Source organism: Prinia subflava, chromosome 9, assembly GCF_021018805.1.
Source record: "Prinia subflava isolate CZ2003 ecotype Zambia chromosome 9, Cam_Psub_1.2, whole genome shotgun sequence".
In the NCBI taxonomy this organism is placed as follows: domain Eukaryota; kingdom Metazoa; phylum Chordata; class Aves; order Passeriformes; family Cisticolidae; genus Prinia; species Prinia subflava.
The window spans coordinates 966,446-1,037,094 of record NC_086255.1 but is presented as its reverse complement, the minus strand read 5'-3'; the positions used below and the strand labels follow the sequence as shown (position 1 = coordinate 1,037,094).

The 70,649-nt window shown below is 50.2% G+C and overlaps 1 long non-coding RNA gene across 1 annotated transcript; it reads left to right on the top strand.

Annotated features, from left to right (window-relative positions):
- The first annotated feature begins 44,001 nt into the window (after positions 1–44,001).
- LOC134555136 (uncharacterized) lies at positions 44,002–49,076 on the top strand. Its single transcript, XR_010081375.1, has 3 exons — positions 44,002–44,265; positions 46,200–46,302; positions 47,741–49,076. It is a non-coding gene; the product is annotated as an uncharacterized LOC134555136 (long non-coding RNA).
- The last annotated feature ends 21,573 nt before the right edge of the window (positions 49,077–70,649 follow it).

Here is a 70,649-nt window from a genome sequence, read left to right as displayed (position 1 = left end):
CTGGACTGCCACAGCAGGGTCAGAGTGTTCCCCACACCGTGTTGGACTCACATTTCCTGTGTTCTGTAATGTTTGCTATTTTTGTCATCATGAAAACCTTTTCTGTCACAAAGCACGTCCAGAGCAGTTGTCTTGCTGTTATTAAGCCTCTCTGAGAACTTGCAGGTCAACCCTCCATCCACCCATTTCCCTTGTCAAACCCACAGGGCAGGCAGGAACCTCCTCCCTGGCTTTGCTCTTTCACCTTCTGGACCATTTTTCCTCCAAAATTCCTCCATTTTTACCAACTTTTCCATCTTTTTATCCTTTTCTAAGCCCACAAACCTGTGAGTGCAGGCAGCAAACACTCCCTGGCCCAGGAGCTGGTAATTCCAAGATCTAATTCCTAAAGTGGCATTAGATTTTTCTTTAATTATTCCAAGAAAGGGCCACAATGACTGTGAACCTTCTGCTTAACTCCTGATCTTGTGTAAGGAGGGGAAACTGAATCCTTTGCTCACTCAGGGTGATTTTCACCGAAGGATTACAGTTTTTAAAGGGCAAAGAAAACAGAGTTATTAGAAATAATTAAAGAACCACTTCTTATCCCTGTGCTGCAAAAGTCAGGGTGCTGAAGAGCTCCCCAAGGAACCTCTGTGCTAATTCCCCCTGTTCTTCCTTCCCTGATTGCCTGAGGGGGTCTGGGGGTAAATCTGCCTGTGGTCACTGGTGCTGTTCTGCTGCTGCTGCTGTGGTCTTTCTTTGGATTATCCTGGGAAAGAAATTTTAAACAAATCTTTGCTGCTTTGCTCTCCCTTTGAACGGTGTGAGCAGGGTTAGGACATCCTTTACTTGCTGATATTTTCATTGATGACGATGTGATTTACAGCTCTGTGGGCATTTCTCTCTCCAGGAAGCTTTCAATAAAGGATGAAGCTTTCAGGATCTTTTATAAACAACGTGTCAGGTGTGGAGTTAATGGAGTTTAGATCTTTTTGCTTCACAGGCAGCTCCAAAACCTGAAGAATTTGACTTCCAAGACAAAGGAATGTTGCAGCAGGAAGGCCCAGCTGAGTGCCAAGCCAGCAGCACTGGGATTATCTGTCACCAGTGCCCTGCTTCTTCTGTAATTAATGTCCCTGCAATTATCAGTTTAATTGCTGTGAGGGCTTGACAAGCTGGCAGCAGAGAACACCAGTTTGCCAGCAGGGCTGAGCTGGTGTTTCCCTTTCAGCTGCCCCTGGACACCCCCTGTGTCCCCAAAGATCAGGGACAGTCTGTGCCCAGGGCAGGCTCTGATGGTTTGCAGGAAACAGCACCAGGGACAGGACAGTGAGCTTGTCCCCAGGGCCACCTCCCCTGTGCTCCTGGGGGAAGAGGGGAAGTGTTTTGCAAGTTTTATTCTGATTTTTATTAATTTTTTCTCTCTTGTAGTTTTGTTAATAAACCTTTCTTTATGCTCTTTAAAGTTTGAGCACGCTTTGCTTTTTTTCCCACTCCTATCTCACAGCAGAAAAAGAGTAAATAATTCTGGTGGGCACTCCAAGCACTGCACCCCCTCATCCCTGTTCCCTGCAGAGCTTCCCCGCTCACCCTCTGGGCTCTCCTCTCCTCTGCTGCCCCACAGATCGCCCCAAAATCTGGGGAAATGGGCACAGAATGTTGGCAGAGGAGCCCAGCCCTGCCTGCAGTGATTTAACCCTGTAGGGGATGAGAGTTTCCCCTTCAGGGGGAGCAGCCCCTCATAGAATCACAGAATCTGCTCATTTCCAGGGGGTGAATCCCTCGTGGGGGTTCAGAGGAGGGGTCTGACACAAAATTGGGGACCTGGAGAGGCTTCAGCAGCTGCCCCAGTCCAGGCCTGGGGTTTATTCCCATCTGCTCTGGTTTCAGCTGCTGTGGCACCACCTCAGGGCTCTGCTCTGTGCTCTGCAGGCCTGAGGAGAGAAAATTCGGGGTATAGGCTAAAATATTTATATACACATTTCTATACATACCTATATGGAGATAGATTTCTGCATCTTTGAGAGTTACAGAACCCCCCATGATTCTGAGTTGATGAATTTATGTGGTAATTCTGTACCTGCCTGGAAGGATGTGGTGTATAAAACCTCTCTTTGGGCAAAAGCTGCTTTTGAATTCTGATCAAATCCATATCTAGGCATTTTCTCCTCTTGGACAATGATGTTCTTATGGCTGCTGTGACTTTCCTGGTGTGTAATGCCAAAATTTTGGCTTCTCCTTGCCAGTTTTGCCTTCTCCTTGCCCATTTTGCCCTCTCCCATCAATAACAGGTCTTGGCAGAGCTTTAGAAACCTGACAAATTGTTGGCTATAAAACAGATTTGCCCACGGATGAAATATCTTTGTGGCCAAACCCTTCCTCCTATAAATCAGGAGCACCAGTGCTTGTTTAAGTGACAAATTTTAGAACTCACCAGGGGAAAATGAAGTCACTGACTGATGGCAAGGCACTTGTTCCTCTGCTTTTTATTCCAGGAATTCCATGCGGATAATGAGCACCCCGAACAGCCCAGCAACTTCTGATTAATGGCCGGGAAAGGCTCACTCAGGAGGGAAAAGTGCTTGGAATAATTTGTTGTTGTTTTTTGTAAGGAGAACTCGAGATGACAGCAGCGATTACCTTAATGAATCCATTAGGGCAATTTGGGTGGGCTGGGGCTGCCAGATGTGCAGCCCCCACTGGGAAAGGGGCTCCCAAAACCAGGCAGAGCCTGGCCAGGCTGCTGGGGCAACCCTAATTCCCATATCCCACCTCCCAATGGAAGCAGCTGCTGGAAGGGGAGATCATTCAACAACCTGACTGGTTCTGACTGTGGTAATTATTTTTGTTACTTAGGTTAATTGTCTTTGTTACTTTGGTTGGACCAGCTCTGGTCCCTGACCCTCTGGAAAGAGCAGAGGTGGAGTTGGAGGAGTAGGAATTTGTAAAAAAATAAAAGGAGACTACGGCTCCTGTGGCAGCAGCAGAGAAGTTCCCTGGCTCCTTGCACCATCAGCCATAACAATTTTTTAATGGAAAGATATTCTGCCTGGAGTGTTTCTGTGTATTTTCCAATAGTGTTGAAAGCAAATTAGTGGAAATGTGGTTTTTGTTTGGAGTTGAGGCCCATCCCAGTCAGGATTTGATCAGTGCCCAGCACTGGGGGACTTCCCTGAGCTAATTCCAGTCCAGCAGCTCTGGCTGAACTGGAACATCCCTTGTGCAAAACCACTCAGCCCTGTGTTAAACACCTCTGGAAGGGAGCAGCCCCCAGAACCTCGGGTAATTTTCTTCAGCCATTAATTATTCACAGCTTTGCTTCAAGAGTTGCTGTTTCCTCTGGGTTCTGGCACTTTTCCCCTCGTAACCCCTGGAAATTGATACGTGTTCCTGTCTGCATGAAGGGCTCGCTCCAGCAGGTTTTTGTTATCCTTTTTGGCTCCTTAATCTGTGATCAAAGCGCCCCTTTCACCCCTCTTTGATAAACCAAGTGTTTTGACCCCTGCAGATCCTGCTCTGTGCTGCTGCTTTCTGATCCCTTAAGACGTTTTTGAGCTTTCCCCTCGACACTCATTTCCAAACCCTCAGTTTGGAATTAGGGAGAGCAGCTCTAGAAATCTTTTAAGGGGTCGGGGTTTAAGGCCTGAGAGCTGTGCAGACCCTTCACTGTCCCCAGCCATGGGAGGTGAAGAATTTGCCATTCTGGTTTTCTCTTCTGGGCCTGGCACTCATTTGCTGAAGGACTTCTCACCAAAATTTAAACCTTTTCATCCTTTGACTGAGGACAGCGATTTTCTTGTAGCTCAGGTCCATGTCAGGCATCCCCCAGCTCATTTCAGTTCGGGTACCAAAGAGTTTTGACACAAATACTTTTAACGTTTAGAAGAAATATTTTCGTCTTTGGCTCAGCTGAAATCAGCCACGCATTTTGAATTTGTGGATAACTGGCACGTAAGATGAACAAATTTCTGGGAAGGCTTGCTCCAGCCTGAGGTGAGTGACTCCAGAGGGTGGAGGGGACCTCAAAGCCCATCCCGTGCCACCCCTGCCGTGGGCTTTTCCTGTCGTGATCCAGGTGGTTCCTGTGAGGAATTTCCCATCTTACCCAGACTCTGAAGGCGTCATGATCTCCCAAGCACAGCAGGGTTTTTATTCACTGGGGAAATGAAGGATGATCCCATAGGAAAGAGGAATTCCCTTTGGATGTCTGGGCTTGGCTCTGCACTTTTCCTTATTTCCTGCTGGCTGTGTGACCCTGTTCCAGCTCCTTCCCCGGTGTCTTGGGTCAGGTCTCCAGTCCCTCCTGCTTTTGTTTCTCATTAAAAGAGCTCTGCATTCCCAGGGAGGAAATCCTGGACTGCTGCAATTAAAGCAAGTTCCAGACAAGTTCTGCTGTGCAAAAATTGAGCATCTCATGTAAAACTTAATTTGAGGGACTTGACAGACTGTACAGGAGGAAACAAACACAGTAATGGATGGGCTGCTCACTCAGGATAAACGCTGCTCCCGCTGCTGTGTACGGAGGCAGAATGTGCCTGGGCAATGCTTGATTTGCCACGGAACACACCAGGTATTCTGTGCATAAAACGAGGTAATTTCACAGTCTGCAAGGACCGAGGTGTAACAACAGAAGGCAGGATTCTTCTCAGGCAGCTTAAATTGGGGAATTGTAACCATTGCACAGTGCAAAGCTGCAAACGGGCTCACAACGAGTGAGAGGCATCAAAACAACAAGGAGGCACAGGCAAAATAATCTTGTTTGTGTTTGCTGCTCTTACAATTATGAGGGATCAGCTGAAGGCCACTGGATACAGTCCTGGAAAACTTCAGATTTATCAAAAGCTGTTTCTAGGCAGCTCTTTCATGAAATCAAGCCTCCATTTACCTCTGTGATTTGTTTGGCCTCAATCTCTGAAGGTGTCAATTGTCTGAAGGAGAGAGTTAATTTTGTGTTTAAGAAGAGATTTTTTGCTGGAACATGAATATTTAAGATTTATTTGTCATAAGAAGCACAAATTCTGTGTTTTCAGTGGCCGCAGGAGGATTGATGAAGATAATTCCTGCTTTGATGCAGAAATGGTGTTTTTGTCGTGTTTGAATGAGACTTGCTGCAGTGGCACTCGGGTTCCTGGGAGCTGTAGGGACAGATATGAGAGCAATACACCATTTTTTTGCTTGTTTTTCATTAAATAACTACTAGGAGGCACAGAAGGAGATTTACAGTAGTCAAATGAGAAGTGCTGTAATGTGGCATTGAATCCATTTTGCTGTAATGATGCTTTGCTGTGCTGTTTACTCTGTGACATTCCCACAAAGCTGCTGCTCTTAACAAGAAATCCGAGTGCCCTACAGCTAATTCCTGCAAATCCTCTGATTTCCTCATTAAGGCTTTTTTAAAAAACGTTGCCTTCACTGTGATAAGCTGATCCGAGGGCTGGAGCACCTCTGTTATGAGGAAAAGGTGGGAGAATTGGGGTGGTTCAGCTGGAGAGGAGAAGCTCCGGGGTAATTGTGGCCTGTCAGCACCTGAAGGAGCCAACAAGAAATGTGGAAAGGGACTGGGGACAAGGGATGGAGGGACAGGACACAGGGAATGGCTCCCACTGCCAGAGGGCAGGGCTGGGTGGGATTGGGCAGGAATTGTTCCTGGGAGGGTGGGCAGGGGCTGGGATGGAATTCCCAGAGCTGTGGCTGCCCCTGGATCCCTGGCAGTGCCCAAGGCCAGGCTGGACACTGGGGCTGGAGCAGCCTTGGAAGGTGCCAGGGCTGGAACAAGGTGAATTTACGGTCCCCTGGCACCCAGCCAGGCTGTGTGGAACAGCTGGTGGGGATGTGACTGCCATCCCCAGAACGGGATCCCCGTTCTCTCCCCGGGATGCGAACGCGGGAGTTGTAAATCACCTCTAAAGAGCTCAAAGTCGTGCGAACAGCTCTGGGCACAGCGGCACCAGCTCCTTTTGTTCCCAGCCGAGCCTCCCCCGAGGAGGGAGCGCTTTGCATTCCAGAGGAAGCGCACCTCGGGATGCACAGACAATCCCGGCACGGCTGGGCAAAGCCAAGGTCACCATTCCCCGGGCCGGGCTCTGGTTTGCAGGCAGGAGCCGCCGTGGCTGTGCAGCATCTTCGTGTCTGCGAACAGCCCGGGGGCGATCCCCGGGGGGAGCAGCCCATGGCACGGCCGGGCCGCGGGCTCGGGGGGACCACGAGCGGCAAAACATCCCAAAATCGCTGCTCTGGGACGGGTCACACCTCGGGCTTGTTGGAAATGCACATTACAGAGCTGGCTTTTCGCAAATGTTGAAATGATGCTATATGTCTAATGTGGTGTAAAAAACACGGAATGTTAATCCGTGTTCTTATGGGTTATGGTATGTTAAAAATCATAAGTAACCACTGTAAAGATGTTATATGAAAATGTAACCTTATCTCCAGCCCGCCTTGGAATTCACTGATCCCGAGGCAGGCACCACCCTAGAATTGCCATTTAGGAAAAGACAAAGATTTGTCGGGAAATCTTGTCCCTCTCGTTGGCATCAGAAGAGGACACATCAAGATAAGCAATCATTCCTTCCTCCCGTGGACAGCAGAGCTGTCAGAGCCCCATCATCTTCAGGATCTCTGGAGAAGAACGCTTTCCATTCACAAACCTCGGTCTCCATTCACCCACGGGAAGCCCGAAATTGGCACCTCTCCCTACCGGAGGAAAATCTTTTCACCAGACCAAGGACTGCTGTGAATTCGAATAACCAGTCCTGGAACAAAGTGACTGTGGGGAAATCTTATGCCAGGGGCGAAATAAAGTGTCTAAAACCTGAGCCCCAAATGGCAAATCTGTGAATTTTGGGGGCTGCAGTGTGCCAGATACTGCATCCCTGTTCACCCTTGACGATTCCCCAGGTCATCGTCACCGTAGCTCCGCTGGGGGTTTTTACTGAAATTCTGTACTTAGATCTTTCAATAAACCAAATCATATTTTTGATTGGACTTTTGGATTGGCATTTATAACATGTGGGAAGGGTTTTCTAGTTTCTTTTGTTATTAACAGGGTTTAGAAATGGTAATGTGATGAATAGGTATATTTTTTGAGTTGTACCATAGTGTTAAAAGTAAAACCTGTATTTTTGTAGCATCTAAACCGGCTCACCCGGAGGATAAAGGGAATCCTCCTGCATTCCTGAATTATCCAGATGAAGATAACGATGAACCAAAGCTCCAAGAAAGAATTCATTGATCCTGTTATCAGAGGATGGGGGTGGAATTGTATTTAATCTCTTTTTGTCAGCTCTCTGAGTAGCATTTCCATCAGTGCCTTAATTTCTACAGCAAATTATCTCCAACACTCATCACTCAGTGCCCAGGGCCCCTCAGAGACACCAGACTCTTGCTTTTCCTTGTGTGTGTTTCTTCCTAAGTTAGCTTTTTCCTCCTGGAAAAGGAGACTTCAAATCAGAGGAGATAAATTACACGCACACACAGAGATATTCATTTATCTCTTATTTATCTAGATATGTGTTTATCTGCTTGGCATGGGATCATTTACACCTGGAGTAGGTGTGGGAGGTTTTACTCTGTGGCAGCTCTGCCCACACAGGGAGGGCTGGGAATGTGCCAGGCATGGAATCCTTAAGGCTGGAAAAGACCTCCAAGAACACCGAGGTGCATCCAAGGCCCCTTCCCACCCCCCATTTCCTTAAAAACCTGCTGGAATTTGCCCTTGGGTGCTTCAGGATCAAACCTGGAAAAGCTTCTGGATCCTCATGGGCAGGAGGTTGTCCCCTGGAAGTGGCACAGAGCTGAGGACAGGGCTGGGGAAGGAGCACCCGGATTTGGGCTGGGAAAAGCAGAACAAAAACTGCCTCTGGCTGCTTCGTGTTCGCAGGGCTTGAAGGAAAGGTGGTCAAGCAAAACAGTGGAGAAAACCCAGGGGTAGAGCCTCACCCCCTATTTAGAGAAGCAATTAGGCACCTGTCAGAGCAATTAGCGGGTAATGTGATTTCTGGATAATTGCAGAATAATTGCCCATGTGCCAACGGTGGGTTGGGTTTCTTGTTGTTGTTAAAGCTAATGTAAGTTAATATGCCACTGGTGTTTGGGCTGGAGCCACAAAACACACTTTAATATCCAATTAAAATGGATAAACAGGCGTTCATCCGAGCTAAGGTGCTCGTGGCAGCTAATGGAAGGTGAGCATAAAATCCAACATTTATTTTGGATACAAGTCTGTGACCAGGCAGCATTCTGAGGAGGGGAATGGGCTGCTGAGGCGCCTGTTGCACCCCCCATGCTTTGGGAAATTCAGGGGGGTTAATTTGAGTCTTCTAAAGTCATATTTCAGAGCTTAAAACTGTTGGAAGTGTCCAAGGCCAGGTTGGACAAGGCTTGGAGCAGCCTGGGATGGTGGGAGGTGGCACTGGATGGGTTTAAGCCTCTCCCACCCAAACCATTTTGTCCTACACCCAAATATGAGGAAATGATGGGAATGCTGGGCATGGAAATGTGCCTCCCTAATTGCTGAGCTGATGGAATTCTGTGCTGACTCCTCGGGGAGGGCTGGACCAAACCCTCGTACTCCTGTACTCGCATCCTCCTGTGGCAAGCGCCTTCTGCAATCAAATCCCATCTCAGATCTCCCTCTGCATTTTGTCCTGTCAGGTTTTTGCAGGGTTTGCCGTTAAGGGAAGTGTTTGATTTGATTTAAGCACGAGATAAGATAAGCACGTTGGAAATGGAGCTATCGACGGCGGGGCTATAATTTACAAAATTGCAGCATTTTCTTTATTGAAGCTCTGAAAAATAAAGCAGCACCACAGCTCACAGCTGCTTGTTCAAGGTAAGTAGGCACAGAGTGATCAACTCAAATGACATAAACCCAACAGGAATTCTCTCCCATCCTCCTGTGCTGAGAGGGAAGAGCTGAACCTCCACTGCCATTATTATTTTTGGTTTGAGCTGAACTCAAATGGTTCCAAATCACCAGAACTCTACATCTGGAGGAAAAAGGGGCTTTTGTGTCCTGGTAGTTGTGGGAGATGTGAAATGAGAACATTTGTGGGGGTTTCTGCTTTGTCTTTCAGGGAATTGTCTGAACTTGGATCTTCTGCCTGCAGGATCCTTGGGACCACTGTTAATTTAGTGAAGCAGCTCAGGGTGTTTGTGGCTCTCCTTCATCTTCCACCACCATGGAATTGTTTGGGCTGGGAGGGACCCCAAAGCCCACCCAGGGACACCTCTCACTGTCCCAAGCCGCTCCAGCCCCAGGGTCCAGCCTGGCCTTGGGCACTGCCAGGGATCCAGGGGCAGCCACAGCTGCTCTGGGAATTCCATGCCCACCCTGCAGGGAACAATCCCATCCCAATATCCAGCTAAACCTGCCCTGTTTCACGTTGTTCCCACTGCTCCCTGTCCCAGCAGTTCCCTGCAGGTCCCTCTGCCGTTCCCTGCGATGCCCCCAGGGCTGGCAGTGCTGGGAGGGCTCCACACACCCTTCTCCTCTCCAGTGAGCACCCCCAGCTCTCCCAGCCCGGCTCCACGGGGAAGGACTTCCAGTCCCCTTGTCGAGTTCCTGGCTCCTCTGGACTGGCTCCAACAGTTCCATGCCCTTCCCATCCTGGCAGCCACCAGGAAAGGACCAAACCGTGGTCCCTGGGTGAGGGCGAGGACTCGTCACCTTCCCTCTCCTCCAAACCATCAGCAAGTCCCAGGTCCTGCTGGCTTTGAGGAAGGAGCTGGTCCAGATTCTCCATGGGAGGGGCTGGTTGAAGATCAGGAGAATTTTTTTCACTGCAAATGTGGCCAAACCCTGGCCCAGCTGCCAGGGCAGGGCAGGAGTCCCCATCCCTGCAGGGATTCCACAGCCCTGGGGATGTGGCACTTGGGGACAGGGGCAGTGGTGGCCTGGGCAGGCTGGACTCTGAGATCTTCTCCAGCCTTAACGAGTCCATGATTCATAAGGAATCCCCAAACCTGTCCTGTCCAAAGTGTCACCTGCTGCCTGCCCGTTTCTGTGGGAAATGCTCAGATTTCCTCCTCCAGTCTCCAAACAAAGCCATCAAATTCCTGGGATTCCCTGGCAAGGCAGAAACCCGAGATTTTGACAATCTATTTTTCTGCAGGCAGGAAATTATTTTTCAATGAATTTTCACATAACTCGAAGTAATTGGAGGCTTAATATTTGCAATATTTTTACATTTGCTTTCCACGAGTATTTAAATATTTGCACATAAAATAAATTCTTTCACCACGCTAATGAAAATCTAAGGACCCAATAGTCACATTCATTATTAGAGGCAGTAAATCACCTCTGGTGAGTTCAGTTTTACTTCCAATATAAATGCAGATTTATGAGCTTTCCTGTTGCATGATTTATTTGCATGATTTTTTTTCTTTCCCAGGAAGACTACTTCCCTCTTCCTAAACATCCAATATACATGAAAAGGGATTTAAGTGCTGAGGAATTATTAAAAAAAAAAAAGTAAAAATAGAAAATCAGGTTGCTGTTTTTTCAAGTGGACAGTTCAGGTACGAATTCGAAGCTGATGTTTTGATGGGAATTTTGTGTGGGAGAAAATGGTGACTTGTGGAATAAGATGAGACATTTGTGTGTGCGCTGCTGCTTTTACTGCTGGGTTATTGACTTCAGAGTGTGTTTCGAGCAGTATTGAATTTGCAGCAGTAAAACACTTCACATTGCCGAACATTTGTGTTTAATAAATTGCTTTTTATGGAAGCAGGAGCCTGTATTTACCAATTGCTTTCTGGAACCGGTGGGATTTTTCATCATTCCGCAGAGAACCACCTGAAAACTTTCAGTTTCTGAGTGAGACCAGCCAGTCTCATTTGTTCTGAGGCCAAGGAAAGATGTACAAAGCAAAATCTGTGCCACAGGAGCCTCTTAGGAAATATTAGAGGAGAGAAATACATTTATGGGGATGGAAGGAGGGAGAGAACAGCGTTAGCATCCAGCTGCTAATGGAGTGTGTGGCATGCACCACTTCCAGGAGTTCTTAATGGCCTTTGCGACTGAGAAAAGCAACATTCACTGAGGTTTAATAAATTTTTTAGCTTTCTAAGCGAGGCTGACAGCTCCAAAGAGCGACATTTTTACCAGCCCATTAATGCCTGCTGAATTTTCTACACTGCAGCCTCCTGCCTCCCAGCCCGTGCCTCCTCATCTGCACTAATTAAGCAGCAGCTCCACCCGGGGTCTTTGATTTGCACCCCAAGCTCTCCCCACTTCCATTTTAGTGCCATTTTGTTCCCTCGAACGCCTCTGATGTCACGAGCAGGGGCCGCCTATTCCAGGATATAAATTTTTCACCAAGTCCCACACTTTCGTTTTTGGGAGGGGGAGAGGGAAAAAGGGTGCACGAATACAAAATGACTCCTCTATTTTCACTTCAAAGGCTATTTGGGCCGCTTCAAAGGGTTCCTCTGCCAAAGAGGAATCATGTTTTTTTGAAAACACTTTAAAAAAAATGAAAGGCAAAAAGCAGCTTTGTACTGAAAAAAATCCCTGCTCAGATGGCGGGAGCGGTGCTGGGCAGTGATGTCGGTGTGCTCAGAGGCCTTAATCATCCTGCCAGCTTTGATTGGCGTTGGTGCCTCGGGCCCTTCATCTCTATAACTACATTTAAATTAAAAATAAGGCAAAACATTTTGCTTGACACGTCCCTCGTGCTCCCTGCTTAGCATTCTCCCCTTGTCCCTGGGATTGCAATGGGAAACATTAATTTATCTGTTTGCCCTTGTGGGATGTGTGGTTAAAGATCCTTCAGGGGGATTGAGGAGGCCTGGTCGGCCCATGCTCCCACCCTGGATAATTCTGTTTAATGTTATTTAATCCTTGCAGCAGGGCCGCGGGTGAAGCGCGCTGGAACCAGGGAGCAAGGAGGGTGCTCCACGTTCCTCGGGATTTAAGGAGCCCTGAGCCAAGCAAGAAGGGAATTTTAACAAGGATCCACTTTGCTGCTCCTCGCTGTCTCCAGGAGCTCGGGAATTCCCGGGGGAATGAGCTGCTCTGTGGGGCCGTGGGTGGCACTGACACCTTTGTCCTCTGGGCTTCCCAAAGACAAACCCAGGGGAGAGCTGGATGATGTTGACAGGAAACAGCTGGAGATTTGGGCTGGGAAAAGTTTTGGGGTTTTACATTTTCTGTTCTCTTACTTTTTCCCCTCAGGAATTTTGCTCCCGTGCTTTCCTTTTCACTCTGCAGCTGAATTGTTTTCCTCATGAAAATCCTCATTGAAGCCACACTTCAAAAATGGCTTTTAATTATTTTTTTTCTTTTTTTATGTTTCCAAATAAAGATAATTCTGAATTATTCCAGGAGAGATGACGGTGCCGAGAAGTGAAATTTTGACCTGCTGGCTTCCAGAAAAGAACGGTGTTCTTGAGAATGGTAAGTCCCTGGAATGCTGAAATATGGCTAAATTGAAAAAAAGGTAGATTTAGATGGGATCTTGGGAATCAGGAATTGTTCCCAGTGAGGGTGGGCAGGCCCTGGCACAGGGTGCCCAGAGCAGCTGTGGCTGCCCCTGCATCCCTGGCAGTGCCCAAGGCCAGGCTGGACACTGGGGCTGGAGCAGCCTGGGACAGTGGGAGGTGTCCCTGCCATGGCAGGGGTGGCACTGGGGGGATTTGGGGTCCCTCTCAACCCAGACCCATCCAGGATTCTCTGCTTCTGCACTTCAGCAGGTCAGACTAGGAAAATACAAATACATTTATTTTTAGATGCCCCTCTCCGGTTGATTTCCAGCTGGACATTCTCCTTTGACCCCCTGGCTCTGTGACAGCTCCAAACCCAAACCAACACTGCCTTGGAACAGGAACCATTCCAGGGGTCAGAAGAGGAGGAAAATTCCTTCAAGCCACATATATGGCATGAATTCAGCCCTCAAACATGAAACAAGTGTAGAATAGAAATACTGACCTTTGCAACAAGAAGCAGATTTTGCCTTCAGAGGTTGGAATTTGTGAATAGTCCAGAATTAGATAATGGGGAAGGTTCATTTTGGAAGAAGACAGGTGGCTCTTGGATAAATCATTCAAATAGTTATTGCTGATTGTTGTTGGATAATCTTCTTGTTTTCTTTCCGTTTACAAATTGAAAAAATAACTAAAATAAAGCTTTTCCTTTTCTTCTTTTGGCTGACATTGACGTTTCCAGGGTACCCCCAAGAATTTGATTTGGGGTTGGATAAGATCCATTTTCCTGGGAATTTGTGAGTCCTGCTGAGCTGTGCCCACCCCACACAAACCTCCCTGGCTGCCTGGGAGGAGCTCGGTCGGGCTGGCCGAGACGGAGCGTTCACTTCCACCAGCCAAAGCTTTTTGTCCTGGTTTTGAGGAGCTGTTCCACGGAGGGCAGATTGATTCCTTCTGTTCCTGATGCCTCCCCTTTTATCCCAAGGACTGAGCCCTGAGCCAAGGGCTGCTGACCTTTCTGGAAGGAGGCTCCTGGCTCTGCTCTCCCAGCACCAGCAGCAGCCTGGCTCTAATTGCTCACTGCTCTCCATTAGTGCCTCTCCCTCCTGGCAACTCTTTAATAGTTTACATCTCTCGGGGTTGGGAATTACTGTTTTAATTAAAACAATTTGTTTCAAATGGGGCTCCCAAATCCCCACATGATGTTTTAGGAGCCTTGGGCGAAGAGCTGGAAATGGAGAGTAGCAATTGTTGGGAGAGTGTAGAGGGAGGCTGGAAGGAGGAATTGGGATTTTTGCATTATTTTTGAGGCCTGGACTGGCAGTGGGGGAGACAAAATTGTGCAGGACTGAGATTTTGTCTTCCAAACATTAAATTCATTCACCATGGGCAAGCTGACAGTGCTCTCAGGCACAGGGTGGGATTTTGGGGCATCCTCTGCAGGGTCAGGAGCTGGACTGGATGATCCCTGTGGGTCCCAGCTCAGGATTTTCCATGATTCTGTGAGGTTCAGTTTAACCTTGTTTGTTGTTTGATTCAGATAAGATATTGTTTTCTGGTGAGGGAAAGGAGAGAGCCCCGAAAAGAGACCTTGGACACCCAAATGCCACAAAAATACGCTTTGGAAGTGGGATTGGATGGGCAAGAGCCACGAGGGGTGTGCACAGGGTGGGAGGTGAATGTGGCAGTGCCAGGCAGGAGAGCTCCTGGAATGTCCTGAGCTGGCAGGGACCCACAGGGATCACAGAGTGCAGCTCCTGTGAGGATCAAACCTGGATCCACTTCAGGATGATGAAGAACTTTATGGCTTTGCTCTTAGTTGGCAGGAATTTTATTTTTATTTTTAAATAATATTTGAAAACATTTTCCTTCAACTTTGCTACTTTGGATCTTTTGCCATGTTCTGTGTCCCTGGCACAGGGTGCCCAGAGCAGCTGTGGCTGCCCCTGCATCCCTGGCAGTGCCCAAGGCCAGGCTGGACACTGGGGCTGGAGCAGCCTGGGACAGTGGGAGGTGTCCCTGCCATGGCAGGGGTGGGATGGGCTGGATTTTAATGTCCCCTCCCACCCAAGCCAGGCTGGGATTCTGGGATCTGCTTCCCTTGGAGCAATGCTATGGCCAAAAGGCATAAACCTCACAAGACTTTACCATTCTTGATAATGAATCCTTTCCCCCAACAAAAAATCAGTTTATTCCTTGGATTCCGAGGAAAACACACAGAGAGACTCAGGGCTCCTGGGGGTGCTGCCTCTGCTTTTCCATGTTTTCCCTGTTCTTCCACTCCCTGCAGCCTTGAACAAGTCTCCCTTTCCTTCCACCTGGGGATGGGAGCTCATTACTGGGATTTGTCAGACACTTCCAGCATTTTTAGCAGCGACAAAACAAATGCACAGCATTTACATGGTCTCCTTGTTAGCTTTTTTTTTTTTTTTCCTGACAAGCAATTCTCAAATTCCCGTTGTTTTAAATGCAGCCTGGCTTCGGAACATATTGTAAATTATGATTTCCTTCATGTACTCGTTCTTCATTTTCCTCCCAGACAGGTTCTGGAGGCAGCCTGGGAAAGCACAGCCTGGAGAATGAGTTGTTTTGGATAGAGAATGGATTTTGCCAGGATTTATGTTACCTTTATGGAGACACAAGGAATTCTTCTGACAATTTAAGTCCCTACACTGAAGTAAGTTGTTTTTTGGGTTTGTTTTTTTTTTTCCCCAATGCTGACAGTAATTTAGACAGAAAACACAAAGGTTTTCAGGCCTGCTTTGCTGAAGTTATTGTGTGATGGTGGGTAAAGAGTTGTTATTCCTCTCCCCATATCTCTGCCTGAGAGCTCTGATTTCAGAATTGTCATAATCTGGAGGGAGGGGTTTGAATTCTCCCTTCCAGGGGAGGCCCTGTCTTGTCTTTCAAACTAAACCAGGCAGGTTTTGTATGGATTTTGTGTCAACAGGGAGAAGAATATCCAAGGAAAATTGTGGATACCCATCCCTGGCAGTGCCCCAGGCCAGGCTGGACACTGGGGCTGGAGCAGCCTGGGACAGTGGGAGGTGTCCCTGCCATGGCAGGGGGGCACTGGGGGCGTTTGGGGTCTCTCCCAGCCCAAACCATTCCATGTTTTTAGGATTCTAAATGTTCAGTCCCACTCCTGAGTGGTTTTATGGAATATTTGTCAAACTACACTTTTTCCCTGAGGATGTTTTAATTTGCTTTGAGTTTTTGAGTGCCAAGGAAGATTGAGATAAAATTGAATGTCGGAGGTGGAAGAGTTGCTGCAAATAATCCAACCAGGTCAGGCTATGGTTAGAAATTTAGGAAATTTGGCCTGGAAGTCACAATGACAGATGGAAACTCCTCCAATAACCTTAGATAGTAGTTAATAGCTCAGGATCCTTTGGAATGGCACGGAGCTTGAGGAAGCACATGGATTTTCTCAGTGGACCCATTCTAAAATAAAGAAATTTTTCATTATATCATACAAAGGAGAAAACCAAACCAAGCTTTCTATGAAGCAGGAAATATTTTGTGTTTCTCAGGGCTGGTTTCAGTGCTGCTTGATAAAAAAACTTACTTTGAAGCTCTTGGAATTTAATTTCCATTGAAAAAAGCTCCTTTCTTCAGAGCAACAATCCAGCAACAAACAAGCAGCAATCCTGTAAAATTAATGGGCTTAATTAAAATGTACATGGATTGGGGAAGGATCCACAAGCATAACAGAGATTTACTCTCTCATACCAGACTGAATAAATTTCCATGAATTTCCTGGGAGATTTTTAAGGCATTTTATGACCTTGTTTATAAAAGGAAACTTGGGATTTCGAACTTGATTAGTTTTAAGAAAATACTGGAAAGAGCATCTCCGAGTGTTTGGTAAAGCATTTCTTATCATCTTCAGGAGATCATCATATTTCTAAATAAATATAAAGCAGAACTCACAGACTTTGCATTTCTGATTCAAAACAGAGATTTTTTTTCAGTAATTTTTAGTAATAATTTGCAATTTACGGTTAATTGTTGTGACTGGCTTTGGCTGAGAGCTCTCACTCATGTCTGGTTGACTTGAGCAGGGAAAACCCATTCCCTGTTCAGAGTTCCTTCCCGCTGGTTTTTCCAGCCTGCCTCCAAAATGTCCTGGATCTGTGTGGGTGCCAATCCTGCAGCTGTTCCTGGGAATTTGGTGGTGCCAGGGATTGGAATCTGGGCACGGTTTCCTTCTGCACCAACCCTCCAGACCTCGGGGAAAGGAAGCTCAGGGGATCTTCTGGCAGCCAGGGGAGGAACAGGGACAGGAGGAGAGGGAGCGGCCTCAGGCTGGGCCAGGGGAGGCTCAGGGTGGGCAGCAGCAGGAATTTCCCCATGGAAAGGGGGCTCAGGGATGGGAACTGCCCAGGGAGGTTTGGAGTGCCCATCCCTGGAGGTGTCCCAGGAATTCCTGGGTGCCCTGGGGACAGGGTGGGATGGTCACCCCTGGTTGGACTCGATGGGCTGGGGGGTTTTTCCAGCCTCAGTGATCCTGTGGTGCAGCTCCAGCTGTAGAGGTGCAGTTTAAGCTCTGATGTGCTGCCTGGTTTTCCATCCAGACCCTGGGAAAATGGGGCTGGAACCAATCAGAAACGTTGGTGCAATTTTAATTTTTGTTGTGTTTTGTTGGGGTTTTCTCAGTGGGATTTATTTGTGTGGGTTTTTGTTGTTTTGTTTTGTGGGGTTTTGTTTGTGTGAACTCCAAACCCAGGAGGGAAGGCTGCCCCTCAGCTGATGGCCACTAACTGGCCATGGCATCCTGAAAGAGCTGAAACACTGGGAAAATTATCCATCAAAGGCTGCTGGATGAGCTCTCCCTGTGCCTGGAAGCTGCTGGAGTCTGGGAGAGCATTCCAGACAAACACAGGCACAGCTTTCCCTGTGCTGACCTCCCTGGAGGGATCCACTGAGGCCTCAGCCCCAGACACCAGAAACTCCTGCTTCCATTTGGGAAAGGGGGATCCGTGTCCAGGGATCTGCAGCTTTCCCTGCACTCCCAGGGGGATCCCAGCCCTGCTCCCTGTGCAGCGGGTACTGGGAATAATTCCATAGGGAATAATTCCACAGGGAGTCATTCCCTCTCCTGGTGGCAGGATAGCTGGTGCTGGCTTTTGGGAGGGACCCCACCCTCCTCCTGCCCAGGCTGCAGGTGGTGACAAGAACCCTTTCTGGAGGGATCAAGGTGCTCAGTCCCGACCATTCCTGTGCTGGCCGGAAAACCCCCCCTGGCCACGCTGCTGGAGAAGCTGCAGCTCCTCAGCCTGTGCTTCAATTCAACAAGAAAACCAACAAAAAACCCCATTCTGGGTAATTTCAAACTATTTACTTTTCCAATTTGGCTACTGAACTGAAAAATCAATTGTTTCTACAGCTCTGCTGGAGATCCTGGGCTGAGTTCTCAGTTTGTCTGCCAGGGCTGGAGTGAAAACATTTCTGAGGCTGTGGAGTAAATCAGCTGCTGTTGTATTTTCCATGCTGCATTCCCAGGCTTTGGACCAAATTGCCTTGTTTAGCTGGCCCTTGCTGGGATCAAATATCCCCAGAAAACGAGATTTGAATTCTGGGAACTGGAGTCCCTTCCAACCCAACCGTCCTGCCATGAATTTTACAGCCTCCAGTTCCTGCTGAAATCCTTTGCTGGAGCCATCAGCCGTAGGGGCTGTCAGGATAAAACAGATCTCTTCCACGAGATGGTTCATAATAATTGTTGTAAATAACAATAAACTCTTCTGATGGGCGTTTCTGAGCCCAGTTTCTCCAGGGGCAGTTCAGTGAGGGCACCTTCCTGCCAGGGTACAGACAGCAAATTGGATAAAATATCAGCGTGAGAGAGGAGGAATGCCAGGGATTCTCTGAATGCTGAGAGGCTCTCACAAACCCTATGAGAAGGTGAGATTGTCATCCTTGGTTTATTTTTTTTCTTTTTTTCCCCCCTGTTGTTGCTGTGTGTTTGAAGCGTGGAAGTGGCAGGTTTTGAGCACTCCTGCGTTTGAATTTACAGCCTGATGGTATCCAAGGACAGCCCTGGAATAACCTGGCTCCTTCCCATGGATAACTGCAAGGGGAGTTTCCTCTGCTCAGAAGAACCAGAGGTCAGTGGTGAAATGTTGGATGAAGAAGAAAATGGAGTTTGGGTGTTTATGGCTGGAATTAGCCTGGAAGGGGCTCTGAGGTTTCCCTGAATCTTTCTCCTCTCCAGGTGAACACCCCCAGCTCTCCCAGCCTGGCTCCAGAGCAGGGGACTCCTCTGGACTCTCCACCAGGTTTTCCTTGTGCTGGGATGGGGGCAGAAATGTGGATTGGGAATGACAATTGTCTCTCTCAGAGCAGGAACCCCACAGGGACACTGTGCTTTGCACAGTGCAAGTCCTGGGAGGAAGAGAAAAACCCAGCACCTCCAGAAGAGAAGCACTGGAGGGTTTATTTAAACTGCAGAGCTGCTGGAGGGTATCTCAAGGGGCAGAGTGAGAAGGTAATTAATGAAATCAGGGAGAGTCAGCTCATCCCTGGCTGCTGAGGCTCAGGGAGGTGCTGATGCCACAGCTGCAGCACTCTGCCCTGGCCGGTGCTGGGCTCTGAGGGGAGGCTTTGTGCTCTGCATTTCCCTGGATCATCACTCCCTGGAAAATGCTGGGCTGGATAAACCTCACCCCAGCCTTGTCTGGGGCTGTGAGGAACGGGACTGTGACAGCTCAGGGGGTTTGTGGTGGGTCCCTGACTCCACCTGGGCTGGTGTTTTAATCCCTCCCCTCTCCCATGTCCCTTCCCTGGGCAGCACAGAGTCCCCAGATCAGATCCCCCAGATCAGATCCTCCTCCCTCAGTGTGAGCCCCAGGGCTCAGGGGATGGGGGATGGCCTTTAACACCCCCTCAGGGAGGCTGCTGCTGAAAACCTCCCCTGAAACCACAGCCTCACCTTTGCCTCACTCTCTTCTGAGCAGAATAACCCAGCGTTTTAATTTAATCCAGTGTTTTAATAATTTAGTGTTCTCCCTGAAACCAGGTAACCTCACAGCAGAGCTGCAGCCAGACCAAACTCAGCAGATATTCACATTTTCTGAGATAACACCAACCGAGTCAGCAGGGTGACGAGGAGGAAACTTATGGAGAGTGAGGAAATTCAGAGAACAATATTTCTCCAGTATCAGCAGGCCCTGACTTGGTTGCATTTAAAACAAAGTCACTTCATTTGCAGTTATTTCTGCCTGGTTTCCAGCCTGTCTGTTCAGGCTGGGTGGAACACCTGATTTATTGCAGGCTCCTCAGAGTGGCTGAGGAGCTTCTGGGGAGTTTGTCAGAGTTCAGGTGCAGTTCTTCATTGCCAGTGGTGCTACCTTCCGAGAATAAATTACAGAAAAGGCAAAGACAAAAAGAAGAAAAGGGAAAAAGCAAAGAAGTGCATCAACTTTGCCATGAAAACCAGCCCCTGGTGCCAGAGGAACCAGGCACTGTCATGCCAGCACAAGATAAAAGTGGGAGAATTTAGAATTTAGGGACTTGTCACGGAAGGGGTTTGCATGAGGATTGTACAAGTGATCCCCTGACTCAGGGACTGATGGACACACCCTGTCCTGAGCCACTGTTTGTTCTCATACAAGGGATGAGTGAGGGGAAGATGGAAGGAGTGTCCTGGCTACAAAAACTCCCCAGAAATTGTGAATTGTGGTGAATTTTGATTAATGTGCATTGACTGATGACCCCAGCTGGCATTAGCCCCCATCAGGAATGGAAATGGTGACAAAAGAGAGCCAGATGTGGGTGTGTGTTCAATGTCAGGGCCAGAAGAAGTGTTGGATCCGTGATTTCCCCAGTGATTTTGGTTTCCTTTCCCTTGTTTTCTCTGGGACAGGGGGCACAGGGCTGCTGCAGCTCAGCTGGGTGAGCCTGTCCTGGGGGGCTGCAGGGAGCAGGACAGAGGGAGGAGGATCCCCACAACACCCCAGGGCTCTCCCTGGCTGCTGCCACTCCCAGAGAGGCACCTCGGACACGGTGAGAGCATGGCCAAACCCCACAGTGCCCCTGTTCCTGGCTGAGGAACCTTCTCGTGCCCAGCCCACCCTGGCAGGGCTTTAATTCCCTCTGCACCTCGATGGACGCCTGGGATGGACTGGCAGAAAATAATCCAAGTACAGAGAGGAAATTGCCCACAGAATCAGGAGCTGTCCCTGTCTGCTCTTGGCTCTGATCTCCAGGAATCCATTCTGGGTGTTCAGGGGGTCTGGAGGTTAAAATAACTTTATTAAAATAACATTCCCAAACCTCCCCTAGGAGGGGCTCCTCCCTTGTCTCCCCAGCTTCCTGGGATTCTGGGGAGCACCGTTACCCTTTTTATCTGGATTGTGCTTGAGGCTGTCTGGAGTCTGATTTTCCAAGTGAAAATCTGGGACAGGGGTCCAGTGACTGGGAGGGAGAGCATGAAGGGAACAATGTTTGTGCAGGCAGAGAAATGGGATGGAACTAAGATTCTCCTTGAAATTTGGGTGGTAAAATGTGCATTTACCTGTTCCTCTCTGCTGGAACTCCCCACGGAGTTTCCTGTGATGGAAAAGGAGCAAACACCGTTTTTGTTCAGCTGGAAAATGCATTCCCAGCACAGGGGAGTGGAGGCTGGGGAGCTGCAGGTGGGGTTGGAGGGGTTTGGAGGTGTCCCTGCCCCGGCCAGCCCAGCCTGGTGTCACCTCACCCCTGCCCTGCTGCAGCATCCTCCCCACCCCATCAGCCCTGGCCTAATTGCCAGGAAAACAAAGACAAATTCGAACATGGCAGGCTGGAACGATGCTTCCCACAGCTAAATAACATTATAAAAAAGAAAAAAAGCCAGCAAATAGAGAAGTGATTCTGCCTGAAGGCCCCTCAGAACAATAGACTTGGTAAATGACTTCAGACCTCGAGCTGTCCCATCTTCCCAGCCCACAGGGATTTGCTTCCCTTAAAAGCAATTAAAAGCTCCTCGGCAGCTGGGGCTGAGCTCTGATTTGTATTCTGCAAAGTTTTCTCTGGTTCAGTTTTTTCCAGGCTGCCTTCATTCCCGTTTTTCCCTCTTCCCCTGCTCTCCTGGTGCTCAGGGATGGTTGGGATTGTAGGTGGCAGCTGGAGGCAATGATGGATTTTCACCTCATTCCTGGATCAAGGCCCTTCAGTCACTGGGTGTCTGAATTTTCGTGCAGTTCCCAAGCTGAGGTTCAGAATCGATCCCTGCAGAGGTAACTTCTGCCCAGCCTTGGAAATGGGATGCAGGGAGGAAATTTTGGCCAAGGAGAGACCTTTGTGTCCAGGTATCCCTGTGGGCAGCAGGAGAGGGGGTTCTGCCCCTGTGCCCAGGTGAGAGCCACCTGCAGAGCTGCCAGCACAGGAGGGACCTGGAGCTGCTGGGGCCAGGCCAGAGGAGGCACCAGGATGGGCAGAGGGATGGAGCAGCTCTGCTGGGAGAGCTGGGGGTGCTCAGCTGCAGGGGAGAAGTTTGGGGTGACCTCAGTGTGGCCTCAGGGCCTGAAGGAGCCACAGGAGAGCTGGAGAGGGACTGGGGACAAGGCAGGGAGGGACAGGACACAGGGAATGGCTCCCACTGCCAGAGGGCAGGGCTGGATGGGATCTTGGGAATCAGGAATTGTTCCCTGGCAGGGTGGGCAGGCCCTGGCACAGGGTGCCCAGAGCAGCTGTGGCTGCCCCTGGATCCCTGGCAGTGCCCAAGGCCAGGCTGGACACTGGGGCTGGAGCAGCCTGGGGCAGTGGGAGGTGTCCCTGCCATGGCAGGGGGGCACTGGGGGAGATTTAAGGTCTTTTCCCACCCAAAGCAGCTCCACGTTCCTCACTCTCCGTGTCCCCAAGTGCCACATCCACACATTCCTTGGACAATCCAGGATGTGACTCCACCACTGCCCTGGGCAGCCCCTTCAGTGCCTGACACCTCTTTCCATGGTGAAATTTTCCCTGTTATCCAACTTATGCCCCCTGGTGCAGCTCGAGGCCTTTATCACAATCACATTTTGACACATATCTGGGATGAGAAATCCTCTCCTGGCTGTCAGAGCTGTGGTCAAGTGGCTTCATTAAAACCTTCAGCATCATTCCAGGCAGGAATTTTCCCTTTCAAGAGGAGCTCCAGTGTTTGCAGACTGTCAAATAACCCTCGAGGACACTCCTAAATTTTCTGCTGGGGATATATTTTAGCTAATTAAATTCCTGAAAAGGAACATTTTCAGCCTGAGCAAATTAAAGAAGGCACAAGCACAGCTTTTCCTTTCTCAGTGTGATAGAGAAAAAAAAACCTCTGTAATTTTATTGTTTCTTCTCTTTTTTCAGGTTGAAGGTGTTGGGAGCTGCCAGAGCCACTGATTCCAATTTGTGTTTCTCCATCTGCATGGAAAATCCATCTGCTTGCAGAAATTGTATTTACACAGCCCGTAATCCTGAGCAGTCTCAGATATTGGGGACTGAGGCTCTAACGACATTGGAAACCATTTTTATTAAGAGGCAGAAATTGAATTAGGTAATTATATTTATTGATGGGAAATTAAATTTAACAACTGTGAATTGCCTTAAGTCAGTGTAGCCAGATTTTCATTGCTCCACGTGTGAGGAGTTGCTGCTGTAGTGGATCCTTTTCAGCTCGGGAGGCACAGCCTGGGGAAGGGGGAGTTTGGATCACAACCCCACAGCTCCCAGCACCTGGCTGCATTTTCCTGCATGGATGAATCAAATCTGTTTTAACAGCCTTTCAGAGACCCAGTATCATGGAACAGAACTGGAAACTTGGTGTCTTGCACTTGTCTCTGAGCTGGGCTGATGCACCACTACTGGTAAATAATGACCTCACATGCCCAGGAATTTTCCTTTTCCTGCCTTTTCAGCCCAATGTGACGTCATTTGGGTTGGAATTTCATGGATAACTTGTTGTTCTTGCTGTGATACCAAATTAGAGGAGAATAAAATTCCTTCCTCACTTTGACATGGGGCAGGGTTGGGGCAATGCCACGGCCACAGGTTGGGCTGGAAGATGCAGGCTGGGCTCAGGAGGGGCCCGTGGGGTGAAGCTGAGGCTGCTGGGTTTGTGTGGGGTGGAAAACCTCGTGTGCAGGGCTGGGGCTGCTCAGCAAAGGCTCCTGGTGCTGCACGGGGGGAAAAGGGGTTCCTTGGCCTCGTGCCTGGAGTGTGACATCTTGGAAGGGACATTTGGAGTGCCCATCCCTGGAGTTGCCCAGGGAATTCCTGGAGGTGGCACTGAGTGCTCTGGGGACAGGGTGGGGATGGGCACAGGGGCACTCCCTGGGCTGGGAGGGCTTTTCCAGCCTCAGGGGTCTTCCACACCCACCTGAGCAGAGCTGTGGGATCCCAGAGATGCACACACAGAGTCTTGGAATCCTGGAATGATCCCAGAGATGCACACACAGAGTCTTGGAATCCTGGAATGATCCCAGAGATGCACACACAGAGTCTTGGAATCCTGGAATGGTTTGGGTGGGAAAGGATCTTAAAATCATCCAGTGCCACCCCTGCATGGGCAGGGACACCTTCCACTGTCCCAGGGATTCCTTGTTTTGTGTTTGTGACTCCAAACTCCAACTTTGAGGCTGACTTTTCCCATTGCTCCTAACACTGAATTTTGCATCACTGTCTGCCAGCTCCGTCCCTGCACTGGAATTGTCACCTGGAAACACATCATTCCTGCTCCAGCCATCCCAGCAGCCACCAGCGGGGCAGGGAAATCCATGGAATATAAAACCCATGGAGGAAGAAACCTGAAAACCAGGGAAAGCCAGGTTTGCACCAATCAACATTCATTCAACACCCAGGAAGAAGGAAATTCATGTCCTTTGTAAAAATCTTCAATTTTTCCATGCTGTAAGTTTTCCTGCATATCAGAATTTTGTTCTCTTGAAAAGATATACAGTTATCCTTCTCTTAATCCCCATTAATTCCAAAATTATTTTAACTTCACCTGTCCTTCCCCTTTCCCTCTTCATGCTCCAAGCTCCTTCCCATGGGGGACATCTCCCATTCACATATTACAAATATTCCTTTTAAATCCATGATAACTTCCTTGCTATTTCACTGCCTTTTTCTTTCTTGCACTTTTTATTCCTTCAGAAGAAAACATCCCTGAGCAAATCCAGTGACTGAGGCCCACAGAACCCACTCACAAACTGCTCAGTTGCCCCCCTGTAATTACCTCTCACTGGTGTTGTCTTTATCGAGCTGCCTGTCTTTGGGGTTATTTCAGATTTATCTATTTTAATATTTCAGCCCCTGGTTTTATAGCCTTTGGACTGTTCAGTGATCTTTGACTGCATAATTGAAATGTATTTTTCTGCCCCCTTTAAACTCCTGAATTGGTTTGGCTTTTCTCTTAGTCTCTTCAAGGCTTTTTGATTGATTCCAGCCAGGATCTATCTTTTATTTTTTCTTGATAGTTCCTTTTATTATCTCAATAAAACCTCCCGTGTCAGCTCAATTGAGCAAACTCTTTTTGTACCTGTGCAAACTCAGCCGGGTTTATGATAAAGCACATTTGCCGTGAGGAATGTCATTAACTTCTTCCTGGGCTCTGGATAACAACATCCACATCTCCTGCTCTTGGCCCCTGCACAGCTCTGAGGCTTTCACACTCATTTTCACTCTGGATAATTATCTGGGGGATAGCTTTCCTCTCCCTCTCCTGCTTTCCCCCTCTTTTCCCCCTCTTTTCCCCCTCTTTCCCCCCTCTTTCCCCCCTCTTTCCCCCCTTTTCCCTCCCTTTTCCCTCCCTTTTCCCTCCCTTTTCCCTCCCTTTTCCCTCCCTTTTCCCTCCCTTTTCCCTCCCTTTTCCCTCCCTTTTCCCTCCCTTTTCCCTCCCTTTTCCCTCCCTTTTCCCTCCCTTTTCCCTCCCTTTTCCCTCCCTTTTCCCTCCCTTTTCCCTCCCTTTTCCCTCCCTTTTCCCTCCCTCTCTGCCTTTCCTTTTCCCTTTCTCCCCTTCCCTTCTCCACTTACTTTGCTTCTTTTTCCTTCTCTGGTGAAAAGATATTTTTAACTGCAGAGAGCAAAACTGAGGGAAATTTGATTCCCAGCATTGACCTGTGCAGCAAAGGCCAAATGAGCCACTAATGACGTTCTTTAATGTGACCTTCCTAACAGAGACATTTGTGTCCTTCCTGACGCCTCCCAAAACCCAACCAGAGGCCCATTTCCATTTTCTGCACCCAGATCAATCCTGCCCAAAATTGCTCAAAATTCAGTGTATAACTCCCAGATATCTCCCCAAAGGATGAATTCCTGTATTTCAGCCCCCTGGAAGGGCTGCTAATGGAACTAATTTCCTCAAATTTATCTCGGTTTGGCTGTTCCTTGTTCCTTTCATCCCTGCATGAGTGCTAAGAGAGAGATTTAGAGTCTGGTGTTTCAAGGCAAGGGGCTTGGTTTGGAATTTATCCCAGGAAATCAGCAGAACAGCGAAGAGATTTGTGAGGAATTACTGGATGATTTTAGAGAAGCTGATCTGGTTCAGTTGACAAGGTCAGAGGTTGGGCTGGATGACTTTGGAGGTGTTTTCTGAGTTTTCCTTTTAAGAATTTAAAATTAAATATTTGCTTTGGGCTTTTCCTTTTCCTTTTCCAAGTTGTGACCAGCACAACCTCCAACATAAATAAAATCAGGTAGCCAAGTTGATTTTTTTAACCAAAGGCTTAAAAAAGAACCAAAAATGAGAATTAAATTTTAATTAGTTATTCATTCCCATGGTTTAATTATGCAGTGTTCCTCTAGCAATGAATGTTTGAGTCTGGAGTGATTGTTAATTTATGAATGTATTCTGTATTGATTTGGGAGCAGAGCTGTTTGAGCACCAGCACCTTTCTCCCAGCATTTTCTCCTTAGCAGGCTCAGAGTGTTTGAATTTCTTGTCTGAATTCCTGGTTCAGGTATTTATGAGAGCAAAGGCTGAGTGCAATTACATTAAAATATGAAATAAGGCCAGTGCTTGCAATGGAACTTGATAGCAGCAGATGCAGTGGGGCCATTTGGGTGCCTGGTCAGGCTTCCCAAAATGTTTGTTCTTCTATTTTTCAGGAGTAAATTGACATCGGTGCCCGATCAGAAGTGAGAGATTTGGGTAAAGAAAGGTGGGGTTTATCTGGGGGGTTTTGGTGGGGTTTATCTGGGGGGTTTTGGTGCGTTTTGGGATGTTTTTAAAATGTTTTTGAACTGTTGTTATTATGATGATTATGATTATTAGAGCAGGAGCAGCAATTTCAGCCTCCACAGCTCAGCCTGCCCCACAGGCTCCCTTAGTCACAGCCGTGGAAATGTTCTCCAGCACCCTGGAGAGCTCCTGGTTCCTGGCCGTGGGGTTTTCCTGCTCTGGAATTACTCCAGTGTCCACAATTTGTACAAAAAAGTCAAGGGAGAAAATTCACATAATTCCTGGGTGTGAAAGCGATGAAGGTCCATAACAGGAGAGGAAAATTCCTGGTGTTGGAGGAACAGGATAAACAACGATGGAATAATTGCAGGGTGGTTGGTGGGGAAGGTGATGAAGCAGAGGCAGAGGAGGTGTTCTGGGTTTGGCATCAGCTCATTCCAAGATTCCCTGACACATGGACGGGGCTTTGCCACATCTGCAGGAAATGAAATCCACCACAGAGCGACCTTGGAAACCAGAGGGAAACAACCAAAGGAAAACAACCCACCCTGATTTCCTCTTATTTTCCAAAAGTGACAGAATTCCATGGCTGGGCAGAATCCCACACTGATATCCAGGCACCCGTCCTTGGGAGGAGCACCTTGGAGCAGCTGTCCCATGGCCGTGGCCCTCTGCTGTTTGCAGGGTGCTCGGGGTGCATTTTGGGGATATTTTCATTTCCCAAATCGTTGTTGCCGTTTGTTTCCTTGGATTTAAGGGGATGTCTAGAAACCAGCTCGGTCTGATTGCAGCACAGCAATAAACAGGATAAGTAATTAACTCCAGGCAATTTCCTCCACCATTTATTTGCTGCAGCCATCCCTCCTCTCCAAAGGGGAGAAAAAAAAAATGAAGTCTTTTTTTCCAGGTCATTTGGAGCACTCTTCCAGCGGGAATTTTCTCTCCTCTCCGTTTTCTTTTCCCAACCCCTGTGCCAAGGGCTGCTCAGGAAGCAGGTGGACAATGGCCAGCCCACACCAGCTCTGAGGTGCCCTCATCCACCTTGATTTAATCCTTTGGATCCTGGTGATTTCCACAGGACTCTGAGATTTATGGAGACCAGCAGCACAGTCAGAGCTGGAAACGGAGAGAGCTTTGTGGGCAGATGGCAAAGCTTGCTTCATTTTCCAGAGTGGGAATAATTCCAGGGAAAAGTGTAAAAAGCCTGCAGTCATTTCAGCTCCTCACTGTCATCACCCTCCTTCTCATTCCAGCCTGGATTTTATGGCACAAACCAAAGCAATGGACCTGGCTGGAAAGTTCTGTGCAAAGTTTGACAGTGAGAACAATCCTGCTGTGATCCCAGAGGCTGATTGCTCATTTGAGGGGGCTCTTTTCCAGCTTCCTGGGAAAAGGAGGAATAAAACCTCCAGGAGTGGCAGAGACTGTGAAGTTTCACAGCACAGAGAAGGAAATTCATTGCAGTATTTATTTTGCCACCCAGCCTGTAAATCCAGCTGCTGCCTGGGCCCCACGGGGTCCAGGAGCGATGCTGGTGTTGGGATCTGGGCTGGGCAATTCCCAGAGCTGCTCCATCACTTCTGGCTCCCCTGTTCCCTGTCACACCTGGTTACTGCCCCTTTCGTCTGCTTTGCATCCTGGAAATCGGCTGGGGAAATGTTAAATAAATGCAGGCAGGCTGTTAATGGATGGATTCAAAGGCTGGATATTGGATATTCCGTGTGCTCCATTCCCAAAGTTACCAGGGCTGGGAGAGGGGTTCCCATGGCAGCTCCTCTGGGGACACAAACAGGGGCACCCCACTGTCCCCAGCACCCTTTGAGGCTCCTGAGAGGGATACTGGGCGTTTTTGGAGTGTGGTGAATGGAAACGTCCACCTGGAGCCTGGGAATGCTGCAGGAGCTGGGGCTGGAGGGGGGTGATCACCTCCTGTGTCAGCTTTGTTAGTAAAAAACCCCCAAAACACCTCAAAACCCCCAAACAAACTCAAAAATATGCAGAGCAAACCAAACTGGAGAGAATGTTTGAGGTGAACTGAGCATCCAAAGCACGTGTGTGGTTTGGGGCAGGACTCAAGCCGTTCCCACAGCTTTTCCTTAACCAAACCCACAAATCCAGGCGGTTCCAGGGCTGAGGAACCTCGGACATTCCATGAGGAGCTGCTGGGAGAGCCAAGCCCTCCCTGCTCAGGGCTCAGCACAGTTCTGGGGTTCACCCTCCTGCCCAACCCAGAGGCAAACCCCAAACCCCTCCACAGCTTTATTAGCATTAATCTGACGTGCAGCCTCTAACAGAATTCTTGTTTTAAATTGAAATCCAAGCCCAAAGTTAATCCGTCTCCCCTGATGCTCCAAATCAGTAACCTGCAGTAATTGCTTCTCAGAACACTTTTCTGGACTGGTGCTGATATTTCAAAGTGTGACACTTCTCCTGCTCAATAAAATAATGCAAATATTATCACAAAAACAATTACAAGGAGGGCAGGAGCTTCCACATCTCTTTGAGGCAGAAAAGGATGAATTAGGGCTTTATGCTCTGGTTCAATTGGTACAAATTCTTTGCATAACCCTGGAAAAGTTTCATTTTTCTCTTTTACTCAAATTTAACTCTTCAGTGAAGCTGCACAGCGATGTTTGCCTTGCCCATGAGCTGAAACATTTGCTTAATGGTTACAAATTGCTTTGAAAATTCAGCATTAAAAGCTTTGATCAGGCAACTTGATAATTGCTGCTTGCTTTTAAAATGTGTAGCAGGGAGTTCTGCTAGTCCTGACTCTTCAGGAGTTGCTTTCTCCTTGATTGCTCAGCCATGAGTGAATTTAAAACCCTTATTATTTATATATCATAGATGTTTAAAGTTAAGTCACAGGCTATTTATATGTATTTTTAAGAGTGGTTTCATAGGTGGTATTTTTACATTCTCAGCACACCTCTGTCTGATTCTGAGGGTTCCTTGTTTTATTGGTTTGCATTTTTAATGACCCCTGTTTGAATGAACTATTTATGTCGGGAGCCACGTGGGGTTTTCCAGGTCAGGGAATGAATCCTCACACTGGAATGTCAAAATCCATTCTTTGCAAGGGACATCACAAGGCCACGTCCACATGTTGACCTTGCTGCTTAAGTAAAGTTTGGGAAGAGTTGTTCTGTTTGCTTTGGGGGAGTTTTTGTTTCCCCTGGGATTTATATGTTTGTGGAGTTCAATGAGTTGCACAGGATATGGACATAATTCAGGTTTTTAACAGCTTGGAGCTACCTGGGGCAGTGGAAGGTGTTGGTGCCCATGGAAGGGCTGGAATGGGATGGGCTTATGGCCCCTCTTAAGGATTCTGGGATAAAGAAATGCAGATTTAAGAGAACATAAACCCTCTTTTTGGGATTTTTTGCCCGTTTTTTCAGCCCTGAGCCCTCCCTGCTGTTTTTGGGTGTTCCTGGCAGGAGGTCTCCCCTCAGATGAGGCCAAGGAACAAAGATCAAAGAGTTCCAAGCAAAAATCCCTTTCTGACTTTTGATTTTCCTGGGAGATGGATGAGGAGCTGATTTGTACCAGGGTGTGCAGGGCTGGTCCTGCTCACAGAATTAAAAAGAGGCCACATTTTATTTCCTTTTAAGCTCTGCCTAAGTCTCCAGCCATGCGGGCTGGTTTGTGGGGGCAGGCGTGGGGCACAGAGCGAGGTGAGAATGCTCTGACCCCTCAGGTAATCTAATTATCTCCCAGTTCTGTGCACTGCTAATTAACGGGCTGAGGGACACAAAACAAATCCTTTTCCTGCTGCACACCAAGGGCAATGGGACAAGCTCCAGGCCCAAGAAGTATAAACAGTGACGGACTGAAGAGAGAAAAGAAGAAGGATGGGACTTCATAACCTGAAGGGGTATTTGGACAATTGAACCCAAATATTCAAATGGACCAAATCTTATCAAAGTGTGAGACCTCGTGACCATTTGTCTATTTTGTGTTCATGTTGTGACCATTTTGTGCCCATTTTGGGTCCACCTTGGGTGTCACCCTGGCCAGGCTTCTGTACTGCCCAAGGTGCATCCTTAAAGACCTCTCAATAAATCCCTGCTTTATTCTCCAGCTGTGTCCAGTCTCTGTTCCAGCTCAGCCTTCCCAAGGCATCATCCCCTTTAAAAGGTGTGAGGGACAAGCTGCTCCCAGTGCTGTTCCCTGGAAATCTGTCCACTGGAAAAGGCCCTGGGGGTGCTGCTGGCAGAGCTGGACACGAGCCCGGGGGGGCAGGAGGGTGATGGAACCCTGGCTGTGCCAGCCCCAGTGTGGGCACAGCCCCGGGACAGGGATTGTCCCCCAGGGCAGGGATTGTCCCCTGTGCTGAGGGACCCCCTGGGATCCTGGGGCAGCTCTGGAGAGCCCTGGAGGGGCTGGAGCTGTCCAGGGAAGGGAATGGAGCTGGGAAGGGTCTGGAGCCCCAGGAGGGGCTGAGGGAGCTGGGAAGGGTCTGGAGCCCCAGGAGGGGCTGAGAGAGCTGGGAAGGGGCTCAGCCTGGAGAAAAGGAGGCTCAGGGGGACCTTTTCCCTCTTCAAAACTCCATGAAAAGCTGGAGCCAGGTGGGAGTTAGGATCTGCTCCCAGGAAACAGGATGAGGAAATGGCCTTGGGCTGTGCTAGGGAAGGTTTAGTTGGATATTGGAAACAATTCCTTCATGGAATGGGTTGTAAAGGACTGGAGCTGCCCAGGGAGGTTTGCAGTGCCCATCCCTGCAGGTGCCCAAGGAATTCCTGGAGGTGGCACTGAGAGCCCTGGGCTGGGGACAGGGTGGGGATGGGCACAGGGGGACTGGATGGTCCTGGAGGGCTTTTCCCCCCCAGGGATTCTGGGATTCTGGGATTTATCAAACTGACTTGCACGAACAGCATCCCGGGGTTTGTGGCAGGGAGGAGTGACCTGACAGGGGCTGTCACAGCCGGGTGGCTCTGGCTGTGACATCTGCCTGATCGGGTTACACCCGGAGCCCTCGTCAGCTGCAATTCTGCACCAGAGCCCCGAGCAGTCAGGAATCATCAACAGCCCGGGGTCCTGGTTCATCTGAGAAACAGCCCCTGACTCTGTGAGCCGGGGAAAAGCTGCCTCAGCAGCTCCTGCCCCCCGAGGGCTCCCGGATCACCCACACACACCCCAAACACACCTCACACACCCCACACACCCCAAACACCCCAAACACCACACACCACACACACCCCACACACCACACACACCCCACACACCCCAAACACACCTCACACACCTCACACACCCCACACACCCCACACACCCCAAACACCCCAAACACCACACACCACACACACCCCAAACACCCCAAACACCCCACACACCCCACACACCCCACACACACCTCACACACACCCCCCACACACACCCAACACACCCCAAACACACCTCACACACCCCTCACACCCCACACACCTCACACACCCCAAACACACCACACACACCCCACACACCCCACACACACCTCACACACCTCACACACACCCCCCACACACACCCAACACACCCCAAACACACCTCACACACCCCTCACACCCCACACACCTCACACACCCCAAACACACCACACACACCCCACACACCCCACACACACCTCACACACCCCCCACACACCCCACACACACCCCACAGCCCCGGCGCTGCAGGAATCCTGCTCTGGGTCCGTCAGGCTGCAGGGGCTGGGAGCAGCGTGGCACAGTGCAGGGTGTCCCTGCCGTGGGGCTGGGGGGATTTAGGGCTCCTGTCCTGGCACAGTGCAGGGTGTCCCTGCCGTGGGGCTGGGGGGATTTAAGGCTCCTGGCACAGTGCAGGGTGTCCCTGCCGTGGGGCTGGGGGGATTTAAGGCTCCTGGGCACAGTGCAGGGTGTCCCTGCCGTGGGGCTGGGGGGATTTAGGGCTCCCTGGCACAGTGCAGGGTGTTCCTGCCGTGGGGCTGGGGGGATTTAGGGCTCCTGGCACAGTGCAGGGTGTCCCTATGACAGGGCTGGGGGGATTTAAGGCTCCCTGGCACAGTGCAGGGTGTCCCTACGATGGGGCTGGGTGGATTTAAGGCTCCTGTCCTGGCACAGTGCAGGGTGTCCCTGCCGTGGGGCTGGGTGGATTTAGGGCTCCTGGCACAGTGCAGGGTGTCCCTACGACAGGGCTGGGGGGATTTAAGGCTCCTGGCACAGTGCAGGGTGTCCCTGCCGTGGGGCTGGGGGGATTTAAGGCTCCTGGCACAGTGCAGGGTGTCCCTGCTGTGGGGCTGGGGGGATTTAGGGCTCCTGGCACAGTGCAGGGTGTCCCTGCCCTGGGGCTGGGTGGATTTAAGGCTCCTGGGCTCCTGTCCTGTCCGTGGGGTGAGTCTGCACTGTTATCTCTGCGATGGGCTGTCAGCTCAGGGCAAAATAATTTCACACATCAGAGCTGGCGTGAGAATTTCCTGAGTATTCCTCATCCCTGTGTCCTGCTGTTGGGGAAATTTCCTTTGATCCTCAATTAAATTTGGCAGAACATCATCAAGTGCTGCCCATCCACCCTGTGATCCCCAACTCCAGGATGGTTTCCTCTCCTGGATTTAGGCTGGGATTGCTCTGAAGTGCATTTCCCACACAGGATGCTCCAGCCCCATCTCCCTCCTGCCCAGGCTGTGCTGGGCCATTTCAGCCCGTCCTGTCCCGTTCCCAGGAGAATTCTCCCCGTTTCTGGAGAATTCCCACTAAACTGGGGCAGTCCAGGGTCCCTCCTGTGGGAGAGCAGCAGCCTGGCCTTGCTGGAACCCTCCTGCATGGAAGCTTTGCCTGAATCTGAATTTAATGCACAAATTCCTCAGGTCATTAATAAACCCTCGTAATGATTCAATTCAGCATTAAAGCCACTTAAATGGCTTTTATTTCCCATTTATTACTCAGTGTTTCCTCTTATAGCTCTGGCATTCTGTGGGTTTTTTCCTCACCTACCTTCATACAATTTTAATATTCATACTCTCTCAGGTCAAGTGTGAATGAATTCCAAAGGAGCTGAAAATCAACAGAAATTCTCTCTTTGCCCTCCTTTTTCCCCTCCTCTTCTTCAGCTGTGCAATCTCCAGTTTATCTGGGAGATTCCTCTCCACTGATATTAAGGGATTTCATTGATCCCAGTGTGAGAGATCACATCCTGTGTTAGTTAAACAGATGGGAAAACCCTTCATTATTCCACCGGTGGAAAATGAAAATACCTGACATTATAGGATTGCCTTTGGAACAACCCAATTTTTACTCTCACTTTTAAAACATTTATTCCATCAGAGAGTTTTGAATTAAGGTTGTTGCACAGTGAAAATGAAGATGGGGTTTGCTGTTTTGATATTCGTTTTGATATTTAACTTTGCTATTTAATTTTGATGTTTAATTTCTCCATTTTTTTAATTAAAAGAGGTATCATCAGTCTCAACAACCCCAATTATTGTGTAAAACTACCATGGCACTTGGCATTTTAAAACTTCTTTAGAAACCTCGTGTCAGAACACAGGGATCAAACAGACTTTTACCCTTTATTCCATTATATAACTGGAATAACATCCTCCCATAAATACAACAGAGCCCCGTTTGCCTCCCAAAGCTTTGAGGGAAATTTATGGGGTAATGAAAATGTGTTCAGAAAGATAAATTTCTATTTCATTCTTTGGATTTTTGTCACAGTTTCCAACTCCTGTATTAAATAATCTGTTTCTTTTAAAGAGGGTTATATAACGTCAGGGCTGACAGCTGAGCTTGCAGGATGCTGTAATTAAGCTGAATCGTAAATAACTTCACAAAAGGGCTGCTGGAAACACCAATCTCAGACCTGAATAAGCCCCAAATTCATCAAAAATACAAAAGATATTCCACAGGTGGCATCAATTTCATGTTCTTGAAATTGCTTCATTAAAATGATACCAAATAATGGAATCATTAAATTTTTAGCCAGGGCCCTGAGAGTCCCTTTCACCAGAGGTGCTTTCATGAGAGATTAGTGGTGAAGACTGAGATGGTTTAGAGGCAGTGCGTGACAGTTTAAGAGGCTGTTTTAGTTAGAAAAGCTTTTAGGATGTTGGGAAATGGGGTTTGGGTAACGTGGAGCCAAATTGCCCTCCCTTCAAATGAACATTTATATTGTCTTGATTAATGCTACAGAGATTTGCCAGGAAGGTTTCTTTATGCTGTTTCGCAGCAAAAAACTTTTGCTCTTTTTCTACCTAAAGCACATGGCAGAGTGGTTGGAGAGGTCCTTGCAGGGCCACGTTAGTCAGGACTAAATGAAAGCTTGGCTTTGTTATTTTGGGCTGTCTCATGCTTGTGATTACACCCCGGCTGTATTTTTAGGAGTTGTTATGTGGAACAGAGATGAGCTGAGCTCCTTCTTCCCAGGCTCCCATAATGACTCCAATTTCCAGAGGGAAGGTAAAGTGCTCTAATTACCATCCTGAGCCTGGCAGAGGGGAAGGGGAGGGAAGGCAGCGAAAAACACCAGGCAGAATTCCAGCCTGATCTCCCATTCCCTTTCATGCTCAAAGCCTTTTAGAAACCTTTAGACACTTCTGAGGAAAACCCAGCCCATCATTAAATCTCTGCCTGTGTTACAAACGAGGAGCTTTGCACCCCCTCCAGTAAATGGAGCATTTAAAGAGTTCTTTGGGAGCTGCAGTTTCTGGGCTGCTCCCCCAGGGATGTGTGAGGGGCTCAGGCAGGGTGACACCAGCTCCTGTCCCTTGCTGTGACACAGGAAATCACCCAGGGAGTGAAATTATCCACAGCAGTGGATTTAGGGGTTTTCCTGGCTTTCCCAGGGGCTGCCTGAGGGATTTGGGGAACTCTGGCTCTGTTTTCCAGCGTCTGCCCAACAGCTTCAGCAGATTTTGATCCCGACGTGTTCCTACATCCGTGCCTTTAAAAGGGAATGGATGCTAAATATTCCTAATCCGTGAGCTTCACGCTGCTTTCCAGTGAGGTTCCAGCCTGCTGCTGCAGAACCAGCTCCCTGGGAGCTGCCCTGGGAGCAGAGGCAGGGCTGCAGGGGAGATTGGGCAGGAGCTGTTCCCTGGCAGGGTGTGAGGGGCTGGGATGGAATTCCCAGGGCAGCTGTGGCTGCCCCTGGATCCCTGGCTTGGCCACATCTCCTCTGTCTCTGCAGAGGTGCAGTGAAGCTGCCCCAACCAGAAAATCCAATGGGTTTTCCCTCAAATGAGCTATTCCAGCCCATTTCCTTCTAATATTTCCTTCCTGCAGCTCCCTGAAGGGTGGTTCTGTCAGGTGGGGTTGGTCTCTCTCAGGAGCTGACAGAACGAGAGGACACAGCCTCAAGCTGCACCAAGGGAAATACGGGTTGGATATTAGGAAAAAGCTTTTCACTGAAAGAATAATAAAGTTCTGGAATTGTCTGCCTGGGGAGGTGGTGGAGTCACCATCCCTGGGTGTGTTTAAATAAAGACTGGATGTGGTGTTTAAATGTGTTTAAATAAAGACTGGTGCCATGGATTAGTTGAGGTGTTGGGGCTGGGCTGGACTTGATGATCTTGGAGGTCTCTTCCTGATTCTGTAATGCAATAAAACTGTGGAATAACTGCAGCACTGAGAGGAGTCGGGCTCCTTGACCCTCATCCCACCTTCTCACCCTTCCCCAGCCCAGGGAGAATTCCCGTGCTGCTGTGTGCATCATTCCTGTGGATGGAATTATCCTGCTGTGTGCATCATTCCTAGGATGGAGATGGGATTATCCTGTGTGTGCATCATTCCCAGGATGGAGATGGGATTATCCTGTGTGTGCGTTGTTCCTGTGGATGGAGATGGGATTATCCTGTGTGTGCACCATTCCTAGGATGGAGATGGGATTATCCTGTGTGTGCACCATTCCCAGGATGGAGATGGGATTCTCCTGTGTGTGCACCATTCCCAGGATGGAGATGGGATTCTCCTGTGTGTGCACCATTCCCAGGATGGAGATGGGATTCTCCTGTGTGTGCACCATTCCTAGGATGGAGATGGGATCATCCTGTGTGTGCATTGTTCCTGTGGATGGAGATGGGATTATCCTGTGTGTGCACCATTCCTAGGATGGAGATGGGATCATCCCTGACATTTGCAGAGTGCCAGGGTCAGGGCAGTCTCTCGGCTCCCTGAGCTCCAAGGCTGGTTCCGTTTCCTGACAAGCCAGAGGAGCTGCTTTCCTTGGGGCACTGGGAGCAGATGGCTCTTGCTGGGGAGCTCCTTTTCTGGGAGGTTTTATTTATTCCTCTTTTTCCTGCCTGCACTTCAGATGTTTGAATGGGCATGAGGCAAATGCTTTTTATTCCTGTGCTGTTCCAAGGAGTGATCCTGCAATCCTGCAGCTTTTTCGAGCAGAGAAGGCTTTAATTAAACTCTTCAGGGGGAATTTGCTTGATTGTGTCACAATGGCAGAAGTGAAGAGGAAGATGTGCTGAGGATAATGAGTGCTGAGATAGTGTAAATAAGAGGGTTTGTGAGTGATTTTCTTGTAGCTGTTTGATAAAAGGGTTTGTGTTCAGGCTCTGGTCAAGGCTGGATAAAATGCTGGTGAGAGGATTTGATGCAAAAATGGATTTTCAAGGCCTCTTCTCTGTTTGAATGGGTAAGAACAACCAACAGCAGCAGGATCACTCCTCTCACTCCAGCTCTGGGCTCCAGCTGCAGCTCTAGAGGGTGAGCACATCCCACTCTCTGAGCCAAGGAACCCAACTGATTTAAAAAGAGATCATTTCTCAGGAGCTGGCCTGTGCTGGGTCTGCCATTTTAATTCTTGGAGTTTCCTTGTGCCTTAAGACTTGAATTTAGAAATATTTAGAATTTAGAAAACAACCCTGCTGAGTTCTCTAATTCTCTCTTTAAAATTTCCTCTTTAAACAGGAAGAGTTTAAGCCTCAGGGGAATAAATCAATGAGAAAAATCATCTTAGCAATCCTTTTCCATGGAAAGACAGCTGCAATTGTGGTTTTGTTTGCAGCTTGGGAAGGGTGCAGGGCTTGCTCTGGAAGCTCTGCAGTGCTTGCTGTTGTATGATTTATTTGGGAAAGCAGGAATAACAGCGAATTTTGGCAGGGAAGCTGTGCCAGTTGCACAGATATTTGGGATGCTCTGGCCTCAAGGATGTGTGTCTGTGACACGGTGCATAAAACAAATCCAGCAATGGATTTTATCCTGCAGCTGAGAACAGCTGGACTGAGATTTGGGGAAGTTGTTGTTCAGTAAAATGAAACCTGAATGAAAAAATCCACTTGGACAAGAAACAAATGGAGCACTAATTTCTCACTTATGTAAGAAAAGTGCTCTGATAGTGAAGGACTAAACGTGAGAAAACCCAAACGATTTGAAGTTGTTTTCTATGAAGTAATAGAACTTGTATAATTAATTGAGTTAAAGAGGACTTGGGCAGGAAATGCCATCATATTCCCATGCCTGACGTCTCCAGGAGGAGGAGTTGCTCCCTGCAGAGCCCTTTGCCTTTGCCTGCTGCACAGGGCACCAAAGGTGGGGCTGGGGCAGGGCTGGTGCCAGGCTGAGCCCTCCTGGCCCTGCCCCCTGCCTGGCACAGCTCTGAGCATCCCACTGACCCTGCAGAACTAATTAATAATTAGCTAATTAATAATTAGCAGTCACTTCTGTCCTCTGCAGCCCTGGCTGCTGGGGGCTCTGCAGGGGCAGGGCTGGGGTCCTGGCAGGGCAGAGATGCCACTGCTCACTGAGGATGCTCTCCTGGGCCACCTTTGGCACCTTCAGATCCTGTTTGCAGTCAGATTCAAACATTTACAGGAGTGATTCTGTGATCCTGTCTGCTGTAAGATTTGAATATTTACAGGAGAGATTCTGTGATCCTGTCTGCTGTAAGATTTAAACATTTACAGGAGTGATTCTGTAATCCTGTTTGCAGTCAGATTTAAACATTTACAGGAGTGATTCTGTGATCCTGTCTGCTGTAAGATTTAAACATTTACATGGTGATTCTGTGATCCTGATTGCAGTCATATTTAGCATTTACTTGAGTGATTCTGTATTCCTGTTTGCAGTCATATTTAAACATTTATACAGTGATTCTGTGATCCTGTTCACAGTTAGATTTAAATGTTTGCAGTGTGATTCTGAGATCCTGTGTCCAGCAAGATTTAAACATTTACAAATTGAATATGTAATCCTGTTTGCAGTCAGATTTAAATGTTTACAATTTGAATCTGTGATCCTGTTTGCGGTCAGATTTAAATATTTACAGTGTGATTCTGTGGTCTTGTTTGTAGTTAATTTAAATGTTTACAGTGTGATTCTGAGATCCTGTGTCCAGCAAGATTTAAACATTTACAATTTGAATCTGTGATCCTGTTTGCAGTCAGATTTAAACATTTCTAATCTGTGAAAAGCTTTTAACGTCCCATTTCAGTGAGGGAAGCTCATCCTGCCTCAGAAGTCTGCAGGTTTATTTTGGGAAACATTCTGGAAGTCTTTCCAAACCAACACCTATTGAAGGGAACTTTGTCTTTCCACAAGTGGCTCTGATGCTCAAGCTGCAGTAAAAATGATAAAATACAGACACAGAGTGGGACATAAATAACAGCAGAAGATGGGATTTGAGGCATTTGAGTGGCTCAGAGCACTGGTTTTTACAAGAATGATGGTGATGAGCAGGATCTTCTGGGCAGCTGGACTCAGCTCATTCCCATCCTCAGATTTGGGAGGATCCAGCTGCTGCATATCCCTAAAAACCAGAGGGAATTGTTTTCCTGCAATGGACAGTTAAGGGTTTGCCTGCTGTAAAACTGCAGTGGTCACTAAAGAAGCTGAGCGTGGCCAGGGTTTGCACAGCCCAGGGTTTAACAGCAGCTGGTCCCTGCCACTGCTCCCACCCCAGGCACTGAGGTTCCCGAACATCCTGCTGCAGAATTCAGGGATTTAGGGAAGGACCCAGCAGGAGCAGCCTCAGTGGAACCATCCCTCCCCTGAGCTGGGAGGTTCTGCTGGGAAGGGGCAGGGAGGGCCCTGCCCTCGGCCCTGCTCCCGCCCCAGGGCAGCTCCGGGAGGGCTCCCAGCCTCTGGAATGGTGCAGAGCCCCCCAACCCTGCAGGCTCAGCCTTCAGGACAGGAATCCTTGAGCTCCGAAGGTGGGGATGGCCCTGAGGAGCAGCTGAGGTCACTGAGTGTGTCCAGCCTGGCAGGGGACACTCCTGGGGCTGCAGCTCTGTGAGCAGGGACAGGACCCTGGCAATGGCCACTGAGAATTCCCTGACCTCTGTCAGGAGCCACGGGGTCACCACCACTGAAATAATTTATAACGGATAATAATAATTTATAAAGGATATATTCTGGTACAACCCAGTTTCCAGGTGTTTCTGTAACGCTGTACTCCCAAAAATCCATTCCAGGGGCCACTCATGCCTTGTAATTCCAGGTCTGTAGGAAGAGACAACAATTCCCTGTCACAGGAGGTGGAGTTTGGGTGGTGAGAAGGGTTTGAAGTGAAATAAACTGAAAATATGAGGAGGAGAGATGCGATCCCAGAGGAGAGGAAATGCTGCTGTCCTGTTTTTAACCCCTGCAGGGCTGTGGGGTCAGCAGGGAAGCAAAGTTCTCATCTCAGGCTCAGGGTGGGATGAAGGTGCTGTCAGACAGATTTGCTGTTGTGAGGCTGAACATTTCCTGGGAGTCTGGAGAAGTCCTTGCACAGCTTTTCTAGGAGAGGACCTTGGTGTGTGTGCTGCACATCTATAATGGCAGAGCATCGTTTAGCTGATGTTTTTGAAATTAATTATGGATTTTACAGTTATGAGCAACTCCTCAGCCCTGCTGTCTCCCAGGCATTAACAGTTTATCTGCACTCAGAACGCTGCACTTTGAAATCGTTTCCTGCACACCTTCTCCAAAGATGAGCTGAAATAAATGTGCATGAGCAACGTGGGCCCTCCGCAGCCCCACCTAATGGGGAGCATATCTCATGATTGAATTACACCCCAATATCTCATCGCTTCCCTCACTTGTCACTAAAGGTCATGCAAAGCTGTAAACAATCAATGGTTTCCATGTCTGAGACGGGAACTTGGGGCAGTTTTTCATCAGCTGTGAAGGTTAAACGAGGCACTTGCCAAGATCTATTGAGAGCCATCCAGGCTTTCCATGGTTTATGGAATGTTTAGTGCGTGCTCATTACCCCTGCTGTTAATGGCTTATGATGAATCAAAAGGATTTGGGTTCGGTCCCACCCCTGGAAATCAGAACCATTTCCCTCTCCTCCTGGGAGTATCCTGAAAATCCTGTGATGGGAGGGGTGTTTGTGTGATGGAGTTTGAGGGGTGTGAGGGGCTGTGCCAAACCTTACAGCCCGAGCAGGAAAAGGATGCTCCTGGTGTGGAATATCCCAGCCCTTGGAACCCTGGTGCTCTTCTTTCTGGCCCTTGCTGCAGGCCTGCCCCGGCTTCTCCCAGGGACAGGACACAGGAATGGCCTCGGGTTCCACCTGAGAGGTGAAATGGGACTCCAAGGAGAGCTTCCCCTCAGAAGAGGTGGTCAGGCATTGAACAGGGCAGTGCTGGAGTCACCTGGAAGTGCTCAGAAGGTGGAGATGTGGCACTGGAGGACGGGGACAGTGGTGACCACATCCACAGGGACTCCACCTCGGTGTCACCAAACTCCTTGGAATGGCCTCTGGCTCGGATTTGTCTCCCTGCAGTCATTCCCTCCCTCGAGGTTGTGGAGCCAGAGATCTGCTTCCCCTGATAATGATTTCAGGAATTATTCATGCTGTGTGCTTGGAAGGAGTCTCAGAGGTTTCCTTGGGAAGTTGCTGTTCCTCAGGGACCCGGCTGCTTGATATTCACAGGGTTTATTTTTCAGAAATATCCAATTTTCCAGCTATTCTTTAAAGAAAATGAAATTTTCTTCCCTCTCCCGAGCTAGGAACACATTTCTCATGCAGCAAACACGTTTCCTTTTGTCTTTTGGCAATTGCACCAATTGAAGCAGAGCAGCAACATTCCAGGGCACCGTTCCTGGGCTGGGTCCTTGCCCCCGGAGGCAGAGAAGATTTCAGAGAAGCTGTGGGGGTTTGCACAGGCTGAAAACCCCATCCCAAACCTGTCCAGACTCCTGGGACTTCGTGGTCTGTGGGGATGTTCCTCAGGAGGGTTCGTGTGGAGTCTCCATGACTGGAAGGGTTAAAACCAGGAGGTTTTGGGGTGTTTGACAGTGAAGGGGATGGTGGTGATTAGCCAGAGGCTGGATTGATGATCTTGGAAATCTTTTTCACCCAAAATCCTTCAGGGTAGAGTAGAGGACACCATCAGCTGCTCTTGGCTTTCAATATTTGGAGCTGCATCATGAAAATGGAGAGAAATCCTCACCAACAGCCTTTGCTGTTTGTTTTGGTGCCTGCCACGCTGCTGAGCACAGTTTGGGAATGAACTGGGAGAATTGTGGTGTTTCCCTGGAGCAGTCAAAGGGTGCAGGCACTGAAGAGCCCCAAAAGGGCCCCGTGAGGGGCTGGGGATGGATCTCTGCTCCCTGGGGTCACTGGTGCCACAGCAGGGCTGGAGCTGCCCCTGCCCTTCCACACTCCCCGGTTCAGCTGCTAATTAATGAGCAAATTGCTGGGATTCCTTTGCCTGGCTGTTCCTTTGCTCTCAGGCCCAGGGGGTTTTCTCTGGACACAGCCACCCCCTGATGGGGGAGCGGCTGGGGACCTGCTCTGTTTAATGAGGAGCATTAATTAACTGAGAGTTACCCCAGAGATCTGTTTGGTTTAGCTCTCAGCTCTGCCTCTGCGGGGTGCAAAGCGTGTCTGCCCAGGAGGGGTGGCACAGAGCAGGCCCCAGCTGAGAGGATGCTCCCTGAGGGTGGGCACAGCATCCTCCATGCACGGTGCCCTGGTGAGAGCATGGTGGACCCACGGGCACACCCTGGCAGGAGCCTGGCCCGAGCTGTGCACAGCAGGCTGCTCTCCAAGCCTGCATCTGTCACCCCCAGTCACAGCCTGGGGGTGTGACAGCGGAGGGGGAGGACAGAGCTGGCACCCCGGGCCTGCCATGTGGCACTTGTGCAGGTGTTGTTGGCACTGGGGTGCTGTACCCTCAGGCAGAGGGGTGAGGATGAGGGGTGAGGGGCAGGAAGGCTGTGAAATGTCACAACACTCAGCACGTGGCTGTGGGAGCCATCCCTGAGCCCCAGGGGAGCTGCAGCAGTGCTGGGCCAGCCGGGAGTGCAGCTCCTGCCAAGGAAAAGCAGATTATTGCTCAGCCCTGCACGTGGAGCTGCTGCCTGCTGTCACATCCAGCCCTGCGTGGGGCTCTGAAGGGACCGCAGCTGTCACAGCCAGCTCGTGTCCCCAGCGCTGCCTGCAGCGAGGGCTGAGCTCAGCCTGCCCAGGGCACAGCTGGGGCTGTGGGGACACTTCTGGAGGCTGTGGCAGTGCAGGTCTCCCCTGAGCCCCCCTGGCTGAGCTGTGTGGGTGTGCTCACCTGGCCCAGGTGCTGCCTGACACCCCTGAGGCCTGCCCTGTGTGTCCCTCCCAGGTCCCTGTCACCTCCTGTCCCTTGGGTGACTCTCCCTGTTCTGGAAAGCTCTGCAGGTGTGACCTCAGGTGTGACTGCTGAATGAGCCCACCTGGCAGGTCCTCTGCAGAGCAAGGCTCAGGTGAGGAGCCCCAGAGCTCCTTCCCCTGCAGGGAGCTGCTCCTGCTGGCCCAGACCTGCCCCAGCTGCTGCTGGGTGCTGGGTGCTGGGTGCTGGGTGTGGGTGCTGGGTGCCAGTGCTGGGTGCCAGTGCTGGGTGTGGGTGCTGGGTGCCAGTGCTGGGTGCTGGATGTTGGGTGCCCGTGCTGGGTGCTGGGTGCTGGGTGCCAGTGCTGGGTGTGGGTGCTGGGTGTGGGTGCTGGGTGTGGGTGCTGGGTGCTGGGTGCCCGTGCAGGGTGCTGGGTGCTGGGTGTGGGTGCCAGTGCTGGGTGCCAGTGCTGGGTGCTGGGTGCCAGTGCTGGGTGCTGGGTGCCAGTGCTGGGTGCTGGGTGCTGGGTGCTGGGTGCCAGTGCTGGGTGCTGGGTGCTGGGTGCTGGGTGCCAGTGCTGGGTGCCAGTGCTGGGTGTGGGTGCTTGGTGCCAGTGCTGGGTGCTGGGTGCCAGTGCTGGGTGCTGGATGTTGGGTGCCCGTGCTGGGTGCTGGGTGCCAGTGCTGGGTGCTGGGTGCTGGGTGCCAGTGCTGGGTGCTGGGTGCCAGTGCTGGGTGTGGGTGCTTGGTGCCAGTGCTGGGTGCCAGTGCTGGGTGTGGGTGCTGGGTGCCAGTGCTGGGTGCTGGGTGCCAGTGCTGGGTGTGGGTGCTTGGTGCCAGTGCTGGGTGCCAGTGCTGGGTGCTGGGTGTGGGTGCTGGGTGCTGGGTGCCAGTGCTGGGTGCTGGGTGTGGGTGCTGGGTGTGGGTGCTGGGTGCTGGGTGCTGGGTGCCGGTGCTGGGTGCTGGGTGCTGGGTGTAGGTGCTGGGTGCCAGTGCTGGGTGCTGGGTGTGGGTGCTGGGTGCTGGGTGCTGTTCTTCCTGCAGGGATGCACTGGGCCAGTGTATCCAGGGAAATGCTGAGGTGGCAGCAGGAGGGAGCCTGGTGCAGAACGTGTTCGTGCTGCTGTGCACAGCTCCAGGAGATGCTGGCCCTGCCTGCCCACAGAAATGTCCCCTCCTGGTGCCTGGGGTGGCTCAGGGACAGCTGGGCTGGGCTTTGCGTGGTGAGACAGGGAGAAATCACAGCCCAAAAGGTTTGGACAGAGCTCTGAGGCACAGGGGGGACTGTGGGGGTGGATGATCCTTGGGGGTCCCTTCCAGCTCAGGAGGTTCTGTGATTCTGTGATCTCTCACTTTCTGTGATCTCACACTTTCTGTTGATGTGCATTGTCACCACATTAAACACTAATTAAATAGCTTTAATTGTACTTGAATGAGAGACCAGCCCCGTGCTTGGACTTTGATTCTTTTAGAGCAGGGTGTCACAGACTGCTCTGGGGTGGAGGGGACATTAAAGGTCCTGTGATTCCCACCCCTGTCATGATGCTAAACTAGATTATGTGCTAATTACATATGCATGTATTAAATGAACACCCCGTAATTTATCTTTCTAGGTAAAAGAGAAGTAAAGCACAAGTCAGTCTGTAGAGCACTCAGTGGTTATCCTGTCATCCATGGACATGAGGGAGAGCCAAATTCCGCTTTACCCTTTCCAACAGAAATCTGCCTTCCAATGAAACCCCAAGGCCTTAAAATCCTCCTCCTCTTCCTCCTTCCATTACAGACTGGCCTTTCACCGTGTCTGAGGGGTGGAAGAGTCCCAGAGGGGCCCAGGAGGAGGCAGGGGGTGTCTGAGGGGCTGCAGCCCCGCCTGGCCCAGCCTGGAGCGGGTCCCTGTCCCTGTCCCCTGGCCATGGGGAAGCAGCAGGATGCACTGCACAGTGCTGACTGCAGCTCTCTGCTGTCCCACTTCTGTCACCCAGCATCAGGCCCTGCCGGGGGTGACAGCATCTGCAGGAAATCCTTCTCTTTACCCTGTGCTGGCCCCAGGGTGTCCCTGTCCCACGGCCAGGCCAGGGACCAGAGCTGGGGATAATGGAAAAACGTGTCCTCAAGCCCAGCCTCTGCCTAAGAGAGGTTTTTGGTTGAAAAACACAATTTAGAACCTATTTCCTGCCCAGTTCATTCACATCAAACCTAGAGCCTGGTGCAGCTTGCTGAGCAGGGGTGGTATTTTAGGATTAGGATTTAATTAAGATGGAATTGCATGGTTTGGGTGGGAAGGACCTTAAAGCTCTTCCCATCCCACCCCTGCCACGTTCAGGGACACCTTCCACTGTCCCAGGGTGCTCCAAGCCTGTCCAGCCTGGCCTTGGACACTTCCAGGGGTGAGGAATCCACAATTCTTGGGGCACCAAGACTGGGGGGAGGTTTTTGGAGCAGCAGGGTCTGACCAGCTCCAGTGGAATTTAGCAGGAATAAATAATTGCATTTGGCCCCTGCTGAGTGTTGCATTTCACCCCCCGTTTCTCCAGACCTGCTCTGAGGAATTAAAATAATCACATTCTGGTTTACAATATTTTTTATGTATTATTGATGGCCCCTTATAAAATGAAACTGCATCCCATTGCCAGCCACACAATTGGAAAGTTTCAGTCTATTAAGGTTTTATTGCTGGAGGGGACGGAGCTGCACAATCCATCCCAAAGGCACAAGAACCTGCTGAAAATAGGGGAAATTTCACTTTCAATAATGAATTCAATTGTTACAACTTGTTCATGATAGTGCTGTGCTTGCACTCTGATGTTATTTCCTGATTTTTTTGGATGCAGTGGTGCCTCCTGTGGTTCTCCCCATGCCCAGAGACCACAACAAGAAGAGAAATAATTTATTGCAGCTTCTTAATGTTCCTCAATCAGCAGCGGAGAGGTTCCTTGAGAGGAGGAGCTGCCCTTCACTGAATCCCTGTTAAACAGGCACAGGATGGGGAGGATTCCTCTCCTGGGAGCTCTTTGGGAGCCCACCCCAGCCAAACACAGAAATCCACCTCTTTTTAACCACAATTGCTGTGGATTCCCTGCTTTCTGGGGGGATTTTCCAGGCACAGCCCATGCAGTGCTCCCCTGGGACAGGAGGGGTGCAGGCTGGAGGACAGATTCTCATGGATGTTTCTCCACTCTCCCTCCAGGAACAAAACTCTTCCCGACCCTCCTTTTCCCTGGAATGCTGAGCCCCAAGGAGAGGAGAGCAGCAGGGGCTGGGATGGGCTGAGACTGAGGATGTGCAGAGAGGTGAGGAATCCATGGGGAAAAGCTGCTCTGAGGTGGGATGGAATCCCAGAATCCCAGAATCCGGAATCCCAGAATCCGGAATCCCAGAATCCCAGAATCCCAGAATCCCAGAATCCAGAATCCCAGAATCCCAGAATCCGGAATCCCAGAATCCCAGAATCCAGAATCCCAGAATCCAGAATCCCAGAATCCCAGAATTCTGGAATCCCAGAATCCCAGAATTCTGGAATCCCAGAATCCTGGAATCCCAGAATCCCGGAATCCCAGAATCCCAGAATCCCAGAATCCCAGAATCCCAGAATCCCAGAATCCCAGATGGCCTGGCTGGGAAGGGGCCTCACAGTTCACCCCATGGCAGGGACACCTCCCACTGTCCCAGGCTGCTCCAGCCCCAGTGTCCAGCCTGGCCTTGGGCACTGCCAGGGATCCAGGGGCAGCCACAGCTGCTCTGGGAATTCCAGCCCAGCCCCTCCCCACCCTCACAACCACAAATTCCTCCCCAGTATCCCATCCAATCCCATGGATGGGAAAAGAGCCCTTGAGTGGATGAGCAACACTTGAACCCAGCCCTGTTGCCAACGCAGCTCCTTCTTCATTCCCAAAATTGCTGCTGCTTAAAAATTCCATAATCTCAAATCAACACTCTGTGGCTTGAGCCAAATGGGAATTCTCCAGTTAAACTTAAAAAAAATAAAATAAATAAATCAAGTAAATGATGTTAAAAGAGGATTTTTCTCTTCCCAAATCACTGTGAAGCCACCGCAGAACTTTAATTTCTCTAGCAGGAGAATGAGTTAATATTAAAATGATGCTGCTCCACTGCAAAATATGACCTGAAAAATGTTTATTTGTATCAATATAAATAAGAAAGGACTCGGGCAAGGGCAGTTCCTGAGCAGGCTGGACGCAGCAGAGCTGGGGGATGTGTTGTGGGTCAGCACTGCCCAAATCCTTCATCCTCCTGTGCCTGTCACAAGGCTTTGATTCCTGAATGAGTCAGAAAACCTAAACTGGGGATAAAATAACCACTGACCTCGGTGACAAATATCTCTGTTATTCCTCCTGATGGAACATCTTTAAAGCTGTCAGGCAGCTGGGAAAAGCTGTTGTTGTACGGATGGAGCAGATTTTAGGGCCATATTTCAGATTCTATTCTCTCTTTTTGGTGTTGTGAACTCCACTGTCTCTTTTCTGTGTTATAAAACCCTGACGAGCTCAACCCCCACCACTTCTGCTCCTCCCAGACATTTCTCCTTCTCCCTGGTTGTTCCTCATCCAGGACTGGAGTTATCTTGCTTAAGTGAAGATTTAGGTGTGAAATGGAAGGGGGATTTTCACATCTTTAATAAATAAAATCATTTCTCAGCTAAAGGCTCGCCAGGCATTGATTTACAGAGTGATTTCTCTTCACTCACTGTTTTTTATCCTCTTTTCCAAGCAAACAAAGCAACAGAGAGCTCCAGAGTGAAAATGCCGTGAGGAATCACAAATCAAGACTACTCACTTGAACTCAGCCTAAAGTGAAGCTTCAAAAGACCTGGAGGGGAGTGGAGATTACAAAGGAATCCCACCAGACCTGGATATTCAAAGGAGAGAGTTTTCCCCTGCAGTGTGCAGTGCTGGAGGAGAGCCTGGAGCTTTTCCAGTTCAATTATTCCTGAGTTTGTGCAGGGCTGGGTTTATTCCTGGCCTCCAACAGGAGCCAGTTTACCTTGGTGAGTTTTCCTCCTGTAAGTAAATATCAGAGTTGTAATTTATCCTGGAATCATGGAATGGTTGGGTGGGAAGGGCCCTTGAAGTTCACCCCATGGCAGGGACACCTCCCACTGTCCCAGGTTGCTCCAGCCCCAGTGTCCAGCCTGGCCTTGGGCACTGCCAGGGAGCCAGGGGCAGCCACAGGATGAGTTTTGGGTGTTACTCACACACAAGTTCCTTCTAAAGCTTTAAACACGATGAAGATGTACTTTAAATCTATGCAGATTTAACTGTGCTTTCAATCTATCCAGGAGCAGTTTAGGACTTTGGGAATGATTAATTCCATTTGCAGCCAGAGCCTTGGCTTTGCCCCCAGAGCACCTGAGTCACCAGCAAGCAAAGGCTGACAGAAACGAGGGAGTCTCTTTGTTCTGCCCTAAAATCATAAAGTTATGAAAAGAAAACAAAAAGTAAACCAGAAAAGCAGCTGGGAACAAAAGTGCTGCTGCATAGGGGATGAAATCCAGCAAAGATCTTCAATTTGTGGTTTTATATTTAAGAGCTGTTTAATTTATAGGGTGGCATTGGGTTTGAGAGTGTTCTGTCCCTGTGGGAGGGGGCTGGGGCAGTCTGACCCCACATCCTGGTGGGGCTCAGCTTGGCCAGAAATCTGCTGGGAATCCTGCACAGAACCTTGGAATCCTGGAATGGGCTGGAGGGACCTCAAATCCCCCCAGTGCCCCCCTGCCATGGCAGGGACACCTCCCACTGTCCCAGGCTGCTCCAGCCCCAGTGTCCAGCCTGGCCTTGGGCACTGCCAGGGATCCAGGGGCAGCCCCAGCTTGGTTTGGAAGGACGGGTGAATGTTCTGCTAGGGAAAGCAGGAGCTTCCCTTGGAATGGAGAATGTAACCCCCTCCCTCTGAATTGTTATAGTTTTCAAATTCAGGGGCTCTCAGGCAAAGATACGGGAATAGGAATAACAGTTCCTTACTAGGAATATTAAAATAAAAATGTAGTAGTATAAGAAAAAAACCCAACCAAACAAAAAACAAACAAAAAGAAAAAACACTGAGTCAGACACAGCCTGGCACCCTGTTTGTTGCTCAGGGCGCTGCAGCAGCCCAGTCCAGCCCTCCTGCAGTGCCAGATGTGGCTCTGTGGGAGCAGAGGTGATCCTGGAGCAGGGGCAGCTCCCTCTGGAGGTGCCGTGGGGTGAGATGGGTCCAGCCTTCCTCTGGGAATGCAGAGCACACAGGCTGTGCTGGGCTCTGGATCCCAGGGTTTATCCAGGTGGGAATGCAGAGCACACAGGCTGTGCTGGGCTCTGAATGCCAGGGTTTATCCAGGTGGGAATGCAGAGCACACAGGCTGTGCTGGGCTCTGAATCCCAGGGTTTATCCAGGTGGGAATGCAGTGCACACAGGCTGTGCTGGGCTCTGAATGCCAGGGTTTATCCAGGTGGGAATGCAGAGCACACAGGCTGTGCTGGGCTCTGAATGCCAGGGTTTATCCAGGGGGGAATGCAGAGCACACAGGCTGTGCTGGGCTCTGGATCCCAGGGTTTATCCAGGTGGGAATGCAGAGCACACAGGCTGTGCTGGGCTCTGAATCCCAGGGTTTATCCAGGTGGGAATGCAGTGCACACAGGCTGTGCTGGGCTCTGAATGCCAGGGTTTATCCAGGTGGGAATGCAGAGCACACAGGCTGTGCTGGGCTCTGAATGCCAGGGTTTATCCAGGTGGGAATGCAGAGCACACAGGCTGTGCTGGGCTCTGAATGCCAGGGTTTATCCATTGGGAATGCAGAGCACACAGGCTGTGCTGGGCTCTGGATCCCAGGGTTTATCCAGGTGGGAATGCTGGGCTCCTCCCCTGGGTGCAGCATCTCCCATGGATGATGGAATTGGATCAGCCCTGCAGGGAGCCTCGATGGCCCCTGGACAGCAGAGATCCCCTGGAGGGAGGATGGGTCCTGGAAGGGATAAAGAGCCCTGCCCCAGCTGGGTTTAACAGAACACGCCTGCCCCCTCCCCCCGGAGCCATGAGGAATGGGTCATGGAAGAGATAAGAAAACCTCCCCAACCAGTTTCAAGAGATGGGAATAGAGCACATCCTGCACTGAGCCCAGGGCAGATGTGCTGGGAGCTGAGGGGGTCAGCCCTGGCAGGGGTGGGGTTGCTGCAGACCCCAGTCAGGGCTGGAGAGGATTCCAGAGCACACGGAGCAGTGCTCACAGAGCAAACCAGGCAGTTCCACAAGGCTTAGCAAAGCTGGATTACAGCACGGGGATGTGGCAGCTGCACACAGATACTGCTGAGAAAACAGCTGAAGGGGTTTTGTGGGGTTTTGCTGCTTGTTTTGTTTGTTCTCTGTGTGTTTGTGCTTCTGAGCCTTTTGGACTCCCAGCGAAACAGGCTGACCACAGAGAAAAATGCAGAATGATCCAGAGGTGGAGGAGGGGATGTTTAGGTGGGATATTGGACAGGAATTGTTCCCTGGCAGGGTGGGCAGGCCCTGGCACAGGGTGCCCAGAGCAGCTGTGGCTGCCCCTGCATCCCTGGCAGTGCCCAAGGCCAGGCTGGACCCTGGGGCTGGAGCAGCCTGGGACAGTGGGAGGTGTCCCTGCCATGGCTGGGGGGCACTGGGGAGGATTTAAGGTCCATTCCCACCCAAGTTGTTTGGGATTTTATTAAAATCTCTCTGATTCATTCTGGTGAACCGAAGCTCTCAACACCATTGTAATTAAACACATTTCCTCATTCCCATGAGATTTCAGTAGCTTCACTCCTTAACTTCAGGGGTGCCTGGAAATACTCCTGGTGCTGATTTTTCCAAGGAAGCAAAGCCGAAGTTGGGTGGTGTTTGGAGGGGAAACTTCTCCCTGTACCCTAAAGCTGATGCCAATGTCTCACTTCAGTGGGAATGGCCCTGATTCCTCCCTCCTGAAGCTTCAGCCTCTCACAGCTCAGAGTTGGGACTGCAGGAAGGAAAAAAGGCATTTAATCCATCAATGAGAGCCAAATGGAGCACTGGTAGTGCCATAAATAGAGATATTTGTTTATTGCCCCCTGTGCCCGTGGTGCTGCCTGGTTTGTTATGGGTCACTCCCTGCTGATTCCTTCTGGATGTTCCCAACCCAGTCCTGGGATTTGGTGGCAGTGGCAGCAGTTCCAGGGAATTTTTCATCTGAGTCAGGTGTGAAATACCTGACACTGCTTCAGGAACATGCCCTGGGCACCTGTAGCTGCAGAAAGACAGAGCTGTAAAATGTTCTCCTCTTGATTTACACACAAATATTTCACGTTTCAGTTGGTATCAAAGGTGCTCTTTTGGCTCTGGAATCTTCGGGGGCTTTTGGCTATTTGAAGGGCTGGGGGTTGCATTGGTAGCTCGGTTTCTTTTATGAGGGAACAGTGCTCCAGCAAACCACGTGTCCTAAAAACTCTTAGTGATTCCTTTTGTAGCTGTCAGAGCCTGCCAGGCCCTCGGTATCCAAACAAAGAGCTCATCCCTCTCCTGGAAGGCTCTTTAGGAAGGCACTCGGAAGGGTTATCCAACAAAGTGCTGTTATTACTGAGGGTGAAGCCTCATCCTTGGCTCAGCGAGGCTTCCTGGAAAGCAAAACGAAAGAACTGCTCAAGGTGCAGGGCTTTTTCAGAGGAAGATAAAACAACAGCAGCAGAAAAATGTAAAAACGACTCAGAGGCCGTGCTGCAGCAGGAGAGAGAGGGGCTCTTAACTCATCCCAAACGTTTGTGTGCGTCAGATGTGGCACAGCTTGGCTCTGGAATCCAGGGAGGAGGAAGGGTGGGCAAGGGGCAGCCTGGCCCCGGCAGGAAAAGAGGGAGAAAGGAGAGGTGGATGGTTCTGCCAGAGTTGTGCCTTTGGTTGGGGGCTCCTGTTTTGCCCTGAGGAGAGAGCAGATGGTTGGGAAAGGCGAGGGGAGGTTGGAGGGCTCCCTGCAAGGCTCGGCAGCGCTGTCTGGGAGGGTTTGTGAGGAATCCATCACTGTGGGAAGGAGGAACAAGGCAGATTTACCCCCTTGGCACAGCTGTGCCCCTGAGGAGGGCAGGACAGGGCAGGACAGGGCAGGATGGGGCTGATGTTTCCTTTAAACAGGTTTGTGTCTGCCAGCAAGCAGGGAGTGAGGAACTGCTGCCCTGACAAGCTCAATAAATGTAAAGCATCAGTTCCCTGTCCTTTGGACAGACACTCAGAGGCTGCCTGCAGACAAACCAGAGCAGGGATGGCTTTCAGAGACACGAGGTATTAAATCTCTCTGCTGAGTGACAAAGGCTTTGTGAGGGCTGTGACTGCAGCTCAGGGGCTCCTGCAGCCCCACTCCTGCCTCTGATGCAGGGAATGCATCTCTGTGTGTGCTGCAGGGGGGAACCCCGAGTTCAGCAGGGACTGCTGGGGTTTGGCCAGGGGGAATTCACCTTCCTGAGGGAGAGCAGCCCTGCTCCCTCCCTGCAGCCAGGAGAGGCTGTGCTCGCCCCCCTCCTGCTCCCAGGGCAGCCATCCCAGGAAAAGCTGCTTTGGCCCTTTGGGGGAGTCAATTTGATCCTTCTGGGGGAATTTGGCTGCTCCCTCCCCCCTCTCCAGGTGACCCTCCTCCCTCCTGGCTGCTGTCCCCTCTCCAGGTGACCCTCCTCCCTCCTGGCTGCTCCCTCCCACCTCTCCAGGTGACCCTCCTCCCTCCTGGCTGCTGTCCCCTCTCCAGGTGACCCTCCTCCCTCCTGGCTGCTCCCTCCCCCCTCTCCAGGTGACCCTCCTCCCTCCTGGCTGCTGTCCCCTCTCCAGGTGACCCTCCTCCCTCCTGGCTGCTGTCCCCTCAGCCCCAGCTGGAGGTGGCTCAGGTGATCCCTCAGGTGATGTCTGCGGGCTTTGCTCTCTGCTTGGTCACTGCAATAGCAGGATGTGGGAAACAGCAAAAGCAGAGAACTCTCACTGCAGGGCAGATGCAGGCCTAGAGGTGAAAAGACACCAGAATGAGGACATGGAGCAATCAGGCTGTGAGTTTGTGCTGTGTACAGTTAGTCCTTAGCAAGGAGAAAAATATGTTAAGCAAGATAAAAGTTTAATAATTACACTTTGTGGTTTGTTTATAGAGGAGTACAAAAAGTTCCTGAGTAGCAAAAATATGAGTTAAGCATCCATTGTTAGATCTAAGGTGTTCGTGTGGCTCTGGTGATTGGTTTATGCAGATGCCTGTAAGCTCTTAACACAGGAAAATCTTATTTCTGTTCCACAAAGCCCCTTTGGACACCTCTGGCATGCAGGAGGAGACAGCTTTTCCACGGCAGGTAAAAATGTGCCTTCCTCTGCTGCCTCAAATCCCCTTGAACGTTAAGAGAAGGGCTTGGAAAGGGAAGCTCTGAGAATATTGCCTGGGTTACAGGAGTGGAGAACGTTTGTACCACACTCTCTTGGTTTTAGCAAGGATGGGAGATGAATCAAAAATCACACATGAGCATTGCTAAGTCTCAAGACCAGGTGTTAGAGCCAGATCACACCGAGATCTACAGACACACGGATTTTATCTGGGTAATTTCTATTTTAGAGACGTGTTTTGAAGAGGGAGAATTATTCTGCCACCTGACCCGAGCCAAGCTGCAGGTGCAGGGAGCCCACAGCTCACTCAGGCTGCAGCTCCTAATGGCTGTGGCTAAAAGCTGCAGAAAATCATGGAAAAACAGCCTGGAAAGGACCCTGAAGCCACTGGCTGTCACAGACAGGGACACCTCCCTTATCCAGGGTGCTCCAGCCTGGCCTTGGGCACGGCCAGCGATCCAGGGGTGGCCTCAGCTGCTCTGCCAGGGCCTGCCCACCCTCCCAGGGAACAATTCCTGCCCAATTTCCCATCCAAATCCTCCCTCCTCCAGCTTCAAACGCCCTTGTCCCCGTGCCTGGCTGGGCACCTGGTGCTCTGTTTGTGCAGCTGTGTTTGGGATTTGTTATAATTTATGATAACCCCTCTCCAGTGGGAGGTTTCTGGACAAGCAGAGCTGGTTCTCCCTTTTATGGGAATATTTCACTGACACCCCTGCAGGGCACTCGGGCACTGCTGGGCTGCACAGGCACAGCCCTGGAAAGGGCAGGGAAAGGGAGGGAAGGAAGGATCCTGCTCAGGGCATGGGAGGGCAGAGAGGGGGTCAGGGGTCCCAGAGGGGTGTGAGGGATCCCAAAAGAGTGTGAGGGGTCCCAAAAGAGTGTGAGGGGTCCCAAAAGAGTGTGAGGGGTCCCAAAAGAGTGTGAGGGGTCCCAGAGGGGGGTGAGGGGTCCCAAAAGAGTGTGAGGGGTCCCAGAGGGGGGTGAGGGGTCCCAAAAGAGTGTGAGGGGTCCTAAAAGAGTGTGGAGGATCCCAAAAGAGGGATCTCAGAGGGGTGTGAGTGATCCCAAGAGGGTGTGAGAGATCTCAGAGGGATGTGACGGGTCTTAGAGGGGAGTGAGGGGTCCCAAAAGAGCGTGGAGGATCCCAAGAGGGTGTGAGGGAGCACAGAGGGGTGTGAGTGATCCCAAGAGGGTGTGAAGGATCTCAGAGAGGTGTGAGGGATCCCAAAAGTGGTTTCCATTGGGAGCAAACTCTTCTGCAGCAGCAGCAGAGGATGGAGCCTCTCCCTGCTCCAGCTTCATCTCCCAGGATGTGTGGCTGCAGAGAATGCCGGAGAATTACCACATGAAGGTAAGAGAAAAAGAATAAAATAATAATAATAAAAATCCCAATCTCCTTTCTAACCCAGCCCTGAGTAACCGGGGAACACTAAAGCTGAAATGACTTTTTGCCAATAATTGTCTTTAGGTTCTTTAGAGCAATATCATCAAAGCTCTGTAGACTTAATACCACTGGTTATGGGATTTGGAGCTCAGCTAAATGCAAAACTTAATTCAGTGTTCAGTTGTTTAAAATTTAAAATCCAAACTTGAGTGTGTCATAAAAAGTCAGGCTGCTTCCCCAGCTTACTAGGGGAGGAAAAAATCAGACTAATTCCATAAAATTCACAGGCACTGAGCCTACATTGGCGTTTATTAGAGGGAAAACGTTCCTTTAATATAGAAACCAGGAAAAGGCTGGAGCACCAAGCAAATTATGCAGATTCAATTGGGTAAGAAAAGGGATTGAATTTACATTCTGCGAAAATTTCCAGTTTGTCCCTTCCCTGGCTCTGCCTGTGAAGGTTACTGGGACTTGTGCAGTGTCAGGGGAAGGGCAGAGGCACTTCCCTTCCTTCTCCTGGACAGGAATCTGGGAATTCTCCCACAGAACCACAGAATATTGGATGGGTTTGGGTTGGAGGGACCTAAATCCCCCCCAGTGCCCCCCTGCCATGGCAGGGACACCTCCCACTGTCCCAGGCTGCTCCAGCCCCAGTGTCCAGCCTGGCCTTGGGCACTGCCAGGGATCCAGGGGCAGCCACAGCTGCCCTGGGAATTCCAGCCCAGACCTTCAGCATCCTCCCAGCCAGGAATTCCTGCCCAAATCCCATCTAAATCCCCCCACTCACAGCTCAAAGCCATTCCCTGTGTCCTGTCCCTCCAGCCCTTGTCCCCAGTCCCTCTCCAGCTCTCCTGGAGCCCCTGCAGGCCCTGGAAACCTCAAAAAGAGGCTTTTTTGTGGTCTGGAATATGAAATCCCAAGTTTAATAGGAGTTCCCTTAAAAAATTACTGAAGCTTGAAAATTCTCTCTCTACTTTTAAAGCACTAAAATAGCACTGAAACTTTTCAAGAAACTTCTGGAGATTTCCATTAAAATATTCATAAAGGATTGAAGGAAGCCTTTTACAAAGTGCCCATAATTCCAGGAATAGGGCAGTAATAAGAACATCCTTCTGACAGCATCATGCAGGAGAAAAAAAATGACTTATATTTATCATCTTATTGTGTTTCAAACAAGGCATTAAAACAGCTCACAACTGAAAATAAAATCTAAGAAAAGCATGAGAGTAAACTTCACTCACCTAAGGAAAGCCCCATTAAAAATGCAGTTCCCAAACTTCAAACCATGGGCTGAACACTCCCATTTCTGCACCTCTCCATAAAACCGAGCTGGGATATTTCACTCCTGGCTGGAGAAAGCCTCCCTGCAATCCTAATGAAGAGCTCATAAAAGATTCATGGCAAACGTGCAGGGGAGTGAAAAGGGCAGAGCCAGAGACGCCTGGAATTGCAGATTGCAGTGGAAATGTCTCTTTATCCCGAGAACAAAGGGACTGTCCGTGAGTCACAGCCAGCCCGGCCCTTTCCCTGCCCCATTCCGTGGAGTTTTGTACTGGAAGGGGCTGGGAGAACCTGGGGTGTTGTTGGGGATTGTTGTTGTAGGGACGGTCACACTGAGTGACACCACAGAAGTTCAGAAGGCTCTTTATTATGGCTGCATGCCTTTATACAGTTTTTACAAACCTTGAGGGCAACTTCTAATTGGCCAATAGCTTTCTTGTTAATTGTTCTATTGGTTAGTAAAAGGTATTTTACTCATCTATCAAACCTATCCATTCTCGGATTGTTACTGATTTTCTGTACTGATTCCTATGGGACAAATCCTTTGTTATTACAGGTGCGCTTCTTTTTTACCTTTAAAATAGATTGTTGTGTTACCGAAACTCCTCATTCTCAAAGCAGCTTCGCACAGGCATTTGCAAATTGCTCATTAGCTGTAATTAGAAGGAATGACAGGCCAGCTTTTTACCCTATTCCTGCAGGAGGTGTCCCTGCCCTTGGCACTGGGTGGGCTTTAAGGCCCTCCCAACCCAGCCCATTCCAGGATTTGAAGATCCCGTGGTATTCATCCCTGGGGATGTGGGTCCTGCTGGGATCTGCTGGGTCCTGCTGGGATCACAGAGCCCATCCCCAGCTCAGCTCATCACCTCCTCCCTGTAATTACTGGGGGAATGCTGCAAACCCAGGAAAGGGCACCGGGAAACTTTCCCCAGCTCAGTTTCCATCCTGCTGCTCTGCTCTGTGCAGACACAGCTCGGTTCCAGCGGCACTGAGAGCAGAATTGGGGATTTTCTCCTGGGGTTAAACTGGCACAATGGGAAGAGTCCCTGAGTCCAGCAGCTCCTGGGGTCTGTCACCCTCAGCCTCTGTGTAAAGCTCACAGAATGGCTCTGGTTTTTGCCAGGTTTGTTTCTGTCTCCCTCAGCCCATGGAAATTCCAGAGCCTGTGTTAACCCACTGAACATGGGCTTGGAATAATTTGCTCACTGGGAAGAGTGGTGGGAAATTCCCTGGCTGCAGTTCCTGGGTTTGGTGGATGTGGAGGCTCCTCAGGACTTCTGCTGGCACCAGCTGAGCAGCTCTGCACTGGGCACACAGGGAACAGCCACACTTTACCTTGGAACTGATCCTAAAGCTGAGCCTAAAGTACAAATCCCTGCCTGCAGTTTAAAATGTCCTTAGGAAGAGCAGTGATAATCCTAACACCTTCTCCTTGCAAATTTAAAGATTCACCATTTCTCCTTAAAATTCCCCTGGGGTTCCTGGGTGTGGAGCTGCCCGGATTATGGAGGTGTTTGGGATTTTATTGGTTCCCGTTTTCAGCAGTTTTTTCCCATGTAAATGTGGGATTTACAGGCTCCTGTCAGACTCGGCGTAAAGGGAATCATAATCACGGGCTAACATTTTTCTGCTTTACAGCTTCAAGTAAATCTTTATTAGAAGTTGCAAGGAGGGAAATAACCTTTGGCGTGGGGCACTTGGGAGGTGATGGAAAACCCTCCTGGAGCTCAGGGAGGGATCCAGGAGAGGCTCAGCCAGGCTCTTCTCTATCCCCAGACAATCTCCTTGCACACCACTCTCGTCCATCACTTCATTTAAATCCCTTTCTCTCTTTATGGACTGGCTGCTGCTTCATCTTGGTTCATCCAGAAAAAAAGTTGGAGGAAAAAGAACTGGGGGAATTCCTGAGGGAGAGGTAAAGCTGGATAATTGTCCTTTAGCATGGAGAGCACAAGGTAAATGCAATTCCACATGCCTGCCTTTAATAAACAGGGTTCCTCCCAGAATTCCAGACTGGTTTGGGTGGGAAGGGACCTCAAATCCCCCCAGTGCCCCCCTGCCATGGCAGGGACACCTCCCACTGTCCCAGGCTGCTCCAGCCCCAGTGTCCAGCATGGCCTTGGGCACTGCCAGGGATCCAGGGGCAGCCACAGCTGCTCTGGCACCCTGTGCCAGGGCCTGCCCACCCTGCCAGGGAACAATTCCTGATTCCCAAGATCCCACCCAGCCCTGCCCTCTGGCAGTGGGAGCCATTCCCTGTGTCCTGTCCCTCCCTGCCTTGTCCCCAGTCCCTCTCCCCGTTTCCTCTGGCAGGGTGGCACTGGATGGGATTTAAGGTCCATCCATGTTTCTGTGTCACATCCTGGTGCTGGCTCCGAGCATCAGCTGCAGCCACTGGAATTCCCAGAGCCTCCAGCATCCCCACTGGCTGGGAGGGGCTCACTCCCATTAAAATCCCATTCCAGGGGAAACATTCCCAAATACCATTTCCAGCTGCCAGCCCCGTTTGAGCCTGGCTGTGTGTGACAGTGACAAGGCTGGAGGTGACACTGGCAGGTGTTGGGTGCCTGGCACAGCCCCAGCCTGGCTGTCTGTGTGCTCGGGCTTTGATTTTATTCAAATCCATTTGTCACAACACCCCCGAGTGTCAGGGCTGCCGTGGGTTGTGTAGCTCTGATGTTGTGTGGAAAGGTGGGAGATTCCATCCTCAGGAAATGGCTTTTCCTGGAAAAGGGAGAATTGGGAGGGCAGGGAAGCAGCAAACACCCCAGGCAAAGCCATACCTATTTGTAATCAGATTGACTTTAGGGCCCTGCTTAATTTTAGAGCTGTTCTTATTCTGTGGAGAGAGCAAAATTGGGATAAACACAAGTAAATAGCCAAGGATAACTGAAACAGTCCTTGATCTCATTACCAGACACATTTCCTGATGGAAAATAAGGTAATTGGTGGGATATTGCAGCACCTCTTCCATGGTAGCTGTTAAATTCTGTGACATTTCAGCTTGATTAACTTTTTAGCAGGCCTGACTCGAGGCTGTCCTTTTGCAGGTGGAGGGGAGAGCTGATGACCCAGCCCAGGCACAGCCCCAGGTACCCAAAGTGAGGAGAACGATCTGGAAAACCTCAGCAGCAGCAAACATTACATTTTTAGTTTAATTTTCCTAGTAAAGAACTGTTACTCCTATTCCCCTATCTTTGCCTGAGAGCCCCTGAATTTCAAAATTATAATAATTCAGAGGGAGAGGGTTTACATTCTCCATTCTAAGGGAGGCTCCTGCCTTCCCTAGCAGAACATTCACCCATCCTTCCAAACCAGGACACTCGTGCCCTGCTGGGCAGAGGAGGAGCGGCCAGGAGGATGAAGAGTTAATTATGATTTTTGTAGGGTATTTAGCAGTCAAAGGACACAGGGAGTGGCTTCCCAATGACAGAGAGTGGGGACAGGTGGGATATTGGGAGGGAATTCCCAGAGCAGCTGTGGCTGCCCCTGGATCCCTGGCAGTGCCCAAGGCCAGGCTGGACTTTGGAGCAGCCTGGGACAGTGGGAGGGGTCCCTGGGTGATCTTTAAGGTCCCTTCCCATCCAAACCTGCTGTGAGCCTATGGATTTATGGATTTATGGATTTATTTTAGGGTTTGTCCCATCCCGTCTCTCTGCCTTGGTGCCTCTGTCACTGGGGATGGTCCCTCCCTGCCACCTTTGGCTCTTCCAGGTGCTCTCAGCTCCACTGCTTCAGTTTCCAGGGATTTCTCCATTTCCAAGGCTTCTTGGAAATAAAAGAAGAAAAATAACACAATTTGAGGGTTTTTCTTGGAAAACAACTGCAAACCTTGATATTTCTATGCATTATCTGGGGATGAGTGTGTCATTCCCTTTGGAGGGATGTTGTCCTTGGTCCTTCAGGAATTTTCTGTGTAAGAGCACAAAGAGATAAAGCCTGCTGCTAAAATCATTGGTTGCTTTACCATGGATTAAGTAGGGAAAAGTGAAATAATTTGGGCTAAAAGATTATTCTTTTAACTTTCTATTTGTAGTAAAATAGTAAATACCAGTAAAAGTATTTTTCAGAATTTTTAATTTCACAAAATACTGAGCCCTAACCTGAAACAAACCCCAAAAATAAAGCTCCAATAAAGCTCCAAGTCCAGGTGGGGTTGGCTGAGTTAGGCAGCAGTGGTCAGGGAGGTGACAGAATTCACTGCAAATTGCTCTGTGCTCCAGAATAGCGGGAGAGAAGATAATGAAGGATTGATGGAATTTGCTTTTGTCTGCCTGCAAAGAGGGGGAAAAGACTCCTTAAATCAGCCTGGGCTTGTCCTGCTGGTGGAGACACCAAGGTTATGAAAATCCAGCCCAATCTGCTCCTTGGGGTGATTTAATTAAGATACGGCTGTGAGGAGCAGAGGAGGGGCTGCAATGGAGAAACAATTCCTGGGAGGAGGGAAAACACCGGGAATAAACGGGTGCCAAAGAGGGGGAAATGCCAGGGGAGGAGCAGCTGGGATCATGGGGAGGAAATGGAAAATGTTGGTTTTACCAAATCTGTGAGGAAAACCTTTGATTTGGAAAATCCCAATGCTTGGTGAGGGGCTGAGCTCTCCCAGGTTTCTGACTCACCTCAGAGGGAAGTTCCAGGATATTTTCTGGCACTTTCTTTTTCTCCAAGAGGCAGAGGGAAATCTCCACAGCCCTATCACCAATACCTGGAGAGAATGTAAAATGTAAAATATAAAAGTATATAAAAGAAAATATAGAAAATATAGAAAGTATAGAAAATATATAGAAAATATATAGAAAATATAGAAAATATACAGAAAATATATAGAAAATATAAATTTCTGGGCTTTAAACCAGAGCCTCAGGAATCTGAGGTGTGTCCCTGGCCCCTCCTGCCATGGATCAGGGAATGGTTTGGGTTGGAAGGGGCCTTGCAGCCCCCCCATCCCACCCCTGCAGGGACAGGGACACTTCCCACGACCCCAGGGTGCTCCAAGCCCCGTCCAGCCTGGCCTGGAGAGTCCCTGTCCCAGTTTGATATTGGGAGGTTTCAATGGGAAAGGCTGTGCCAGGCAGGTTCCAAGCCCTTTTCCAGCCCTGAGAATTCCTGAGGGGACAAGGTGGTCAAGCTCTGGCCGGGGCTGCCCGGGGAGGTTTGGAGTGCCCATCCCTGGAGGAATTCCTGGAGGTGGCACTGAGTGCCCTGGGCTGGGGACAGGGTGGGGACACAGTTTGGGCTGGGAGGGCTTTTCCAACCTCAATAATCCTGGGATTCTGTGATCCAGGGAGGGAGAGCCAAACGTGGCATTTTTTAGTGTTTATTTTCTCACCTAATAAAATAATAACTGAATTTAAAACATTCTCTTCCAGCACCTATTATTACCTGTTGAAATGTTACTTTCTCCTTATCAATCCATGCCCTAATTAGTGGAACTGCTCCAGGCTGAGGAAGTGGAAGATAATTAGTGTTTCACCAATTAAGCTTGTTGCAAGTTCATGAATTCACCTCTTAGATTTTTTTTGCTGGCACATTCAGAGTGAGTCCAATAATTGAAGAGCATTTCCAGGAGTGAGCAGAGGAGCTGCTCAAAGAGTTCTCGGGGTTTGGAACATTCCTGTAACAGCAGCTCCAGGATTCCACCTTTCCCTGCCAGCTGTCCCCAGCTCCCTGTGATTTCTCATTAGACCTCATTAAAGGATGGTTGTTAGATTATGGCTCTGACCCCGGGAGACCCCACACAATTTGTTTCCACATCTCTTTAATGTAAAAAAGGACAATTACCAGGCTGGGAGATAGGATGAAAATCAGTGTGGTTCCCTTCCCTTGTCCCAGTCTCAGAGGGGTTCCCCAGGTGAGCATCCCCAGGTGAACACCCCCAGGTGAGCACCCCCAGGTGAGCACCCCCAGGTGAGCACCCCCAGGGGAACACCCACAGCTGAGCACCCCCAGCTCTCCCAGCAGAGCTGCTCCATCCCTCTGACCCTCCTGGAGCCTCCTCTGGCCTGGCCCCAGCAGCCCCAGGTCCCTCCTGTGCTGGGGCAGCTCTGCAGCTCCCGAGGCAGGGAATGAGGGTGAACCTGGGATCAGGAGTGCACAGAGCCCATCAGGGACCTGGGGGAAGGTCCCAGAGGTGTCCGGAGCTTTGGGGTTCCCAAATCCCGGGGAGGACAGGGCTGGCTCCTCCAGCTGCTCCTGCCAGGGGAGCTCCCCATGCTGGAGCTGGACACAAACCCACCGTGGTGCTTAAAACCACAAAAGCACAGACAGGCTGCCCTGTTCATTGCCTTTCCCCCCATTTTCAGTGGGAAAAACGCCTCCCAGATTGGTATTCTGATTCCATCCATGGACACCTGCTGCTGGTAATGATGGAATTAAGCAAATGATCCTTTTATTGCTTTGTTCCCGAGCCTTTATAAAAATTCTCTTCATATTTTTCTTGTCACTGCAGTCTCTGAAGCCCTTCCACTGAAACAGAGAGATGATTCCTCTTGGAGGGAGCTCTGTCCTGCTTTTTAGAGGGAGACACAGAAGCTGTAATTGCCTTGCTAGGCTGAGGTTTCCAAAATTCATTATCCCTGTTTTTTCTGGGCAGGGTCGGGCATTGATGATCTTGGGGGTCCCTTCCAGGGATATTCTGTGATTCTATAATTCTAATTATTGCCACTGCCAGTCACTTCCTCAGCTTGGGTTCCTTGTCCAGGTTTGGGGTTTGGTTCAGCTCAAGGTTGGTTTTCTTGGTGAGTGACAGAAATCCCAGATTATGGAGGTATTCCTCACCGCCCCCCCTAAAAAAAAACAGAGAATCCCTTAGGCTTCCTTTAATGGCTTTCAGAAGAAGAGACTGCAAAAAAAACCCACAACTGAATGACTTAAAAATCAAATATTTGCTCATTTTTGCAGTTTCCTGAATTCCCAAGGAGCTGGCAGTGCTGGAAATGATGTGCAAGGAAAGCTTTTTTCCCTGGAGCCATCAGCTCTTGGAAGTTTGGCTGTCAGAACAGATTCCTGTGGTCTTACCTGGTTTTGGACAAATTCAGGTGCTGCGTGATGAGCTCTGGGGTTGGGGATCCCTGATCCAGAGATCCTGAGGGCCCAAAATCTCCTGAGGTATTTGGAGAGCCCAGAGCATGCTGAGAGCTCTGCCAGGGCCCAGCCCTTTGTGGCTCTGTCCAAGGAGCAGGGGAGGGGTCACCAAGGGCTGAATCCGAGTTCAGGTGCACTGACCAGGCTCTGGAAATGTCATTTGGGGTGCTCAGGCTGTGGGGTGTGAGAAACAGGAGCCTGACTGCAGGAAAACAGCCCCAAATAATGGTGCCAAACGGGCAAAGCTCCAGGTAAAAATGTCTGGAAGATTGCTGTGGGACAGGGTCCAGGGAGAGGGGTCCCTTTGAGGTCCCTTCAGCCCAAACTCTGCTGTGGCTCCAGGATTTTATAATCCCTGGACAGCAGAAAGCCCTGGCCTGTGGCTTGGAGGGGTCTGAGGATGTCACCAACCACAGGTGAGTGTCACCACACCTCGGGAGTGAGCACAGAACACTTTGGTCACCCTTCAAGGAGCAGTTTTCCTCTGTTGCTCCCTCAGTGCTGGGATTTTCCTCTGGATGGGGAATTTGGAGACACCATGCCTTGAGGAGGGGCAGCTTCCTCCTGCACCATGCCTTGAGGAGGGGCAGCTTCCTCCTGCAGGTTGCTTTTTTTATTTGTGCATACTTTTCCTTCCTCCTTTTCTGGTTTTTTTTTTTTTGTTTTTTTTTTTTTTCTGTTTTTTTTTTTTTTTTTTTGATGTTGTTTGTTGTTCTGCTTTTCCCCCATCCTGCTTTTTCCATATTCCATGTAAGAATCCCTGCCACGACCAGGGGATGTGCACACCCAGGACTGAGCTGCAGCTGCCTCGGGAAGGTGTGAGTGGGAGGCAGCAAAGAATTGTCTGCTTTTGCTCCCTCTCCACACTCCCCTCTCGCAGAGAGGAAACAGGAAGGCTTGAAAGGGAAACAGTGACTGCAGCAACCTGCAGAGCCAGGGAGGAAAACGGAGAAAGCGAAGAGAGAAAACAGAGAAGACAGAGAGGAAGCAGAGAAAGCTGCCTCTGCTCCGTGTCTGTGCCATTCCCAGAGGGATTCCCTCTGCAATCCAGGGCTGTGCAATCCCTCCTGAGTTTGTAGGGATGTGAGGATGGGCTGAGGGAGCTGGGAAGGGTCTGGAGCCCAGGAGGGGCTGAGGGAGCTGGGAAGGGTCTGGAGCCCAGGAGGGGCTGAGGGAGCTGGGAAGGGTCTGGAGCCCCAGGAGGGGTTGAGGGAGCTGGGAAGGGGCTGAGCCTGGAGAAAAGGAGGGCTCAGGGGGACCTTGTGGCTCTGCACAGCTCCTGACAGGAGGGGACAGCCGGGGGGTCGGGCTCTGGGAACAGGAACAGGGACAGGAGGAGAGGAACGGCCTCAGGCTGGGCCAGGGCAGGCTCAGGGTGGGCAGCAGCAGGAATTTCCCCATGGAAAGGGGCTCAGGGATGGGAACTGCCCAGGGAGGTTTGGAGTGCCCATCCCTGGAGGTGTTCCAGGAATCCCTGGAGGTGGCACTGAGTGCCCTGGGCTGGGGATGGGCACAGGGGGACTCTGGGCTGGGAGGGATTTTCCAACACCAATGATTCCAGAACTCTGTGCCACTCTCCCACAGAGAGGGGAGGCAGAAGTAAAGAGGGAGTTTCAATCCATCTCATCTCCTGAAAAGGTGGGAAAAGCTCCTGTAGCAGTGGGTTTTAGGGCTGGGCAGATTTCAGGTTTCCAGGAGCCCTGCAGAGCTCAGAGCCTGCCAGGGATAGTTACAGCCCGGGCAGGAGGAACCGGAGCAGCTGGAAGAAAGGAGAGCTCCATAAATTCAGGAGTGCTCCGGCAGGGAAGGGAAGGGAAGGGAGAAGGGAAGGGAGAAGGGAAGGGAAGGGAAGGGGAAGGGAAGGGGAAGGGAAGGGAAGGGAAGGGGAAGGGAAGGGAAGGGAAGGGAAGGGAAGGGAAGGGAAGGGAAGGGAAGGGAAGGGAAGGGAAGGAAGGGAAGGGAAGGAGGAAGGGAAGGGAAGGGAAGGGAAGGGGAAGGGAAGGGGAAGGGAAGGGAAGAGGGAAGGGAAGGGAAGGGAAGGGAAGGGAAGGGAAGGGAAGGGAAGGGAAGGAAGGGAAGGGGAAGGGAAGGGAAGGGAAGGGAAGGGAAGGGAAGGGAAGGGAAGGGAAGGGAAGGGAAGGGAAGGGAAGGGAAGGGAGAGGGAGGAGGGAGGGAGGGAGGGGATGGGGAGGGAGAGGGGAGAGGAGGGAGGGGAGGGAGGGAGGGAGGGGATAGGGCAGGGAAGGGAAGGGAAGGAAGGGAAGGGAAGGAAGGGAAGGGAAGGAAGGGAAGGGAAGGGAAGGAAGGAGAAGGGAAGGGAAGGGAAGGGAAGGGAAGGGAGGGGAGGGGGAAGGGGAAGGGGACCCGAGTCAGGGATGAGTTTGGGCAGCTCAGGCTCCGTCCGGGGCGGTGCTGACTTCACCTGCCCACACAAAAGCTTTTCATCCCCTCGCAGGAGACTCTGCCTTGGCTGCCAGAAGGAAAAATGGGGCTTCTAGGAGAGAGATTCTGAAGAATCTTGAGGCAAATCTCAGATTTTTCTGAAGAGGTCTCTATTGAGACTCTGATTTCAGACTCTGATTTCACTCTCGTCCCTCTCCTCCACGTCATCCCTTGGGATACAATCAGAAATTCCAGCACTGTTCAATGCCTGGGCTCTCCAGCTGAAGGGAACAAACGGAGCTGCCCAGGATGGATTAACTTCTGCTGGATTCTTCAGGAGTCACTGTGAGTGTGAACTCCACTTCAGCAACGCTGTCGGAGACATAATTTATTATCTAATTGATAAGAAATATTGCAGGGAGAGCCAGACAATGAAAACAACTTCTACAGGAAATATTTTACCAAGAAGAAGCTACTTGGGGATGGAGCGGGGGCAGAAAATTGAGTTGCAAATTAAAAGGGATAAAAAATATGGAGTCGTATATAACAAAATTCTACTTTTTAAAATGCAACTGGCGAGGGCCATAATTTATTCATGGAAGGGAAAAACCAGGGCAGAGACTTCAGCAGAGAGGGCTGGAAAGGCAGGATGGAAGGGGATGTGGGAGCTAAAGGGGAAGGGAAAGGAGCTGGGAGGGGGTGAAATAGTGGGAAGAGGGAGAGAGGTTTGGGAAAGAGGGAACACGAGGCATTCCTGAGCTCTGGGGGATCCTGGGCACGGAAAACTGGGGACACCTCGTGTGGGCACAGGGGGGCATCACCCCCCCAGGGATGCACTGGAGCCCCTGCAGGGAGTTCTGCCGAGGGTTTCAATCCCTTGCATCCTTTCAGGAGTTTGGTGGTGCTCTGTGGAAGGAGCTGCGGGGAGCTCGATGGCTCCTCACCCCCTGCCTGCTCTGCAGTGTCAGAGCTGCAGGTCGGGCCAGGAGAGCCTGGATCCTCCAGCTGCTTTTTGTCCCTTGCCCTCGGGATAACAGCACTTCCCCTCCCCGAGGGAAAAGTGCTGGAAAAACAACTCAAATTTAACTGGGCAGGGCAAGGACGAGATCGAAGCTCTCAAATATTCCCTGATTTTACAGCTCTGCCCTGTAAAGAGGATTCCCTGGGAACTCCCCAGGCTGCGACATCAGAACTTCCAGCGCTGTTCTCCTCCTCCTCGGGCTCTTCCCATTGTGTCCCTCCCTGTGCCCCACCCTCCTCCCTCACAGTCCTTCACCCCTGACCCTGACCCTGACCCTGACCCCAACCCTAATCCTGACCCTGACCCCAACCCTGTCCCTTCCTTCCCCCTCCAGCTCCAACATTCCCGTTTCTCTCCCAGAGGCGCAGGGGGAAGCCTGGACCGAGGGAAGGGGAAGGGAGGAGTGGGAGCCCATCCAGCCGAGTTGCCAAGGCAACCCCAGCAGCTGATGTTGGGTTGGGAATCCAGGAATTCAGGAATCCAGGAATTTGGGAATTCAGGAATTCAGGAATCCAGGAATTCAGGAACTCAGCAGAGGGGCTGGGGAGAGCTGCAGGCTGAGGGGCAGGAGAGCCCTGGCTGAGCCAGGCCCAGCTCCTCCAGCTCCCAGCTCACCCAAAGGGACTGCAAATGAAAGAAAAACAGGGAATTTGGGATGCTTTCCACCCCTAGGGGTTTTTGTAGAACCCCAGAATGGTTCAGGATGGAGAAGACATCAGAGATCATCCAGTCCAAGCATTAACCAGCAGCACAGCCACCTTTCAACCCTTAAACCAGGAGCCACTTCCACCCAGGTTTCACAGCCCCCACCCCCAGTTCCAAGGCTGCTTCCCAGAACCTTCTTTTTCCCCCTCAGACACTCCTTTCCTCTGTTCCTAATGTTGTAAAACATGGAAGACACAACTTTTCCAATGAAGTTTTTAGCTCTGCCCTAAACCTCTTTTCAGGGATGAGAGGATGGGAATCACTTGATGGGGATTGATCAAACACTGTCATTAAATGTTTTTTTACCCCAAAATTCTGCTGTAGGTGAGGTCTGAACGCTCCTTACATCAAATGCTGCTCCAAAAGGGAGCTGGGTTTGATGGTCCTTATGGATTTCATTCAGCTCCAGATGTTTCTGTGATTATTTCCAACTATGATCAACAAAAAGGCTGGAGAAATACAGATGCAAACCCTGATTCTCCAATATTTATTACAACAACCTGACCCAGCAGCAGGCTGGGATTCACAGGGTGCGATGAAATCCTTGCTAAATCATCACCTCAAGGAGAAAATTGCTTTTTTAATTTAATGTTTCTCTTTCAGCTGCTTCTGCAGAGACATGCTAATTTAGCAGCTTAATTTGTTATCAGGAAGAACATTATCCCAGACACGAGTTCTCCCCGAGTCCCTTCCAAGGGGGACCAAAGCTCACACAAGCGAGGCAGAGGCACAAATTGCTCCTCCACCAGGGAAGGGGGAATCGTGGCCCAGCCCTGCAGAGCTGAGAACGATGGGCAAAAGGGGTTTGGGGCTAAAAAAATGGAGAGCTCAGGGAAAAGGCAGCAGCTTTTTGCTGGAGAGGGAGCACAGCAGAGGGGCAATGAAGACAGGGCTTTCTTCAGGTGATGCTGGTCCCAAGAGCCGTTCTGGATAAAGACAGGAACATTCCCACGTGGATGGGTGAGGAAAAACCTCTGAGATCTGCTCAGATGTGGGATAAAAACCCACCAGGAGCTCCAGGGATTCTCTGTTACATTGAAGCTGGGAATTCTGCAAGGCTCAAGGATGCAAACCTGAGTGTTCCCAATCCAACCTGAGTGTTCCCAACCCAAATCTGAGTGTTCCCAATCCAGCCTGAGTGTTCCAAATCCACACCTGAGTGTTCCCAATCCAGCCTGAGTGTTCCCAATCCTGTCTGAGTGTTCCAAATCCACACCTGAGTGTTCCCAAAGCAAACCTGAGTGTTCCAATCCAACCTGAGTGTTCCCAACCCAAATCTGAGTGTTCCAATCCAACCTGAGTGTTCCAATCAAACCTGAGTGTTCCCAGCCCAACCTGAGTGTTCCCAAAGCAAACCTGAGTGCTCCAAATCCAACCTGAGTGTTCCCAAAGCAACCTGAGTGTTCCAATCCAACCTGAGTGTTCCCAATCCAGCCTGAGTGTTCCCAATCCAGCCTGAGTGTTCCCAATCCAGCCTGAGTGTTCCAAATCCACACCTGAGTGTTCCCAATCCAGCCTGAGTGTTCCCAATCCAGCCTGAGTGTTCCAAATCCACACCTGAGTGTTCCCAATCCAGCCTGAGTGTTCCCAATCCAGCCTGAGTGTTCCAAATCCACACCTGAGTGTTCCCAATCCAGCCTGAGTGTTCCCAATCCAGCCTGAGTGTTCCAAATCCACACCTGAGTGTTCCCAATCCAGCCTGAGTGTTCCCAATCCAGCCTGAGTGTTCCAAATCCACACCTGAGTGTTCCCAATCCAGCCTGAGTGTTCCCAATCCAGCCTGAGTGTTCCAAATCCACACCTGAGTGTTCCCAATCCAGCCTGAGTGTTCCCAATCCAGCCTGAGTGTTCCAAATCCACACCTGAGTGTTCCCAATCCAGCCTGAGTGTTCCCAATTCAAACCTGAGTGTTCCAAATCCAACCTGGGTGTTCCAATCCAGCCTGAGGGTTTCCAATCCAACCTGAGTGTTCCCAATCCAGCCTGAGTGTTCCAATCAAACCTGAGTGTTCCCAATTCAAACCTGAGTGTTCCAATCAAACCTGAGTGTTCCCAATTCAAACCTGAGTGTTCCAATCAAACCTGAGTCTTCCAATCCAGTCTGAGTGTTCCCAATCCATCCTGAGCGTTCCCAATCCAAACCTGAGTGTTCCAATCCAGCCTGAGTGTTCCAAATCCAACCTGGGTGTTCCAATCCAGCCTGAGTGTTCCAATCCAGCCTGAGTGTTCCCAATCCATCCTGAGTGTTCCCAGCCCAGCCTGAGTGTTGGAGTTTTTAGCTGTTTGAAGACCCCCCAAGCCCCCTGACGGGCACTGCCACCCTGGATCCAGGGAACAGCAGGAGGCAGCTCCAGGGAAAGGCAGGTTGTTTTATTTTCCCAGGATTTTTGCCTTGCTCTCCCTGCAGAGGGAGGCTCAGGAGGTGATAAAATCAAAGGGAATGGTTGATTTAACAGAGATCTTTCCCGGAGCCCAGCCCAGCCCTGCCCAGGGTGATGCTCTGTGTGGGTTTCCCATGGACCACGAGCTCTGCCGGGGCTCCCAGCACGGACCTGCCTTAATTGAGAGCAGGAGTGGAGCACAGGAATTGATTTTCTGTACCTGGAAATTCAGGACAGCGCTTGGAAGAGCCCGAGGAAGGATTGCTGGGATGAAAAACCACAATTACCCAGCACCAAACAGGAGCTCAGCGCTCAGACTTCGTGATCACCAGCACTTAAAGAGCTTTTATGGTGGCAGGAGTGGGTGTGGGACAAGGCTAAGGACTGTGATGATTTACCAGTGATTTACAGCCATTTCCGTGAGGTTTGTGTTGAAATGAAGCATTTTTTCCAGTTTAGAGAGTTAATTCATTAGAGGTTGCTTTTCCAAGTTCTCTCCTCAGGATTCTCCCGGAGCCAAATTCCAAAGGTGAGTCCTGGAGCATCTCCTCTGCCTCAGGGCTCCTCAGGCAAACTGAGAGGAGGATTCAACATTCCCAGCACTTGGAATCCTGTCCTGAGAGTGCCGCACCTGGAAAAGCCCTCGGAGAGGAGATGAAATCGGAACAATCGGGATTTTGGGTCAGGTTTTGGCACCGAGGGGTCCTGGAGCACATTTTGCTCCTTGCCCACATAAAGATGGTTTTGTCTTTGCCTTTATTCCCTCCTCTGTGCCTCCCTTCACATCATGGGGAAATCCTCAGCCTCCTTTATCCCGACCCTGTTGGCTCCCGGGACATTCCCGGGTGTCAGGAGCAGCCGGGGTGTTTTTATTTCATTTGGTTTGACGATCATTAGGGAATGTGGGAGTTTGGGGGAATGCAGGAGCAGCCTCCCTGGCCCTGCTGGGCTGAGTGACACCCTGGAATCCTCTGGGAATGAGGAAGGAGGGATATTCCTGGTTATTTCTGGCTTGGGTCTGCACAAGCTTATCCAATGTTTTCCTTGGCAAACGGGTGTTTGTCAACACGAAACAGACAGG